This window comes from Salmo salar, chromosome 13, assembly GCF_965601325.2.
Source record: "Salmo salar chromosome 13, fSalSal1, whole genome shotgun sequence".
Classification (NCBI taxonomy): Eukaryota; Metazoa; Chordata; class Actinopteri; order Salmoniformes; family Salmonidae; genus Salmo; species Salmo salar.
Window position 1 is genome coordinate 64,743,507 of NC_138303.1, and position 72,089 is coordinate 64,815,595.

The window sequence follows — 72,089 nt, forward strand, 5'->3', positions numbered from 1 at the left end:
GTAGTCATTGTGTGCTATGAATATGGGACCAAATACTTAACTTTTTACTACTCTGCTGTAATTTCTAAACAGTTCATCCGATATGGATTAAAATACCCTAAAATGAAAGTTGACAGTCTGTACTTCAACCTCAGTCATTGTTTGATTTCAGACTTTTGAAGTATAGAACCAACATAATTAAATGATTCACTGTCCCAATAATTAGGGAGGGCACTGTATATTTTAGGGGGGGGTTGATATTGGTCCACGGGCCTACGGAAGGGAGTTTAGACTGTAATGATGTTTTGTCTGGCTGGAATGACTGTGCAAAAAAGGATGTTGGGCTCTATTTGCTAAGAAATGGTCTAGTAAATGTAATCAGCCAGCGCAACTATGTACTGTAGAGGTTCATGACCTCAAGAGCCAAACGTGTAGTTTTCGCCTGTAACGCAAAGCAATCGTTAGCCTTGCTGTACTATGGATTACAAGCTTCCTTTCCACCAACGGCAGACAGTTGGTTACCTTCAGAAAAGCTATTATGCACTTCTTACATGCCGTCACCCACTAAGATCCCTATTGCACATTTTTTGGAAACTCCCTGTTTTTGTAACCATGTTAGGTTACATTTTTCTATGGACCTACTTGTCTTCAGTCGGTTAGTTGTCCGCCCTATTTGGTATTAATTGCCCTTGCGAAATTGTTTTAAGGAGCAGGACAGCATATGTTTCCATTTACAGCTCCAAGTCATCATAATACAGTAAAGGAGGTAGAGTACAAGTTCTGTCCAGAGGTCTGTTTTCAGCACAACATCTCTAATGAGGCCTTCAGTGAATGACAAGGTCTGTCAGTAACAGTCGCAGCCAGTGATTGGAGAGTCCCATTTCCTTTCCTTTCCTGTCTCTGACTCACACACCACATAACTAAGTCAGTTTGACATGCAGTGCGCGACATGCGGCCAATGCAGAGTGCAATGCCTCTGACCACTTTTGACGCATCCACATTTCAAGAACAAGGGAAAAATTTACTGAATGAGTAAGTTCAAGGATCCGCCCAAGACCTGGTGGAAAAGTTAATGGGTTTCTGTAGTGGGAGATGATGGTTGCGTCTCCAATGGCGCCCTATTCCCTATACAGATGTAGGTTCTTAATTTGATCACTCTTTTGTTGCTGAGAATTTTCCTGCACAGCAGGAAATGCAAACTTGTAGTGTATTCAAGGTTTAAAAAGGCATCTAAAGTTTGTAATTTCAGACTTGATTTGCCCTAGTGAAAAATGTATCAACCCCTACAAAAAATGTCCATTAATTATAATCTCCATAATAATTTACATTTCTTGTTGCTGTAGGATTATTTACCTGCTGTAGCAAACTGGCTCAAATTAAGATCCTACGTCTATATTGTGCAATTTCGAGAGGTAGTGTGCATATTAGTGTACTTACAAGTGCGTGACCGGGAGAAGGTTCTGAGTCCGTGACTGATGATGACTCGGTCCACTGCCCATCTGTTTCACGTCAGGAAAGTGTGTGTGCTTGTGCGTGTGTGCATAGCCTTGGCTGTGCCTGGCTCCTTGCTCTCCGGGCCCCCTGGCTCTGACTCCCTCCCTCATAAGGTTGGCAGACTGAGAGGAGACATATACACATTCATATTATTCACGCAGAGCAAACCTTGCGCTCTTTTACTCATGGCATTATATCATAGAGCTCCCATACTCATCCCTTATCTCACCACTTCTCACCCCATCCCTTCTTTATCTCCAAGGAGCATGGGAGAGATCAAGGGTGACCTCATGTATGATGTAACCCCTATCCCCACTCACTGAAACACGCTTTTACAATGAAGTGTTTCATTCTAAACTTCATCTGAAAATGTTTTACCCCAGTATCTTTAAGACTCCAGTTACTAGCAGACAGCTGTTGTGTGTCTCAGGTCCATATTCAAACATCGGGATGGGAGGGTGGAACACAAATAAGAAGACTCAGGATAATGGAATCAAACCATATGCCACTTAGCTTTCCTTGATGAATCAGTTGTTTGCATGAAAAACAAAAAAACACCATTCCGAACATTTGGTTTGTTCTCTTTGAGGTGTGTCCAAGAACATGCGCTTTATGAAAACCAGGTTGGATCTGTCTGTTTATTGTTTTGCATGGCATTTTATGGTCATTTACCAGAGTTTAGAAAGTAATGCCTGCTAAAGAATCTAAATATCCTGCCAAATCACATGTGCTAGGATTTAATTTAATAGTCACTATTTGGAAAAAATGTGACTAATCAACAATGGCCATAATCCACCAGTCTTTCTTAAAACCTGTTGGGGATAGGGGGCAGTATTTGCACGGCCAGATAAAAAACGTACCCGATTTAATATTTCATCTGGTTACTACTCCTGCCCAGTAACTAGAATATGCATATAATTAGTAGATTTGGATAGAAAACACTCTAAAGTTTCTAAAACTGTTTGAATGGTGTCTGTGAGTATAACAGAACTCATATGGCAGTCAAAACCCTGAGACAAATCCTAACAGGAAATGGAAATCTGATGTGTGGAATCACTTCAAACCTTTGCCATTGAAACACACAGGGACTTATTAATCATTTAGCACTTCCTAAGGCTTCCACTAGATGTCAACAGTCTTTACAAAGTGGTTTGAGTCTTCTATGGTAGAAACTGACCCAAAGAGAGGCTTGGGAAGTTGGTCACAGGGGGAGGACTATTACTACTATGACGCGGGCGCCCATGGGAAACCTTTTGTTCCGAAACGTTTAGTAAGACAATGCAATCGTCTGCCTTGAATATTATTGAAGCTCTGGTTGAAAAAGGCCCTAAAGATTTATGTTATACAACGTTTGACATGTTTGAACAAACGTAAATATATTTTTTTTGCACATTCGTGACGACAAGTCCCGCGTGCTTCAGTACATTATGAGTAGCCTTCGGAACGCGCTAACAAGAAGGAACTATTGGGACATAAATTATTAACTTTTTCGAACAAAACTACATTTGTTGTAGACCTGGGATTCCTAGAAGTGCCTTCTGATGAAGATAATCAAAGGTAAGGGAATATTTACAATAGTATTTTTGATTTTAAATGGTTCCAAGATGGCGCTAACATGTATCGCCTAGCCTATTTTTCTGAGCATACCACGTCGTTTATTGCAAAGTGTGATTTCCCAGTAAATGTATTTTTAAATCTGGCAATGCGGTTGCATTCACGAGATGTTAATCTATAATTCTTTGAATGACAATATTACATTTTAACAATGTTTTCGAATAGTAATTTTGTAAATTGTAGCGCTGATCCACCAGAAGCATTTGAAGGGAAAATATTTTCTGAACGTCACGCGCCGATGTAAAATGCTGTTTTTATATATAAATATGAACTTTATCGAACAAAAAATGCATGTATTGTGTAACATGATGTCCTAGGAGTGTCATCTGATGAAGATTGTCAAAGGTTAGTGCTGCATTTAGCTGTGTTTTGGGTATTTGTGATGCATGCTAGTTGCTTTGAAAATGGCAGTGTGATTATTTCTGGCTGGGTACTCTCCTAACATAATCTAATGTTTTGCTTTTGCTGTAAAGCCTTTTTGAAATCGGACAACGTGGTTCGATTCAGGAGAGGTGTATCTATAAAACGGTGTAAAATTGTCATATGTTTGAGAAATTGAAGTTATAGCATTTATGAGGTTTTGTATTTCGCGCGACGCGATTCCACTGGCTGTTGACTAGGGTGGGACGCAAACGTCCCACCTTGCCCAGAGAGGTTAAAGAGGCTATACAGTAGCCTCTTTAATACCTCTGTGGGTGGGTGCCACTAAGCCAAAAGGGGTCCCCTAAAATGGAAAGAAATATTGTCTAGAAATTACCTCATTGGACAGAGAGGGGCACAACCTAAAACTAAGGTTTCATTCATTGATTAATGTTATATCATATGTCTATAAGTACCATTAAGGAAAGATTCAAGCCATTTGACGTGAACAATTTGTAACTAAACTTCCCTACAGCCTCATTAAAAATAGATAAATTGGCTTTTTGGGATAATGCACCTCTAAGTCTAAACAGATGCAAAGTTTGATCATAATTACAGTTTTAAACCCAAGCTGACTTCACTAGACAACTTCAGCTTCAGGGGGGAAAGCAGGAAAGGAGTGTCTACCTCTCTATAGCATGGGATTGTTGGATCTTCAAGAGTGAAATAAAACAATTTGGTGGTGTTTTATTCATAACTAAAGTCATTATTTATATATGTGAGTGGTTTGCTATTGTCCGTATGATCTTGGTATTTGTACTTCCCTTTTGTAAATAATAATATCAACTTTGACGTGCTTTTGAAATTTCCTTGTGTCCCACGGAGACCAGGCCCCTTCTGGACAGTTTGTTAATGATGTGTTAACAAACTGTCCAGAGGGAGGTATATGCTTGGAAGCTCACCATTTGAAAGTAAATTGTATCATGAGACAACACTAATAGAGACATGGTATGTTCAGTGGGCTGCTCACCCTTGAGATTGGTATACTGTAGAGGCAGAGATAGACTGGCCATAAGGCAATTCTGGCAAATGGCAGATGGGCTTGTCGATCTTCAGTGCAGTAATATGATTATTTGGATAATAAGGGGCCTCAAAAAAATGTAAATAAAGGGCTGGTGTGTTAGAAATGCCCAGGAAAATGTCTGGTCCCAGTCCATCCCTGAATATAAGGGTGATGCAGTTTGACATGAACAATACTCTCTCCCCTGACTCAGTGGTGACTGATGTTCAGTGACTCAACACTACTTGAGACGAAAGTGACTGAGGTCTGCTTCCAATTAAGAAACTGCAAGCATCTCCTGTACTCCGCTCTTATCTCGGTCCATGTCATAAACAAGTCAAAATACTGCACAGGAGAAGAAAAAAATCAAGACAGGAAATCTGCGTCAAAGGAAATGATGCCTTTAGGGCGGGGTGGCATGGAGTTGCCAAAAACATCTGTCTGGTAAAGGAACAGAAGAAAACAAGGGGCGTGAGGGTTGTGTGCTTGCGTGTGAGAATGCGTGAGTTTCATTTTGGAGCCTTAAAGAGAGTTTTTGGTACTTACTTTTAAAGCTTACTTACTTTTATGTGGATAATTGCGAGACATAGCCCTAGGTTATTTAACTCACTTTAACAAAAATAGATTTCAGTTAAATAGATAATAAGCATAGATGATATACAGTGTTGTGCAGCTTTAGATTTGTATGTTTGTTAAGCACTCGGGGAATTCCGAACCCGAGTTAAGTGCGCTTAAAAGGAGCATAATTCCCTTTTATACATGTATTCTGCCCATGAACTTAAGCCTGATAATAGCATGCTATTCACCCACTACTCATTGGGGGTGGAGATCAAAGAAATTAAGGTGTGGCAGAGGTGTGTTTACAGATAAGCCGTATTCTGACCTTGACTTAATTCCCTCATAATTCCACCACCTCTATGCGCGATGAAACAACGAATAAGATGAAGTATTCTGTCAGGGTTCCAAGTGGAACAACATCTACTTAATTTTTTCCGATAGAAATAACACCATTTGCCATGCACTGTCATTTACAAATTGATATTGACAGTGATGTAGTGGTACAAAAATAGATGGGTAAATGCTTATCGTCGTTCACGGTGAGTAAAGTATATACGGTTAAAGTCGGAAGTTTACATAGACCTTAGCCAAATACATTTAAACTCAGTTTTTCACAATTCCTGACATTTAATCCTAGTAAAAAATCCCTGTTTTAGGTCAGTTAGGATCAGAACTTTATTTGAAGAATGTTAAATGTCAGAATAATAGTAGAGAGAATGATTTATTTCAGCTTTTTTTTCTTTCATCACATTCCCAGTGGGTCAGAAGTTTACATACACACAATTAGTATTTGGTAGCATTGCCTTTAAATTGTTTAACTTGGTTAAAACGTTTCAGGTAGCCTTCCACAAGCTTCCCACAATAGGTTGGGTGAATTTGGGCCCATTCCTCCTGACAGAGCTGGTGTAACTGAGTCAGGTTTGTAGGCCTCCTTGCTCGCACATGCTTTTTCAGTTTTGCCACACATTTTCTATAGGATTGAGGTCAGGGCTTTGTGATGGCCACTCCAATACCTTGACTTTGTTGTCCTTAAGCCATTTTGCCACAACTTTGGAAGTATGCTTGGGGTCATTGTCCATTTGCGACCAAGCTTTAACTTCCTGACTGATGTCTTGAGATGTTGCTTCAATATATCCACATCATTTTCCTGCCTCATGACAACAGCTATTTTGTGAATTGCACCAGTCCCTCCTGCAGCGATGCACCCCCACAACATGGATGCTGCCACCCCCGTGCTTCACATGGTGTTCTTCGGCTTGCTAGCTTCCCCCTTTTTCCTCCAAACATAGCGATGGTCATTGTGGCCAAACAGTTCCATTTTTGTTTCATCAGACCAGAGGACATTTCTCCAAAAAGTGAACCAGACTTGTGGAGGTCTACATTTTTTTTCTGAGGTCTTGGCTGATTTCTTTTGATTTTCCCATGATTTCAAGCAAAGAGGCACTGAGTTTGAAAGTAGGCCTTGAAATACATCCACAGGTACACCTCCAATTGACTCAAATTATGTCAATTAGCCTATCAGAACCTTCTAAAGCCATGACATCATTTTCTGGAATTTTCCAAGCTGTTTAAAGGCACAGTCAATTTAGTTTATGTAAGCTTCTGACCCACTGGAATTGTGATTTAGTGAAATAATCTGTCTGTAAGCAATTGTTGGGAAAATTACTTGTCATGCACAAAGTAGATGTCCTAACCGACTTGCCGAAACTATAGTTTGTGAACAAGAAATTTGTGGAGTGGTTGAAAAACAAGTTTTAATGACTCAAACCTAAGTGTATGTAAACTTCCAACTTCAACTTTATAGTGTACCTAAATGCCTTCTAGATATGCATTTTTATAAGGTACTTTCCAAAGAACCGTTCTATTCGGTTTGAGAATGGCAGCGGTGAGTGTCTGGGAAGTCTGCAAGTGTTTGTGACATCCGCGTTGATTTTAGCCATGAACAGAAGAACAAGATAAAATTCTGGTTTTCGGTCTGGAGTTTTTGCACGGGCTTTAGCACTGGACACCTGTTAAAACAGAGGGTCCTGAGGAATGTGTTAATCTTCCCAGGAGAAAGGGAGGCTAGGAGAAAGGGTCATCTATTGTCTGTCTGGGCTCAGCCCTGGGGATGTCATATCATGGAAGAAAAATAAATCAGGCTGCCTTGGCATGTAGTCTCCAATTGATGCCATTTGTAAACTGGCTAATGCCACTCTGTTGCATGAGGCCTTACTGTAGTGTAGGGGAGATGGGAGCACAGAAGTACTGGTTCATCTTTTCAATTTTTAAAGGACATAGGCAGGAACTATACCAGAGCTTCAGAAAGTGTCCACTGAAATGTTGGTTCAATGGAGTTCCCACTGGGCACAGATGTCAGTTCAACGTGTAGTTTTGGTTTACATCCATTGGATTTAGGTTAAAATTTGGGTGAAAAAAAATAGTAAATTCCTTTGTTGAGGACTTTTTGCAAATCCAATCAGTTTTCCACATTGATTCAATGTCATCACATTGATTTTTTTGGTGGAAATTACGTGGAAACAACATTGATTCAACCAGTTTTTGTCAAGTGGGGCGGCAGGTAGCCTAGTGGTTAGGGCGTTGGGCCAGTAACCGTAAAGGTTGCTAGATCAAATCCCCCAGCTGACAAGGTACAAATCTGTCGTTCTGTCCCTGAACAAGGCAGTTAACCCACTGTTCCTAGGCCATCTTAACTGACTTGCCTAGTTAAATAAGAAAGGGGGTTATTGTCTCTAGCTGAAAACTTGATCAGTGTCATTTTGATGGTTATAGAGGGCTTCATTGCGTGATGACTGACTGTATCTACCAAGTACATTGGAATTGAACTTGCTTAAACACATACAACTGTTAAAAATAGGTGAAGTCCTCTAGGTAGTTTCAGTGCCTATTAACTGATAGAATGAACGCAATGGTTCATTGTGAAGTGATACATTTACAGAATCCACCCCAACTTTCAGTTTGTGACAGTAATTCAAAAATAGACCTCTGTCGTAAAAGCCTATCAAACGTAGCCAATTTTATTTTTGAAGCTGTTACATTATTTAAAGTGGAAATGTTCAAATGTATTTGAAGGGGGCCTCCCAGGTGGCGCAGCGGTCTAAGGCACTGCATTGCTGTGCTTGAGGCGTCACTACAGACCCGGGTTCGATCCGAGGCTGTATCACAACTGGACATGATCGGGAGTCCCATAGGGCGCCACACAATTGGCCCAGCGTCGTTCGGGCTATGGGAGGGTTTGGCCGGGGGGACTTTACTTGGCACACCGTGCTCTAGCGACTCCTTGTGGAGGGCTGGGCGCCTGCAGGCTAACCCTGGTCTTCAGTTGAATGGTGTTTCCTCTGACACATTGGTGCAGCTGGCTTCCGCCTAAAGTGGGCGGGTGTTAAGAAACGTGGTTTGGCGGGTCATGTTTCAGAGGACGCATGACTCAACCTTCGCCTCCTTAGCCTGTTGGGGAGTTGCAGCGATGAGACAAGATTGAAATTGGAGGTAAAATACAAAAAAATATATAGAATTATGTTGAAGGTGAATTTTTAAGCTGTGCTCTGAAAGTTATCGACAACCAAAGCCAATACATCTGATTGTCTGTTTCACAACATGGTCTCAGAGCATTTCCAGTTAGGGGGAGTGATGAGCAGCAGAGTCTCACAACTCAATTGCTGGTTGAAAACTGTTTTCTGCTCCTCCCAAAATATAGAATTTGTAGATAATTGGCCCTCTTTTTGGGACTCACCCACAAGCAGGACCAAGCCTGCCCTGCTGAGGAGTGACGTACACCATCCTAGCTGGAGGGGTGCTCTCATCTTATCTATAAACATAGACAGGGCTCTAACTCCTATAGCTCCACAATGAGATAGGGTGCGCAGCAGGCTGTTAGCCACCCTGCCAGCTTAGTGGAGTCTGCAACTAGCATAGTCAGTGTAGTCAGCTCAGCTATCCCCATTGAGACCGTGTCTGTGCCTCGATCTAGTTTGGGAAAAACTAAACATGGCGGTGTTCGCCTTAGCAATCTCACTGGAATAAAGACCTCCTCCATTCCTGTCATTATTGAAAGAGATTGTGATATCTCACATCTCAAAATAGGGCTACTTAATGTTAGATCCCTCACTTCCAAGGCAGTTATAGTCAATGAACTAATCACTGATCATAATCTTGATGTGATTGGCCCTTCCTGAAACATGGCTTAAGCCTGATGAATTTACTGTGGTAAATGAGGCCTCTCCTCCTGGTTACACTAGTGACCATATCCCCGCGCATCCCGCAAAGGCGGAGGTGTTACTAACATTTACGTTAGCAAATTTCAATTTACAAAAAACTAAATGACTGCGTTTTCATCTTTTGAGCTTCTAGTCATGAAATCTATGCAGCCTACTCAATCCCTTTTTATAGCTACTGTTTACAGGCCTCCTGGGCCGTATACAGCGTTCCTCACTGAGTTCCCTGAATTCCTAATTTTTGGTGACTTTAATATTCACATGGAAAAGTCCACAGACCCACTCCAAAATGCTTTCGGAGCCATCATAAACTCAGTGGGTTTTATCCAACATTTTTCCGGACCTACTCACCGCCACAGTCATACTCTGGATTTAGTTTTGTCCCGTGGAATAAATATGGTGGATCTTAATGTTTTTCCTCGTAATCCTGGACTATCGGACCACCATTTTATTATGTTTGCAATCGCAACAAATGATCTGCTCAGAACCCAACCAAGGATCATCAAAAGCCGTGCTATAAATTCTCGGACAACCCAGGGATTCCTAGATGCCCTTCCAGACTCCATCCACCTACCCAAGGATGTTGGAGTACAACAATTGGTTAACCACCAAACTGAGGATCTAAATGTAACTTTGCGTAATGCCCTAGATGCAGTCGCACCCCTAAAAACAAAAAACATTTGTCATAAGAAACTAGTTCCCTGGTATATAGAAAATACCAGAGCCCTGAAGCAAGCTCCAGAAAAATGGAACGGAAATGACGCTACACCAAACTGGAAGTCTTCCGACTGGCTTGGAAAGACATTACCGAGCAGTATCGAAGAGCCCTCACTGATGCTTGATCATCCTATTTTTCCAACTTAATTGAGGAGAATAAGAACAATACCAAATTAATTTTTGATACTGTCACAAAGCTAACTAAAAAGCAGCATTCCCCAAGAGCGGATGGCTTTCACTTCAGAAATGATAAATTCATGAACTTCTTTGACCAAAAGATCATGATCATTAGAAAGCAAATTATGGACTCCTCTTTAAAGCTCAGTTGTCCTGAGTCTACACAACACTGCCAGGACCTAGGATCAAGGGAGACACTCAAGTTTCTTAATATTATATCTCTTGACACATTGATGAAAATAGTCTTGGCCTCTAAACCTTCAAGCTGCATACTGGACCCTATTCCAACTAAACTACTAAAAGAGCTGCTTCCTGTGCTTGGCCATTCTATGTTGAACATAATAAACGGCTCCCTATTCACTGGATGTGTACCAAACTCACTATAAGTGTCAATAATAAAGCCTCTTTTGAAAAGGCCAAACCTTGCCCCAGAAAATAGTTTTTAATATCGGCCTAAATCGAATCTCCCATTCCTCTCAAAAAAAATTGAAAAAGCTGTTGCACAGCAACTCACTGCCTTCCTGAAGACAAACAATGTATATGAAACGCCTCAGTCTGGTTTTAGACCCCATTATAGCACTGAGACTGCACTTATGAAGGTGGTAAATTACCTTTGTCTCTGTGGATGGTTTGTCCTCTGACAAATCAACTGTAAATTTCGGTGTTCCTCAAGGTTCCGTTTTAGGACCACTATTGTTTTCACTATATATTTTACCTCTTGGTAATGTCATTCGGAAACGTAATGTTAACTTTCACTGCTATGCGGACAATACACAGCTGTACATTTCGATGAAACATGGAGAAGCCCCAAAATTGCCCTCCCTGGAAGCCTGTGTTTCAGACATAAGGAAGTGGATGGCAGTAAATATACTGCTCAAAAAAATAAAGGGAACACTTAAACAACACATCCTAGATCTGAATGAAAGAAATAATCTTATTAAATACTTTTTTCTTTACATAGTTGAATGTGGTGACAACAAAATCACACAAAAATAATGGAAATCCAATTTATCAACCCATGGAGGTCTGGATTTGGAGTCACACTCAAAATTAAAGTGGAAAACCACACTATAGGCTGATCCAACTTTGATGTAATGTCCTTAAAACAAGTCAACAAGTCTCCTGAGGGATCTCCTCCCAGACCTGGACTAAAGCATCCGCCAACTCCTGGACAGTCTGTGGTGCAACGTGGCGTTGGTGGATGGAGCGAGACATGATGTCCCAGATGTGCTCAATTGGATTCAGGTCTGGGGAATGGCAGTCCATAGATGCCAGTCCATAGCATCAATGCCTTCCTCTTGCAGGAACTGCTGACACACTCCAGCCACATGAGGTCTAGCATTGTCTTGCATTAGGAGGAACCCAGGGCCAACCGCACCAGCATATGGTCTCACAAGGGGTCTGAGGATCTCATCTCGGTACCTAATGGCAGTCAGGCTACCTCTGGCGAGCACATGGAGGGCTGTGCGGCCCCCCAAAGAAATGCCACCCCACACCATGACTGCCCCAACACCAAACCGGTCATCCTGGAGGATGTTACAGGCAGCAGAACGTTCTCCACGGCGTCTCCAGACTCTGTCACGTCTGTCACGTGCTCAGTGTGAACCTGCTTTCATCTGTGAAGAGCACAGGGCGCCAGTGGCGAATTTGCCAATCTTGATGTTCTCTGGCAAATGCCAAACGTCCTGCACGGTGTTGGGCTGTAAGCACAACCCCCACCTGTGGACGTCGGGCCCTCATACCACCCTCATGGAGTCTGTTTCTGACCGTTTGAGCAGACACATGCACATTTGTGGCCTGCTGGAGGTCATTTTGCAGGGCTCTGGCAGTGCTTCTCCTGCTCCTCCTTGCACAATGGCAGAGGTAGCGGTCCTGCTGCTGGGTTGTTGCCCTCCTACGGCCTCCTCCACGTCTTCTGATGTACTGGCCTGTCTCCTGGTAGCGCTCCATGCTCTGGACACTACGCTGACAGACACAGCAAACCTTCTTGCCACAGCTCGCATTGATGTGCCATCCTGGATGAGCTGCACTACCTGAGCCACTTGTGTGGGTTGTAGACTCCGTCTCATGCTACCACTAGAGTGAAAGCACCGCCAGCATTCAAAAGTGACCAAAACATCAGCCAGGAAGCATAGGAACTGAGAAGTGGTCTGTGGTCCCCACCTGCAGAACCACTCCTTTATTGGGGGTGTCTTGCTAATTTCCTATAATTTCCACCTGTTGTCTATTCCATTTGCACAACAGCATGTGAAATTTATTGTCAATCAGTGTTGCTTCCTAAGTGGACAGTTTGATTTCACAGAAGTGTGATTGACTTGGAGTTACATTGTGTTGTTTAAGTGTTCCCTTTATTTTTTGAGCAGTGTAGTTCTAGATCCCAAGAAACAAAGCGATATTCTGTTGGATCTGACAATTAATCTTGATGGCTGTACAGTCTTCTGAAATAAAACTGTGAAAGATCTCAACGTGTCTATGGACCCTGATCTCTTTTTTGCTGAACATATCAAGAATATTTCAAGGACAGCTTTTTTCCATCTTCGTAACATTGCAAAAATCTGAAACTTTTTGTCCAATAATGATGCAGAAAAATGTATCCATGCTTTTGTCACTTACAGATTAGACTACTGTAATGCTCTACTTTCCAGCTACTCTGCTAAAGCACTAAATAAACTTCAGTTAGTGCTAAACACTGCTGCTAGAATCTTGACTAGAACCCCAAAATTTGATCATATTACTCCAGTGCTAGCCTCTCTACACTGGCTTCCTGTTAAAGGCTAGGGCTGATATCAAGGTTTTACTGCTAACCTACAAAGCATTACATGGGCTTGCTCCTACCTATCTCTCCAATTTTGGTCCTGCCGTACATACCTACACGTACGGTACAGTCACAAGACGCAGGCCTCCATACTGTCCCTAGAATTTCTAAGCAAACAGCTGGAGGCAGGGCTTTCTCCTACAGAGCTCAATTTTTATGGAATGGTCTGCCTATCCATGTGAGAGATGCAGACTCGGTCTCGACCTTTAGGTTTGTTTTGAAGACTCATCTCTTCAGTAGCTCCTATGATTGAGTGTAGTCTGGCCCAAGGTGTGAAGCTGAACGGAAAGGCACTGGAGCGACAAACCGCCCTTGCTGTCTCTGCCTGGCTGGTTCCCCTCTCTCCACTGGGATTCTCTGCCTCTAACCCTATTACAGGAGTTGAGTCACTGGCTTACTGGTGCTCTTCCATGCCGTCCCGAGGAGGGGTGCGTCACTGGAGTGGGTTGAGTCACCTACGTGATCTTCCTGACCGGGTTCATGCCGTGGGGTAGATTTTTGTGGGCTCTACTCGGCATTGTCTCAGGGTAGTAGGTTGGTGGTTGAAGATATCCCTCTAGTGGTGTGGGGGCTGTGCTTTGGCAAAGTGGGTGGGGTTATATCCTGCCTGTTTGGCCCTGTCTGGGGGTAACATCAGACAGGGCCACAGTGTCTCACGACCCCTCCTGTCTCAGCCTCCAGTATTTATGCTGCAATAGTTTATGTACCGGGGGGCTAGGGTCAGTCTGTTAAATCTGGAGTATTTCTCCTGTCTCATCCGGTGTCCTGTGTGAATTTAAGTATGCTCTCTAATTCTCTCTCTCTTTTTCTCTCTTTTTCTCTCTCTCTTTCTCTTCTCTCTCTCTTTCTCTCTCTCTTCTCTCGGAGGACCTGAGCCCTAGGACCATGCCTCAGGACTACCTGGCCTGATGACTCCTTGCTGTCCCCAGTCCACCTGGTCATGCTGCTGCTCCAGTTTCAACTGTTCTGCATGCGGCTGTGGAACCCTGACCTGTTCACTGGATGTGCTACCTTGTCCCGGACCTGCTGTTTTGAACCCTCTCTCTACCACACCTGCTGTCTCGAACTCTGAATGATCGGCTTTGAAAAGCCAACTGACATTTAATCCTGAGGTGCTGACCTGTTGCACCCTTGACAATCACTGTGATTATTATTATTCGACCCTGCTGGTCATCTTTGAACCTTTGAAAATCTTGGCCATGTTCTGTTATAATCTCCACCCGGCACAGCCAGAAGAGGACTGGCCACCCCTCAGAGCCTGGTTCCTCTCTATAGCTATCTTCCTAAGTATTGGCCTTTCTAGGGAGTTTTTCCTAGCCACCGCGCTTCTACATCTACATTAGTTGCTGTTTGGGGTTTTAGGCTGGGTTTCTGTACAGCACCTTGTGACATCAGCTGATGTAAAAAGGGCTTTATAAATGAATTTGATTGATTATTCTGAATGTAAATCCGAGACACTCAATTTCGTATGATATGTTACGAATTACAATTCGTATGATATGTTACAAACTGTATGATAGCCAGCTGACCAACGTTAGCTAAGCTAGGGGTTAGGGGTTAAGGTAAGGGTTAGGAGTTAGGAGTTAGGTTAAGTAACCTTCTATCTCATGTAACCATACCAAATGTAACATATCATACTAATTTCAGTGTCCTGAATTTACCACTGGGCGAAATTGTCAATATCAGGGTATATCTTTATCTTTTTATTTACGGATATAGAGTAGGAGTAGATATGCTCCAGATACCCATGTCCTTAATTTCATATATGGAGCTAGGATATTCTCAGAAATTGGACAGTTCCTACATGCATCCAATCCGGACCTCAGAAATCTCCCTGCTACCGTATGAGTGTCCAGAGAGATATTTGGGGTGAGATACGTTCAAGATATTCTACACAATATTCTAACTCCGGAAAGGGAGTACATGCTGAAAATGTCAACATGCTGACATACAGTATCTAAGCCTTTATACTTAGGCATGAACGAATCCACATATTTTCAGAAAATGTATCATATCTGTAGTCAATACTTGATCATTTATGTATCTGTATTTTTTTATTCAAAATATGCTTAAACATTTTAAAACATTAGCTGTCACCTTGAGTCTTGATAGGGGGTAAATATGATTTCTCTAAAGGGAAGGCTATTTTGTTATTTGTTAGCAAGCTAGGCTACCAGTTTACCTTTTACCCCCCTATCAAGCCTAGATAGCTAGCTAGTTAGCTAGCCATACTGGCTGATGGCCAAATTATTATTGAACTTTCTTGATTATAGTTTGTAAGATAAATAACACATCTCAAAATTAGCTACTCACTTTCGTGTTAACTTCTTGGAGGACTTTTCTGATCAGTTTCCCACTTTCTCCAGTTGTCAGTTCGACTACACACCATTTACACATTCATTTGTGGCGCGCAAATTAAAAAATGACGGTTGGAACTGTCAATATGGGATTCTTGTCGCTAGGCTACCAGTAACAGTTATTTTAGCTTGAGGTTTACGCATGCCTTTATCCAGAGGGAATACAATAATCGGAAAGAATGATTATTGAGCATGTTCTCAAAACTCAAATAATTATCAGAAATTGTCCTTATTTAGCATATCAAAATGCATATCAAGATCCTGATATGGACCTCAGTCAAGAGCATATGCATTGTATGTGCTGAAAAATATACTATGTAGGCCTACTGTCAGTGTTTGTCATCATATAGAGATAATAAGATGTCCACATAGACCTATTTTAGCATATCTAATGAGTGAATATCCGGCCATATCATGTATGTTATCTGCAGGGAATTCAAAATGTATTTGTGCATGAAAGAAAAATATGGATTTCATATTTGTCAAATTATTGAGAATGTTCTGAAAACTCAGAAATGCATCAGAAATCGTCATTATTTTCAGCTTATCAAAACAATATCAAGATCCAGATATGAACCTCAGCCAAGAGAAGCATATCTGGAATCAATATAGCTTCATATCTTGAATGTGCTGAGAAAACACAGATATGCGATGTATACAGTCAGTATTTGTCAACATGAAGAGAGAAAATAGGATGTCCAGGATATTGAATGAGTCGAGCCATAAGAAATTTCCATGTGTGATATTTGGAGTAATCCCCAGTGCCTTGCAAAAGTATTCATCCCCCTTGGCATTTTTCCTATTTTGCTGCATTACAACCTGTAATTTAAATTGATTTTTATTTGGATTTCATGTAATGGACATACACAAAATAGTCCGAATTGGTGAAGTGAAATGAAAAAAATAACAAAAAAAATGGGATTGTTTTTTAACAGAACAGTGGTGCGTGCATATGTATTCACCCCCTTTGCTATGAAGCCCCTAAATAAGATCTGGTGCAACCAATTACCTTTAGAAGTCACATAATAACTTAAATAAAGTCCACCTGTGTGCAATCTATGTGTCACATGATCTGTCACATGATCTCAGTATATATACACATGTTCTGAAAGGCCCCAGAGTCTGCAACACCACTAAGCAAGGGGCACCACCAAGCAAGTGACACCATGAAGATCAAGTTATGGAGAAGTATAATTCAGGATTGGGTTATAAAAAAATATCTGAACATCCCACGGAGCATATTAAATCCATTATTACAAAATGGAAAGAATATGGCACCACAACAATCCTGCAAAGAGAGGGCCGCCCACCAAAACTCAAGTGCCAGGCAAGGAGGGAATTAATCAGAGAGGCAACAAAGAGACCAAAGATAACCCTGAAGGAGCTACAAAGCTCCACAGCGGAGATTGGAGTATCTGTCCATAGGACCACTTTAAGCCGTACACTCCACAGAGCTGGGCTATATGAAGAGTGGCCAGAAAAAAGCCATTGCTTAAAGAAAAAAATAAGCAAACACGTTTGGTGTTCGCCAAAAGGCATATGGAAGAAGTGGTGAGATGAGACTAAAATTGAGCTTTTTGACCATCATGGAAAACGCTATGTCTGGCGCAAACCCAACATCTCTCATCACCTCGAGAACACCATCCCCACAGTGAAGCATGGTGGTGGCAGCATCATGCTGTGGGGATGTTTTTCATCGGCAGGGACTGGGAAACTGGTCAGAATTGAACCAATGATGGATGGCGTTAAATACAGGGAAATTCTTGAGGGAAACCTGTTTCAGTCTTCAAGAGATTTGAGACTGGGACAGAGGTTCACCTTCCAGCAGGGCAATGACCCTAAGCATACTGCTAAAGCAACACTCGAGTGGTTTAAAAGGAAACATTTAAATGTCTTGGAATGGCCTAGTAAAAGCCCAGACCTCTATCCAATTGAGAATCTGTGGTATGACTTAAAGATTGCTGTACACCAGCGGAACCCATCCAACTTGAAGGAGCTGGAGCAGTTTTGACTTGAAGAATGAGCAAAAATCCCAGTGGCTAGATGTGCCAAGCTTATAGAGACATACCCCAAGAGACTTGCAGCTATAATTGCTGCAAAAGGTGGCTCTACAAAGTATTGACTTTGTATTTGAATAGTTATGCATGCTCAAGTTTTCTGTTTTTTTGTCTTATTTTTTGTTAGTTTCACAATAAAAAATACTTTATCTCCAAAGTGGTAGGCATGTTGTGTAAATCAAATGATACAAACCCACCAAAAATTCCAGGTTGTAAGGCAACAAAATAGGAAAAATGCCAATGGGGGTGAATTCCTTCGCAAACCACTGTATATGTCTAAAAGACTCATCTGGATTCAGAATTTGTCAGGATATTGTGCATATCCACAAAACTCAAAACATGCATTGGAAATGGTCTGTAAGCTCTAGAACAGGGTTTCCCAAACAATATCCTTGGGCCCAAGTGATTTTTTTCTGGAGAGGATTTCAGAATGTGAAATGGGGTCAACTCATCTGGGGCATGAGAAGGGGCTGCTATCTGTGAGATAGGCATTGGAGGTGGAGCTCACACTGCTCCTGAGCCTCTGCCTCACTGTGTATTTGAACTGGCAAACACAGGGAGGGCCAGAGTGGACCCCCTTTAAATCCAGAAAACAAAATGAGAGAAATGTTGAAGTCATGGAATTGCAAAACGTAAGACATTCTCTCTGCTTTATTAAATCTCAACTAATATCAATTTATGAGTTTTGAGTTTACGAATACAATGAGGAGGCTTACACCCTGACCTGCTCGGGACTTTTTATATAACACAAGGCACTTGTGAAATGTCTCTCGCGTTTTGAGTGCTCTACAATACATTTTTATCCTTTCAGGGTTTTGAATATTATTAAAAGATTAAAAAGGCATGAAGTGTGTGGCTCACAGGAGGCTGGTGAGAGGAGGATTGCTCATAATAATGGCTGGAATGGAGTAGATGGAATGGCATCAAACACATGGAAACCATGTATGAAACCACATGGAAACCATGTATTTGATGTGTTTGATACCATTCCATGAATTCTGTTCCAGTCATTACTATGAACCCATCCTCCCCAATAAGGTGTCACCAGCTGCCTGTGGTGTGGCTGATTGACAGCACTTTGTATTGGCGCCAGGAACATGGATAACGTCAGAGGATAGCAATCCAGTGCCACCACCAATTCCAGAGAGCAGTAAAAACTCTAGGACAAACCTCCAATTGCCATCAAGAAAAAACACTTGAGGGGTATATCTCAAAAGTCTGTCCTCGATTCCTGTTCTGGATTCCTTGATTCTTCGACCTCCTCCTCAAAATGCAATGAAGGAGAAGATACGAGGTTATGAGAAGGAGATCACGGAATCATAGATTCAAGGAATTGAGGAAGGACCTTTAAGATTCATAAGGTGAATGCACCAATTTGTAAGTCGCTCTGGATAAGAGCGTCTGCTAAATGCCTTAAATGTAAATGTAAATGTAATTCACCTGAGGTCTTTCTGATGAAGTGTTGTATTTGTATTTATTATGGATCCCCATTAGCTGCTGCCAAAGCAGCAGCTACTCTTCCTGGGGTCCAGCATAATTAAGGCAGTTTATACAATTTTTAAAACATTACAATACATTCACAGATTTTACAACACACTGTGTGCCCTCAGGCCCTTACTCCACCACCACCACATATCTACAGTACTAAATCCATGTTTATGTACAGTGTGTATGTTATTGTGTGTGCGTGTGCGTGCGTGCGTGTGTATGCATGTGTCTGTGCCAATGTTTGCTTTGCTTCACAGTCCCCACTGTTCCATAAGGTGTTTTGAATCTGTTTTTTAAATCTAATTTCACTGCTTGCGTCAGTTACTTGATGTGGAATAGAGTTCCATGTAGTCATGGCTCTGTGTAATACTGTGTGCCTCCCATTGGATTGTGAGATGCACGTACAGAGTGGTGATTGTCGGTTACATAACATGGAGTTAACGCCCCAGCGTGGGACTGTTAGACTGCGGAGGTAATTGTGAATGTTACTTTGGGTGGATGGGAGACACAATTTTCAAACAAATTGAGTCTGGAGCAGTTGTTTGGATCTTCCTGCTAATCAGATTTTGGATTCTGAGGATGAGGATGTAGATTATGTCTGTTAGTTTACGTAAACAGTCTTAGTTTGGGGCTCCTGCGGCACTAAAACCCACCTTTATGTAACCAAATCTCCATGAGTTGAGGTTTCAATGTCATCCCTCACATTGTTTAGGTTAGATGGGGAAAACCACAAAATCCTGGTATTTGCAGGGCGGATAATGACATGACAGTTAATATAGCAGCAAAGACATAACATGTGCTATTGTGTTTGAGAAATTAGTTGTCTGCTTTGCAGAATAACATTATCCACCTACCTCTGTTAAAGAAACAGCACAATACTGTAAGGAAGGCCAAAGAACTGGAACTATTTTGAGACATTACATCTGACTTATGAGTAACATCTGAATCAAGGTGCTATTTATCTGTTATATACACACTCACCATTACTTATACATTTGGGGTCACTTGGCAGAAAGTGAAAGCTTTACTCTGGCTTAAATATTTTGATGACACGCCCTTACTAATATGTGAATCGTTTTGCTCATCAACTGTGGGGTCCCTCCTATCGCCATTCATGACACAGATGCACAGGCATTTTCCACCCAACATCAAATACTGCTCCCTCTGATAGGTTCATGGTACATGTACCCAATACCTGCTCAGACAGTAAATTACCTAACTGCCTGTCCTGCTTATGGGGGACCTTTGAGTCACAGGTCCCAGGTGCCGAGGGAAGGAAGCACTCAGTCTGTGATGGTGAGCCTCCCCAGGCCTCACACACATTCCAACACAAACAAACATGCTCGCACACACTAACAGGTTTGCACACATGAACATACGAACACAAACACACACGTTTCTATGTCACTAGTCTATAAAGGTGGCCCTTACTGCGCAATCAATAGGGGCCCTTTGGATTGGGGCCAGCGTGAATAATGACATAGAACACTCACCCTACTTACTACTCAAGTAGTAATGGTCGCTCCGTGAACTTATTTTGGTACTCCGGGACTTCCACAGTTTGTGATCACCTAAACACACTACTTAGCCCCAACCAGACATAGAGCTGTCAAGCCCTTGTGCTCATGTTGAAAGAAAGGTCTAGTTTATTAAAGAAATCGTCAAACGGTTATCGGCGAGGTAATAGTACAGTACATGTAACCAAATAAATAAGAACCAAGTTTGGTTCTTTGTAACTTTCGCTGCCCCTCAGTTTGGAATTTACCTCAGCAATCTAAGACAGGAGTTGGTTGAATTTATTTGAATTAAAAAGTGTAGGGCCTAAAGTGCAACATTCAACTCAGGCTTTGAGAGAATGCACAAAATAAGTTGGTGCTCCTTTAGGGTATCAGGACGAAATAGTATAATCTTACTAAGATGATCCCTGTGGGTGTCACATCCAAGAACACAGGCCTTATTTCACAAATACCTCAGAAACAATGGTGTATTTTAACACACACAGACCCCTGATTTTTGTGGGTAAGCATGGACGCTTTTGATCATGACAGGATCCAAACACACTATTAGAAATGGAATCTTGCAGCACACCTTTTCACTAGGCGGCGTTAACCACAGTGAGAGGTTAATAAGAACACAACAAAAGAAGGAAGCAACCCAAAACAATACAACAAACCTATAGGGGTTGGTCCATTTGGAAATGAATCAGCAAATAAGACGTCAGCTTATATTTATGTGTCCTGAGGTCTTTCCCATGAGCCTGCATCCTGTTTTGAGGGGTCAGAGGGGACTTGTGCTGCTGTATGGCTGCCAGATCAGCAGATCTCAGCCCCTTAGGTTATAAAAATAGAGATGATAGGCCAGTGTTCTCAGTGCAATCTGTGCCCAGAGAGACAAATCAGAGAAACTTTTACTGGCAACGGTGTCAGTTCTATTATTAAGTGTCTTCCCATAACCATGACAGGGTTGCATTAGAAGCCCCTGTTTCATCTGCTCAAGAAAATGAATTACCTGGTTCATGTTCATTAGGGCATTCTATGGAAAATGTTTTACAACATTAAATAGAAAATACAAATGAGTGTTTCTTATTGGACAAAATCCAGGTAGTCCCACTCTTTTTTTCGTTGTTTTGTGCCCAATGAACATGATTCTGGTTAGTTGCATAGCTCTTAAAGCTCATATAAAAAACTAAGACAATATATTCTGTTACATAGATCATTTACTTAAGAAAATACAAACAATATAAATATATATTTTTACAGTAGTTCATAATAGATTCATTGTAATATCCTTCATATGCTGTACATGTAAAACACAGTGAACAGATAAACACAGAAGCAAGGGTGCAACTTCAATTTAACATTGCATAAAACTGTACGTAACACTGTCATGAAATTGACATAACATCAAAACCATTCTCCATTTATACTAATATTCTTTCTTTATTAGCTGTAACATGCACAGCCGTAGCTTTGACTTGCCTGCATGGCATCCAAACAGCCAACCAACATTTTGATAAATGTGTGACTTATGATATTTTATTATCATTGTATTGTCAATTTATGTAAAATGTTGGTCATTGACTGTAGTCAATGGTGGATGTCACTTCAAGCAGCAGGTGACTTATCTTGTCATCTCTATACATTAGTTTGACCTTTGACGGTTTCACTTGAAGTTCAGTCATGTGAGCGGGAAAAAGCAGAACAAGAGGGTTACCCCAAATGCAGTGACTGTGACTCAGCATGTCACAGTGAGAAACAGGATGGAACTGCTCTTCTTCTAGTGTTATCTCTGAAATAAATATCTATTAATATGGTTTAGGACATACTTTCCTCACCAGGGATTTCCCGTGGCTTGTTTTTCTTGTTTAAAATAGTCCCTAACATTACAAAATAAAGTAAGGAATCATATCTTCTATGACATTCAACTTAAAAATGCACTGTAATACAGACTTAATAGGAATGACAACTGTGTGAATTCAGTATGTATGTAACAATGTCCTATATAAAAGGCAGAAAGCTAAAACAAATGTAATTCAATGAACTCTCTACAGGTTGGTCAGTCCTTGTTGTCACTTTGTAACTGTATTGTTCTTTTCACAAGCTTTCCTCCTCATCATTCTCACTGACCTGCTGGGGCAAGTGTTGAGTAAGGACAATCCATGACTGGAGAATTTATAGTGTTCATGATTGGTCTTGTGGGCTAGGCCTATGCAGGGCTAGGCCTTTAAGGGCAAGATCTCTTTACGAGAACAAATGCAACATGGATAGCTTCCACATGAATAACAAAGCAATCTATCTTCAAAACAACATTGATTGTCTCAAATCCTTGCAATTACATGATTTTGATTGATATGAAGTTGATCATGGAGATGGTGGTGGAAAAAGATGAATGCTACCCAATTAAGGATTTCAGTCTGGCAGGGGTTCACTACAGCATTGATTAAGCGTTTGCCAAATTCTCTGTGAAGAAAGTGTTGGGCTAATGTTTGCTTCTGTCACTCCGCTCTGTCATTCAACTGACATACTGTAGGGAGAAAACCTAAAGAGCTAAGGGCCAGATTAGAATGCATTAAAAAAGGCTTTTGTTTCAGTGAAACAAAACAGATCCTTGTTTCTGTTAAAGCCTCACTGATCCACTGTATCACTTAACTTATCAAACCGGTCATTTGCCTATCCATGTATGGTAGCAACCGGAGAGGATTTCAGGGGGAAAATACATTTTATATCAAGGGCAAAACCACATTGCTGGAACCCAGCGTTGTGAAATTGCACATACTTATTTAGTACAGGCTTTTTCGAGAGTGAGATCATCAAAAACAGGAAAGGTATCGGCAGTGCCCTACAAGCTGTTAAAACAAGCTACATTTTTTTACTGCAGGTGTTCCGACAGTACTGCTTCCTCTGGAGTTATTGCTTCAATCCTGTTTTTGGTCTCCACATACCACCCCATACCTACTGTACATCTACCAGTGAAAAATACAAAAATACTGTTATAAAAATAATATTCACTGTAACTATCCTATAGGAGGTGAAACAATTCACTTCTATACAGTACTTCCTATTTATGTCCCAAAAATAGGAACTGTAAATTCTATAAAACACTAAGTGTATACTATTGTAGTGTCACAGTCATATAAAGAACTGCAGCCATAACCTTTAAACCCTGTGGTTTCATAATGATGTGTTGATGTTGAAATTAGGTGGAGAAGGCTCTCCACTCTGCCATTACATGGCATTGGTGGGCATGTTTGCATTATGTGCTCACTACTTAGTGTAATTTAGTCTATGTAACAAAAAAAACGCACATTCAAAAGCAGGTTAATAATGAACAAAAATACAAATACAATCAAATTAAAGTGCAAACTACAGCATTGATAAAGAGAGAGGCCTTGGTGTTTGGCCATAAATCTGGATCAGCAAATCTAATGCATATCAGCTGACCCTGTGAAGTCATAAAATATTTTGCCCAAGTGGAAATGGCTAAATGTCTATAAACTGTATGTGCACATGATGATGCTAATTATATAAAAAAGTGACCACATTCATACTCTTGTGTTTTCACATAACTGTCTGCTATTCCCTAGAAAAAGAGAACAACACCTTCAATTTATGAAACTTCAATAAACCAAAACATGTCTCAAATCTGACCCAAAATGAGTCACAGTACTTCCTGGATGATAAAATGTAATAAAGTCATATTGTTGTGGTCATGGTTTTTGTGTATTTTTTTTTCTTTTAACTTGAAGACTTGGCTGCCATGTTCCAGAGTTAAAATTAGGAAATAGTGCTCACTTCACATTGAAAATTCTCTGCTTAGTAGTCCCTCTGAGGAGACACATTTCCAGCATCTCTTTCTCCCCAATCACAGGACACATTCTTCAGGCCCTGAAGCTACTGTTGAGCTTACGCCTCCTGAGGTGGCACACCTTGGAGAGCACCACCAGCACCACGATCAGCACCAAAGCCATCACCACAATGACGATGATGCTAGCGCTCTTACTGTCCAGCTTCTGACACTGTTCCTGCGTCACGCTCCTAATGTTCAACTCCACTAGCTCTGAGTTCTCCATGTACTGGCAGGTTACTGTGGCGATGTCCGGGACGACCACATTGGAGCGTTGGAGCATGTTGAGGAAGCGGGGGTTGCTACAGCAACTGAGAGGGTTCGAGCCCATGTAAAGGGTTTTGAGCGTCCGCTCCAGGACCATGACTGTGTCGTACTCCAGGGTGACTAGGTTGTTGTTCTGCAGGTTCAGGGACTCTATGGAGGGCTCCTTGTTCCACAGGTGGAGAACGCTCAGCTTGTTGGTGGACAGGTCCACGAATTTGAGACTGCTTAGCAGGGAAAGGTCTGTGTTCAGTTCTGTGATATGGTTGTCTCTCAATGATAGGTGAGTTAGGGAGTTCTCCAGACCAGAGAAAGAATTCTGGTGAATATCCAAGCCTGGGTTTAGGGACAGGTCCAGCAACCTGAGCATGGTGCCATTGAAGGCATACGGTGGCAGAACTTCAAGACTGTTTCCAGAGAGGTTCAAGAAGTGCAAGCTTGGTATGGACGCAAAGGAGACACAGCCTGATGGATCCTGGGAGTTGTGGTCTGTCAGTGGTGGTTTTCGCTGTGAGGGGCAGACTTTCAGGTAGTTCTGCTGGAGGTGAAGGCCTCTGATGCTGGGCAGTCTTTGAAACAGTCCAAAGTCCATGTTTCTGAGAACATTCCCTTGTAAGAAGAGTTCCTGCAGTGACCTTAGGGTGTTCTCCCCAAACGAGAGTTTCTGTAGGGCATTGTAACTCAGGTCCAGGGTCTTCAGAGAGTTCAGAGGGCTCTCCTGATCTACAGAAAAGGCCCTGATACAATTATTACTGATGTTGAGGTGCTCAAGGGACACCATGCTGCAGAAGAAAGACTGCGGTATGCTATTGATCTGGTTGTAGCTCATGTTGAGGTACATAAGCTTTGAGAGGTCCTGGTGTCGGCTGGTTCCACCTGACTGCGTGTGAGGTACGAACGTGTCTCTGAAGTGCTCCATCTCATCCGCTGTCCCTGTGGTGTTGATGCTCATCAGGCGGTTCCTGGACAAATCCAGGTACATGAGCTTGTTTTTTCTTGGGAGAACAGGGAAGTAGTGGATCTTGTTTTCCCTCAGGTCGAGGTAGAGGAGCTCGTACTCTAGGTCTGAGTCTGTGGTTTGGAAGCACTCCATGCTGTTCCTACTGAGGTTCAGCACCTTCAGTTGGGAAAGGTTAAAGTCAGTGATACAAGTGATGGAGTTAATGGACAAATCAAGCTCAGACAGATGGATCAGCGAGTCAAATGCTCCATCATCAATCTCTAAGATGACATTGTTGTGTAGGTCAATGTTTCTCAAGGCCAAAGATCCGCAAAAGGTCTCCTTTCCCACTTTGGTGATACTATTGCCATTCAGAGAAAGGTTAATGAGTTCTGGGGCTTCACTGAGAAAGAAGTCGGTCATCCCTGTGTACAGGCCATTGCCTGAGAGGTCAAGCTTCTTCACGGCCGCAAGAGGCCCAATGCTGGTTTTCAAAACAGCAAAAACATCCAAGTAATTACTGGAGAGGTCCAGCACTTGCAGATTGGTCATGTCTTTGAACAGACCCGGCTGGATGAACTGGATCTTGTTGGAGTGGAGGTTCAGATGATGAACGGTGGTGTAGATTGATAGAACCTCTTGGGTAAGGTTTTGTAGAAGGTTCCGAGATAGGTCCAGCTTTTGGATGCCATGAGGAAGCTTGGCCGGAACGGTCCTCAGGTTCAGATCGTTGCAGTACACATCATTCTGTACCTGTGGACAAAACAAGGAGAGATAACTACATGAGCTTTGAACTTCATGGCACCACTGCACACTTCCAAATGACCACAAGTCACCTTGACACTTTTCACTCTAACAAAGTAAATGGTTTGTGCACATGTAGAGAGTTGTTTTATGGGCCATTGTATCTGTGTTTTTTGGCATTCAAGGGAGACTGTTAGGCTTGTTGTGGGGTTTTCACCTCATAAAACAAGCTCTTGTTACACCCCCTCTTCCACCCAGGGATTTTCAGAACGCCTGGTGGACAAAGAGTCTCTTTCCATTATTATTTCAAACATTCAACTATTAACTTATCAGCGTGGCTGGTAATTTAAACCATATGGCATAAGCCCACTCTCTAAATACAGCCTATAAAACAAACACACGTGCACATTCACCTGCACACACACACACACACACACACACACACACACACACACACACACACACACACACACACACACACACACACACACACACACACACACACACACACACACACACACACACACACCTCACATAAAACAAAGTGGATTTAGGTTCATGGCATACATTTGAAGTCAGTAGCAAGCCTTCCTTTGTTTTTTTTGCTAAATGTCAAGCTTTTTGAATGCTTTCTTCTGGCTTTTATGAACAAATGTTACCTTATACATTTCTGATTAATAACTTAACTCATATGCAATTGAAATAGCTTGCAAATCATAACAAGTCACAAACAATAAACCTATCATGGGTCATATATCACTATAACTATCTAAAGATGTTATAACAAAAAGAGATAGAAAGTGAGGTACAGCACATCTGTAAAACCCCAATTTATGTTTCCATCTACTTATTATTCTATTTTAATCTCTTTGGTGCAATATTCACAAGTATGTGGTACATTTTCAAAACTCTTAGTACAAAACTCCAAACAGATAATCAAAAATACAGTTGTTTCAAAACTCAATTGACTAAGTATAACACACAAAATCATACAGTCACTTATTCACCAAACTTAATCAGTGTTTCATCTAGAAATACTGTACATGTTTCACATTGCAATACATGGTCATATACAGTTGAAGTAGGAAGTTTACATACACTTAGGTTGGAGTCATTAAAACTTGTTTTTCAACCACTCCACAAATTTCTTGTTAACAAACTACAGTTTTGGCAAGTCGGTTAGGACATCTACTTTGTGCATGACACAAGTCATTTTTCCAACAATTGTTTACAGACAGATAATTTCAATTATCATTTACTGTATCACAATTCCAGTGGGTCATATGTTTACATACACTAAGTTGACTGCGTCTTTAAACAGCTTGGAAAATTCCAGAAATTATGTCATGGTTTTAGAAGCTTCTGATAGGCTAATTGACATCATTTGAGTCAATTGGAGGTGTACCTGTGGATGTATTCCAATGCCTACCTTCAAACTCAGTGCATAATTGCTTGACATCATGGGAAAATCAAAAGAAATCAGCCACCTCAGAAAATAAATTGTAGACCTCCACAAGTCTGGTTCATCAATGGGAGCAATTTCCAAACACCTGAAAGTACCACGTTCATCTGTACAAACAATAGTACGCAAATATAAACACCATGGGACCACGCAGCCGTCATACTGCTGAGAAAGGAGACACGTTCTGTCTCCGAGAAATGAACATATTTTGGTGCGAAAAGTGCAAATCAATCCCAGAACAACAGCAAAGGACCTTGTGAAGATGCTGGAGGAAACGGGTACAAAAGTGTCTATATCCACAGTAAAACGAGTCCTATATCGACATAACCTGAAAGGACGCTCAGCAAGGAAGAAGCCACTGCTCCAAAACCGCCATAAAAAAGCCAGACTACGGTTTGCAACTGCACATGGGGACAAAGATCGTACTTTTTGGATAAATGTCCTCTGGTCTGATGAAACAAAAATAGAACTGTTTGGCAATAATGACCATCGTTATGTTTGGAGGAAAAAGGGGGAGGCTTGCAAGCAGACGAGCAGCATCCCAACTGTGAAACACAGGGGAGGGAGGATCATGTTGTGGGGGTGGTTTGCTGCAGGAGGGACTGGTGCACTTCACAAAATAGATGGCATCATGAAAATTATGTGGATATATTGAAGCAACATCTCAAGACATCAGTCAGGAAGTTAAAGCTTGGTAACAAAAGGGTCTTCCAAACGGACAATGACCCAAAGCATACTTCCAAAGTTGTGTCAAAATGGCTTAAGGACAACAAAGTCAAGGTATTGGAGTGGCCATCACAAAGCCCTGACCTCAAAACTATAGAAAATGTGTGGCAAAACTGAAAGAACGTGTGCGAGCAAGGAGGCCTACAAACCTGACTCAGTTACACTAGCTCTGTCAGGAGGAATGGGCCCAAATTCACCCAACCTATTGTGGGAAGCTTGTGGAAGGCTACCCAAAACGTTTGACCCCAGTTAATGAATTTAAAGGAAATGCTACCAAATACTAATTGAGTGTATGTAAACTTCTGACCCACTTGGAATGTGATGAAAGAAATAAAAGCTGAAATAAATAATTCTCTCCACTATTATTCTGACATTTCACATTCTTAAAATAAAGTGGTGATCCTAACTGACTTAAGACAGGGAATTTTTACTAGGATTAAAGGTCAGGATTTGTGAAAAACTGAGTTTAAATGTATTTGGCTAAAGTGTATGTAGTGGGGAATCGTGAGTCAATCTCCGGTCTGCTAGGCCCGTTATGCTGGAGCAGGCCATAAGTATTGCTTCTGAGATGGAAGTCATCAGGAGTTTGGTACATAGTCATATAACCCCGATGCCAGGGTTCGGGGCGTCGGATCTCAAGTCAACTAATGATGCTCAAATGGAGGTTTTGCTTGGTGTAGTGGAAAGGCTTTGACAAGAGGTAAAAATCTATGCTCGACGAGGTAAAAAAGGGCCAAGCCCCCCACCCAAACAGACCATCTGAACCGGTTCACGCGACTAGCGCCCCTGCCGCTCGGGGACAAAGCCAGTTTGCTTATGACCAAGGGAACAGAGGCCGGGGAGAAATCTGCTGGCAATGTAACCGTCATACACTGCGAAATACCGCTACCTGCTGGGAAACTGTCCCTATCTGCACGCCCCCTTTCCTCCTTCTGCCAGACTGGCATCTCCATATGACAAGAACACTTCTGGGGTGTACCTCCATGCTAAACCAGGTGGGTGGGACACTCGTCTACTAGTTGATACCGGTGCTCAAGTTTCCATTGTCTCCAAGCATATATGGCTAAAAATAACTAATGGAGACACTGAGTTGATGGGTTACCAGGTCAAAGTTCCTGTAGCTAATTGGGGGGGGGGGGGGGGGGGATGGAGATCCTGGCCCATCTGCAGACCGTTTGTCAATTTGTGTCCTTAGCTGTAACTGCTGAAATCTTAGTGGTGGATATCCTGCCCCAAGACCTTTTGCTTGGCACTGACTTTCTAGCTAAATTTGGTGCTGTGATTGATCTGGGGGAAAGATTCTGCCGACTAATGGAAAAGAAGCTGACCTCTCTTATTGCTGTATGATGCTAACCAACCCAAACTTGTTACTGTTCATTCTGATACAGTTGTCACACCCAGAGCAGCGAAGTAATTATCCAAACTCACCTTACAATGCATCCGATACCGGTAACACAAAACAAATTAAAATGGCCCCATGCAGGATCCCCCTCCAACTGCAACAGGACGCTGTATACCACATTGAGCATAGATCATGGCATCATCCGCCCCTCATGTAGCCCCTGGGCAGACCCTGTCATTCTGTTTTTTTTTATATGGAACTTTAAGCTTCTGTCCTGATTATCAGAGACTCAATGTCACTGAGAAAGACACTTACCTGCTCCCAAGAATTGACAATGCTCTTAATAGTTTGAACAAGGTTTGTTGGTTCTCAACCGTCAACCTAGCCAGTGGCTACTGACAGGTCAAGGTGGACCCCAAAGATAGACCAAAAACAGTGTTTTCTACAAGACAGAGCTTGTTTGAATTCAACGTTTTGGGTGTTGGTTTATGCAACGTACCAAGTACCTTCCAGAGGTTGATGGACATAGTCCAAACAGATTCACAGTGGACCACCTGTTTAGTTTATTTGGATTACATTGTTTTCGGGCTAACCTTTCAAGAACATTTCCTCTATTTGGATGAAGTTCTTTCCAAGCTGCGCCAGGCCAATCTTAAGGTCAAGCTCTGCAACTGCAATCTCTTTGCCTCTCAAGTACAGTATCTGGGCCACATCATCTCAGATGAAAGACTGATGGCAGATCCTGCCAAGGTAGAAGCTGTGAGGGGGTGGCCTGTTTCTAAGAACCAGACTGAAGTAAGGAGTTTTGTGGGGCTGGCGTCTCATTATAGGCGGTTTGTGAAAGAGTTCACTGAAATAGCCCACCCTCTGCATCAGTTTACTGAGAAAAGAAGACTGTTTCAATAGGGGACAACTGCCAGCAGGCGTTCACGCAGTTCAAAGTTAACCTCACTACAGCACCATTTTTTTCTACCCAGACCACAAGGTGTTTATCCTAGATACTGATGCTAGCAATGATGGAATAGTATCTATACTACCCCAAGAAGAGGGGGGATTGGAGCGTGTGGTAGTGTATGCTAGTAGAGCTCTGACAAAAAAAGAACTCAACTATGCAACAACCAAAAATAAGTAGTTGGGCATGGTTACTTACACAAAATACTTCAAACATCACCTCTTAGGCAAAGAGTTCATTTTGCTTACCAACCACAACTCCCTACGATGCTTGCACAACTTTCAAGGTTTAGAAGGGCTGCTAGCTCGGTGGGTGGAACAGTTGGCCATTTGTCAGTATAAGATTGTGTACCGCCCCGGAAAGCAGCATGCAAATGCTGCTTTCTCAGCCCTGTCGAGGCTACCCACATTCTCTGCCGTGCCCTGTGTGACGTCAAGCCCCCCTTCTGATCATTGCCCTGTGATTTGTGCATTGAGGCATGTCAACCATCTGGCAGGGCTAGAACAGAAAGCAGGAGTGGGGGATGATTTGGCACAAGCCCAACAAGAAGATGCAGATTATTTTAAATGGACAAATGCATTTTCTCTTCCCATCCAAGAAGCCTACTCCATCGCCGCAGTATTCTATCTTTTCAAAGAAGTTTGCAGGCTGTTGAACATACACAAATCTCAAACTTCTGCATATCATCCCCAGTCAGATGGGTGGGTTGAGTGCTTTAATTGCACCCTTTTGTCTTTGCTGTCCGTTTTTGTTGATGAGAATCAGTTGAACTGGGACGTTCTACGACTGTATGTCATGATGGCCTATCGCAGTAGAGTTTACCTCATACAGGCTGGCTGACACTTTGTCTATAGTAGTGGGGGCAGTGAAAAGACACCAAGCTAGAGCCTCTGGTCGGCAGAAAGCTAACTTCGATTTTCTGGCCAATTTTCAATATTATTCTGTGGGTGAATTGGTTTGGGGTTTGAAATTAGGCTAGGAATCGGGGGGGGGGGGGGTTGTGCTAAGTTACAGAAGCGCTACAAGGGTCCTTTCAAAGTGCTAGAGCAGGTTTTTTAACCCAGGATGCAGTCGGGGGTATCCCTGTCCGGGATCCAATCTACTGTGGCTTCTCCTGGGAGAGGGGCTGTGTCGGACCACTTCACTTGTGTCTAGGACCACTTCAAGAGATCCGCATCTAGGGCTGGTGTTTCCCACTGCATCTAGCCCATGAGATGGGTCATCTGACCTCCAGCATCCATGAGAGGGGTCTTCTAGCCTCATTTAGCAGCGGGAGGTGCCAGCAATGTCTCCTTCAGTGGGAGGAAGCCCAATGGGAGCCCAACCTTCTCGGGGGGCACGACCAGTGAGAGAGAGAGAGAGAGAGAGAGAGAGAGAGAGAGAGAGAGAGAGAGAGAGAGAGAGAGAGAGAGACAGAGAAAGAGAAAAAAAAACTTGGGGGAAAAGTCCACCCCCTCCCACAGAAGGGATGTGCATAACGGGTATCCTTAGGCAAACACATTTTGAAGAGAAATAAGAGGACACATTTTTTTTGTTATTCAATAAAAACAAAAATGCCCCCTGAAGATTAGTGTGTTAATCCATTTATATGTTTTATTTAGTAATTTTTTGTAATTGACTCTTAAAAGCTAAAGTTTTGCTGTTCTCCAATTGTATGAGCTTCAACTTTTAAAAATAATTCTGGACCTTACCAAAACTCAAACTCTGGTTACACCCCTGCGTACCACCCTCCTTCAGGGCATGGATGAGGCACGCAATAATTTCAATCCAGACCTATGTCAGACTTGGATTTGCAATGCCAAAAGTTTTTTCCACAGCTGCATTAACAATGAGGTTATTCACTGTAATTTCGATACGAACCTATGGCCAAATGCTCAAGACAGGCTTGATGCAAATTAGTGCCTGCTAAACATTGTTTTACATCTTTCATTTGATTACATTGTGAAAGATGTCTTCAATGATCATACCTTTGATCACACATGGGACCAAAATTATGGACATTAATATTCAGTCAATTTTAATGGGCAGTGCCGAATGTGAAAACAGTGTTATGTACTGTAATTTACAGTACTGTACAATAGCATACTACATTGAACAAAAATATAAATACAACATGTAAAGTGTTGGTTCCATGTTTCATGAGCTGAAATAAAAGACCCCAGAAATGTTCCATATGCACAAAAAGCTTATTTCGCAAAAATATTGTCCACAAATTAGTTTACATCACTGTTAGTGAGCATCCACCAGACAGGTGTGGCATATCAATAAGCTGATTAAACAGCATGATCATTACACAATATCTGCATAAACTGTCAGAAACCATCTCAGGGAAGCTCATCTGCGGGCTCGTCGTCCTCACCAGGGTCTTGACCTTACAGCAGTTCAGCAAATGCTCACCTTCGATACCCACGCTGGAGAAGTGTGCTCTTCACAGATGAATCCCAGTTTCAACGGTGGGTTTATGGTATGGGCATGCATAAGCCCATCACCTCATGTTTCAGCATAATAATGCATGGCCCCATGTTGCAAGGATCTGTACACAATTTCCAAGAGGGTGAAAATGTCCCAGTTCTTCCATGGCCTGCAAACTCACCAGACATGTCACCCATTGAGCAAGTTTGGGATGCTCTGCACGGCAGCGTGTTCCAGTTCCTGCCAATATCCAGAAACTTCACACAGCCATTGAAGAGGAGTGGGACAACATTCCATGAACTGTAACTCAGGCAAATCTTGTAAATTGTTGCATGTTGCATTTATATTTTTGTACAGTGTACATTCAAAGGGCAATTTTGAAATACAGTGAATATTTTTTATTATTTTGGCTCTATACTCCAAACGTTTGGTATTTGAAATCACGTATAGGGAGTGAAAATTCGGCTGTTGTTTTTGTAATGTATGCTGGCACTTTGGATTTGAAATGATACAATAACTATGAAGTTAAAGTGCAGACGGCCAGCTTTAATGTGAGTGCATTTTAATCCATATTGGGTGAACCGATTAGAAATTACAACACTTTGTTTACATAGTCCCCCCATTTTAGGGGAGCAAATGTATTGCAACAAATTCACTTATACAGTTCAAGTCGGAAGTTTACATACACCTTAGCCAAATATATTTAAACTCAGTTTTTCACAATTCTTGACAATTAATCCGAGTAAAAATTCCCTGTTTAAGGTGAATTTGTATCACCACTTTATTTGAAGAATGTGAAATGTCAGAATGATAGTAGAGAGAATGATTTATTTCAGCTTTTATTTCTTTCATTGCATTCCAAGTGGGTCAGAAGTTTACATACACTCAATTAGTATTTGGTAGCATTGCCTTTAAATTGTTTAACTTGGGTCAAATGTTCCGGGTAGCCTTCCACAAGCTTCCCACAATAAGTTGGGTGAATTTTGGCCCATTCCTCCTGACAGAGCTGATGTAACTGAGTCAGGTTTGTAGGCCTCCAATACCTTGACTTTGTTGTCCTTAAGCCATTTTGCCACAACTTTGGAAGTATGCTTGGGGTCATTGTCCATTTGCGACCAAGCTTTAACTTCCTGACTGATGTCTTGAGATGTTGCTTCAATATATCCACATAATTTTCCTGCCTCATGATGCCATCTATTTTGTGAAATGCACTAGTCCCTCCTGCAAACCACCCCCACAACATGATGCTGCCACCCCCGTGCTTCACGGTTGGGATGCTGTTCTTTGGCTTGCAAGCATTTTCCTCCAAACATAACGATGGTCATTATGGTCAACCAGTTCTATTTTTGTTTCATCAGACCAGAGGACATTTATCCAAAAGGTACGATCTTTGTCCCCATGTGCAGTTGCAAACCGCAGTCTGGCTTTTTTATGGCGGTTTTGGAGCAGTGGCTTCTTTCTTGCTGAGCGACCTTTCAGGTTATGTCTATATAGGACTCGTTTTACTATGGATATAGATACTTTTGTACCTGTCTCCTCCAGCATCTCCACAAGGTCCTTTGCTGTTGTTCTGGGATTGATTTGCACTTTTCGCATCAAAGTACATTCATCTCTAGGAGACAGAACACGTCTCCTTCCTGAGTGGTATGACGGCTGTGTGGTCCCATGGTGTTTATACTTGCGTTCTATTGTTTGTACAGATGAACGTGGTACCTTCAGGCGTTTGGAAATTGCTCCCAAGGATGAACCAGACTTGTGGAGGTCTGCAATTGTTTTTCTGAGGTCTTGGCTGATTTCTTTTGATTTTCCCATGATGTCAAGCAAAGTGGCACTGAGTTTGAAGCTAGGCATTGAAATACATCCAATTGACTCAAATAATGTCAATTAGCCTATCAGAAGCTTCTAAAGCCATGACATCATTTTCTGGAATTTTTCAAACTGTTTAAAGGCACAGTCAACTTAGTGTATGTAAACTTCTGACCCACTGGAATTGTGATACAGTGAATTATAAGTGAAATAATCTGTCTGTAAACAATTGTTGGAAAAATGACTTGTGTCATGCACAAAGTAGATGTCCTAACCGACTTGCCAAAACTATAGTTTGTTAACATGAAATTTGTGGAGTGGCTGATAAACAAGTTTTAATGACGCCAACCTAAGTGTATGTAAACTTCCGACTTCAACTGTATGTGTGTTAAAGTAGTCAAAAGTTAAGTATTTGTTCCCATATTCATAGCACGCAATGACTACATCAAGCTTGTGACTCTACACATTTGTCGGACGCATTTCCTCTTTGATTTGGTTGCAGTTCAGATTATTTTGTACCCAATATAAATGTATGGTAAATAATGACCTGTCATTTTGGAGTCACTTTTATTGAAAATAAGAATAGAATATGTTTCTAAACACTTCTACATGAAAGTGGATGCTACCATGATTATGGACAATCCTGAGTGAATTGTGAATGATGAGTGAGAAAGTTACAGACTCACAAATATCATACCCCCAAGACATGCTAACCTCTCACCATGACAATAACAGCATTTTTTAAACATTCTTTGGGGGAAGGGGGGTATTCACGATTCAATCAGGATTATCCGTAATCATGGTAGCATCCACATTCATAGAAACATATTGATTCTTATATCTATATCTATTCTTATTCTATTCTTAAAAGTGACTGCAAGGTGACTTCACCCGACACGGATGAAAATACCCTCAAATTAATGCCAACATTCTGCACTTTAATCTCATAGTCATTGTTTGATTTCAAATCCAAACTTTTTAAGTATATAGCCAAAAGAAGAAAAAATGCTTATCTGTCCCAATAATTATGAAGGGCACTATATGTATCTTACATGTTTTGCTATTGAATTAACTGTTTTTTAAAATAACAAAATTGAGAAGATATCATTAAGATGTGCTTGGTGATTAAACTAATGTACTCATTATATTCACAGTAAAAATTGGTTGTATGGTGAAAGATGTCTACAAACCAAATGTATGCACAATGAAAGCTTTTGTGTTAAAAGTGTCACCACTTTGTAGTTTTGTACTAAGAGTTTAGAAAATTCATCACATACTTGTGAAAATAGTACCAAAGCTATGAAATAAAACTAAGAGAATGCATAAACAATGAACACTGCCTCTAAAAACATCTCCTTCTAGTCTGTTCCATTCAAACTGGCACGCTATGATATCAGTTCTTGCAGTCTAAAGAGCCAATTTCCTGCCCAGCTCCAATTCATCCTGCCTGTTTATACAGTTTAGTCGTTAGTAGTCAGGAATGCAATACATTCCCAGAACTACAGCAATATGAACTTCGTATCAGATATTGTTTTCTTGTGTCTTCGCAGAGGGTGGAAAAATGAGAGAAGGAAAACACCAAAGGACTTTAATGTTCTATGGACTCAGGGCAGAAAGCTACTGTATGCCAGAGCCTCCTTTAGTTAAAGACTAACAAAGAAAATTGTGTAACATCAGGTCCAGATTCATAGTACCTGAGAGAGGGAAAATTCCCTTATCGAAAGCAGCCCTGGGGCTTTCAGCTCCTTAATATGGTCCGTTTGGCTGTGGACATAGAGCCGCTTCATCCAAATACGGAGCTAGACCGAGATTACACATTTGTCACGACAACCATTTAGACAGAGGAAGTTAGTCAGTCAGTCTACCCAAGGAAGATGCCAAGAAGAGTCAGACTTTATGTCCAGCTATGTCTAAAAACTTACATTAATGTAGGTGCTCGGAGGATGAGAGTTGAATACACTGTCTGAAAGTGATTTGAGACATCACAAGCACAGTGCAGAGCCGTGAGGTAGTGGAACATGTGCCTCCTCTATGGCTATAGTTTACTTTTATCTTGCCTGGGCACATTTACTTATTCTTCTCCATCTCAAAATGAAACAGTGTAGGTGTGACTACATATGGGTTATGTGGTCAAACGGTATGTGCTGTTATCTGCTGTTCAGAGCATGAGGAAACAGCATGGCTAGAATAACAACAAGGATCGGTTTCATATCACAAGACTTCAATAGAAACGTTCTCTGCCACCGGAGAATTCGAATGTAACCAATATATTTTGGATATACAGTATATAAGAGATTTGTGATAAAACTGCCAAAACTCTCAGATAATAACATTGAGGTACACACAGGCAGTATTGTAGTACTCAGATTTATCAATAAAACATAGGATACTCTATCAAAACCGATAAGAGAAACATCAGTTATCCGCAACTATCAACACTATTCCTCCCCTCTATGTAACTATAATCAGGGGTCCCACATTAAAATAAGTACCCCAATACCTACTTATTGTATTGCACACACTAACACTTTGCGAAAAAGTGCATTACAAATTAAATGTATTCATATTTTACATGGCAGTTAAATAGTTTACACATTATGCAGTTTCAGCTGACATACTTATATGTGGTTGACAGCTATGAAAACATTCAAAAAGTCTGCTACTGCGGCAACTCAGTTCAGGGTCACTTACCACTTGGCAGGGGGAGAGCTGGTGTGAGGGATGTAACAAGGATTCTGCCACATCACTGACAATGGCCAGGACCAGCCAGAGGTAGGCTGCCATGGTGCTGTGACACACAGAGAGAGGGGAGGTGAGAAGAGACAGAGCAGACATGAGTGCAGGAAACACAATGATGGGGTTATGACATGAACTGAGACCATCCACAGGAGGAATTCCTAACAGGGAAGTTGTTTATCTGGACACGGTTGGCTTTGTTTGACTTGTCATTGTTCATTTATTCTACTTGTGACGTCAAATCGCGGGTACTAAAAATGCATGACTGATCTTAACTGAGAATGTCTTAGTTCGTTTTGGGAAGCCCACACATGCAAGGCTTTGCTTTGAATACTTTGCAGGAATATTAAATCCTGTGAGAGTTAAATTGTGATTATTTCTTAAATCATGAAAATGATTACGCTTGTTACCTCAATGTCTCTGGTGTCTGCTGACCACCAATTACATTTGCAAACTTTTTTGTATTTTTTTGTATTTATTAAGGATCCCCATTAGCTGCTGCCAAGGCAGCTACTCTTCCTGGGGTCCTGGGGTCCACCAACATTAAAGCAGTTAAACCTAATCAATCACAATATGACCCTACATGAAAATATGGAATACTTTACAATATTTCAAGGAATGAGAGTAAGAGAGAGATTGGTTTGCTAAATAAGAGTGAGTGCAGTGGATACGTAAACATTTTAGCATGCCACTATATTTAGTTATTGTTCCTCTCAGGCTTGTTTTTAGTCTTAAGTGACGCAAAAGGAATCTCCCACTGATCACTCAAGCCGAGATCTAAAAGGTTATCAGTTATTATTGGAACAAAGGTAGTCTTTAACCAACAACAATGACTTGTTTTGGTTCTTACAGCTGAAGTGCTGACCTTTTTAATATTGTAGATATTTACTGTCTCACCAGAAATAGTATAATTTGACAGCTAAAACTAATTCCAGAGATGAAAGTGTGATTCTCCCTCCGCGCCCTATGTGTCTTTTGTACAAAGCCTCAAAGATCTCAGACTGTTTTTAGGTAGAATGAAAAAGTTGCAGAAATTAATAGAATTGTCGGGGTCATACATCTACCGCAAAAATCAAGACTGTCATTGCATGACTTTTCTTTGACATGAGCACAATGCTATCCACATCACTCAGGTAACAGGAAAATACCCTTTGAATCCTCATTGAATGACGCTTGCCTCAGAGACTTCACAATAGACCATTAGAACATACCTCACACATTATCTCTCATATGTTCATCTGTACACCCATCCACACATTTTCTAATTCTCTTCCTTACTCTTTTACATAGGACATTTCTTTCCCTACTCCACAAGCTCCACTGCTAAGTATCTCATACTCCTCTCCTCTGCCCTCTGTTGCACAGCTGAGGACACTTCTATCCTTCTCCAAGGCATTCCTACCATTCACCCTAACCAGCAAATAATAGAAACCACACACGTCAGAATATTATCCAATATCATTGTCCATAGGTGTTTACCTCTCTTCGAAATGGTTACTTTCCCCTGCAGTCTTCTTCTCATGCTGCTGCTCCTGTTGTACTCTTACATCCTCACTGACACACACTCCCACACAAACTCAGCCGGCTCTACCCTGCACCTTTCAGTGCTGGTCCAGTGCTAACACATCCTGTGAAAATATCCGGCATCATTGTTGCTTTCCCCCTTCCCTTTTTTAGGGAAATACTTTAAATGGGATTGGGAAGTCCATTCTCTCCGTAATTCCTCCAATATCATACTAATTTCTCTCTATCTCTTCCTTTCTCTCTCTTTCTCTCTCACTCACCCTCTCGCTATCTCCATTTATTCACTTCTCTCTTCCTTTCTCTCTCATGCTATCTTTCTCTTCTCTCTTTCTTCTCCTCCCTCTCTTCATCTATTGCTAATCAATCAGAACAACTGGGTCCTACTTCTTTGTGGCTTGTCATTCCCACATGTTGGCAGTTGCTCATTTTGGAACAGCTGCATACATAGTGAGGTTATAAATTCCTTGTATCTTTCTGTAAACATCTAGGCATGCAAACACATAAACTTCTGAAAGCGCTCGGTTGAGAGGCTATTTATTATGTGGTCTCTGTGGCCAGCCAAGTTATCATACGCTAACCAGATTGTTATTCTATTCTTCGGAGAAAGACAAACATACATATTTACAAGACGTACAATTAGGTTACATGTCATGGACATATGGCTAACTTTCAAATACTGTTTAAGCCTCAACTGAAGATGTAAAAGACAGACATACACAAACGCATGCGTGCGCGAGTGCACACACACACACATACACACACACATACACTGTCTCACCATTTCCATCCAAGGAGACAATGTCTTCTGAGATGTTGTACCATTCCAGAATTGAATGGCAGAAATATGTTCCTCTCTCCCCTAGGTCATCCGGAGGTATACATGAGGCATTGAAGTGAGTGTCTGTCAGTGGCAGTGCGTTTGGCAGCATCCTCAGTCCAGTTATATTGAGCCCAATGGGGAATCCCATGACATGGTGTGCCTCCCCTAAGGGATAAAACTAGATTATCAAGCTTACACTCTTAGAGGGTTCCAAAAGGGTTCTTCGGCTGTCCCCATAGGAGATCCCTTTTTGGTTCCAGGTAAAATCATTTTTGGTTCCAGGTAAAATCATTTTTGATTCCAGGTAGAACCCTTTTGGGTTCCATGTAGAACCCTCTGTTGAAATATTTGTACATGGAACCCAAAATGGTTCTACTTGGAACTAAAATGATTTTACCTGGAATCAAAAAGGGTTCTTCAAATGGTTCTCCTTTGGGGACAGCCGAAGAACCCTTTTAGGTTCTATATAGCACCTTTTTTCTAAGTGTAGGATTAACACACTTTCGGTTTTAGTTTCATTTATTCAACCCAGTAAGCAAAATGACGTATTTTAGACATCCATGGGACAGTACTCACCCAGTGAGCAAAATTATGTCTTTTAGATGTCTATGGACATCGACGTTGGACGGTGCTCACTGGGAAATGTCTTCAGTGCATTCTCAATAATAATGGTCTATCCATTTTTACCCAGTGTTGACAGGTTATGAAGTTTCGTCACTATCTGTCATTTACTTAACTCCGGCTCTGAATTAACTCCACTAAAAGTTGAAAGGGTGAACATCTCTAGACACACCTGTTTGAGTGGAAAACAGAACTTTTCAGCTTTATGTTTTGTATTTATCAAGGTATATGTGTCCCCCTAGTGCCAAAGAAAATGTATTGCACATGAGTGACCTCCGCTCCACATAAATACTAGAGAATGTTGAAAACCATTCTTCACTTTGAAAATTACTCCTGTGCAATCTGAAAAGGTTAAGGCTTCTTAGTGGTCATTTAAATTTGATTTGTGACGTTTTTAACTTATAAATCCCTCATGAATTTACTAAAACTCTGACCCTATCATATGAGGTTGGTTATATCATCATGGTTATTGTACAATAATGTGCTTTTAGTTTAAAATAACACTTAACTATGTTTTAAAACTATTTTAAAACTCTTTCCAACCTAAACTGCCTCATCTGCCTTTCCATCATCTGAAGCTGACTAGAGACATTCAATATCCATCAAATCAATTAGTATTTTTTTTTATAGCTTTCCATGCGCTTGAGATCATTTTTGTAATGTGAAGTGCTCTACAAGTTAAATGAATAATAATGAATCTTATTTTGTACAGGGGCACAGGATCAGAGAAGAGGCACACACACAAAAAAACACCTCCGCAGAGCCTTACTAAGTTCTTAGAAGAATAGAATATAATAGAATAGAATACTTTATTATACCTCAGGAAAATTAGCCTTGCAACAAAAAACAGGCATACCTCTGATGGTCCCTTTAAGACAAATCTGAAATCTTCTGCTTTGTGTATGAAATTCACTGGGTCTGGGTGATATGGGAAAGGGAGATACCCTAGTCAGTTGTACAACTGAATGCATTCAACTGATATGTGTCTTCCTCATTTAACCCAACCCCTCTGAATCAGAGGCGTCCAGGGAGAAGTTGTTGTTGGGGGTTAACTGCCTTGCTCACGGGCAGAACAACAGATTTTTGTCGGCTTGGGGATTCGAATCTGTAACCTTTCAGTTACTGGCTCAACACTCCTACCTGCCAGGATATGAGGGTGGGGGAAAGGAAATCTAATTCTATGGTACTGGCAAAGCAACTAAATTATCCTCTTTGCGTTTGGGGGGGACTAAGCTAACATACCATGGATCATTTAGCTATTTGATTTTGAATTTTAGATCCCTTTAGGTATAAATACAATTATATTTTACAAATATTTGCTAAAATATTTAATTTGGCCTTTACTATTGAATAACACATTCATAAATGGCAAAAAAAAGACAGTACTATGTCAAGGAGATATGAGATAAGATATGAGATAAGAAAGCTCAAGAAATATATATACAGTACCAGTCAAAAGTTTGGACACATCTACTCATTCAAGGGTTGTTCTTTATTTTTTTTCTACATTGTAGAGTAATAGTGAAGACATCAAAACTATTAAATAACACATATGGAATCATGTAGTAACCAAAAAAGTGTTAAACAAATCAAAATATATTTTATATTTGAGATTATTCAAAGTAGCCAACCGTTGACTGGATGACAGCTTTGCACACTCTTAGCATTCTTTTAACCAGCTTCATGAGGTACTCACCTGGAATGCATGTCAATTAACAGGTGTGCCTTGTTAAAAGTTCATTTGTGGAATATCTTTCCTTCTTAATGCGTTTGAGCCAATCAGTTGTGTTGTGACAAGGTAGGGGTGGTATACAGAAGATAGCCCTATTTGATAAAAGACCAAGTCCATATTATGTCAAGGCACGCTCGAATAAGCAAAGAGAAATGACAGTCCACCATTACTTTAAGACATGAAGGTCAGTCAATCCGAAAAACTTCAATAACTTTGAAAGTTTCTTCAAGTGCAGTCGTAAAAACCATCAAGCGCTATGATGAAACTGGCTCTCATGAGGACCGCTACAGGAAAGGAAGACCCAGAGTTGGTAAATCAGCATTGCCGACTTCACATGAGTCCCGTGGGGCTTTTGGGGGTCATAGACCAAAACGGAGAACAGCATCATGTTCGTGAGAGTCTCATCTTTCCATGAGTGGTCATATTAGTTTGTAGGCCATTCAGATCGTTCGGATGCTGCAGACGTTTTCGTGAATAGACTGATTTTTGGGATGTCTCATGGTCTGACAAACACCGCTGTAGCTCAGTCACCTCCACCGCAGATGTGTAAAGCTGACATACTGTACAGTAGGTGGATGCGGCAGATTGAGACGCAGCACATGCAAAAAAACATATATCTAGCTTAAACTGACAAATTTTGATAGGGATTTTTGTATTATGTTACTTAGATTGATGCACAGGTCAATTGCATTTTCTTCCTCAATGTATACTGCTCAAAAAAATAAAGGGAACACTTAAACAACACATCCTAGATCTGAATGAAAGAAATAATCTTATTAAATACTTTTTTCTTTACATAGTTGAATGTGCTGACAACAAAAATCACGCAAAAAGAATCAATGGAAATCCAATTTATCAACCCATGGAGGTCTGGATTTGGAGTCACACTCAAAATTAAAGTGGAAAACCACACTATAGGCTGATCCAACTTTGATGTAATGTCCTTAAAACAAGTCAAAATGAGGCTCAGTAGTGTGTGTGGCCTCCATGTGCCTGTATGACCTCCCTACAATGCCTGGGCATGCTCCTGATGAGGTGGCGGATGGTCTCCTGAGGGATCTCCTCCCAGACCTGGACTAAAGCATCCGCCAACTCCTGGACAGTCTGTGGTGCAACGTGGCGTTGGTGGATGGAGTGAGACATGATGTCCCAGATGTGCTCAATTGGATTCAGGTCTGGGGAACGGGCGGGCCAGTCCATAGCATCAATGCCTTCCTCTTGCAGGAACTGCTGACACACTCCAGCCACATGAGGTCTAGCATTGTCTTGCATTAGGAGGAACCCAGGGCCAACCGCACCAGCATATGGTCTCACAAGGGGTCTGAGGATCTCATCTCGGTACCTAATGGCAGTCAGGCTACCTCTGGCGAGCACATGGAGGGCTGTGCGGCCCCCCAAAGAAATTCCACCCCACACCATGACTGACCCACCGCCAAACCGGTCATGCTGGAGGATGTTGCAGGCAGCAGAACGTTCTCCACGGCGTCTCCAGACTCTGTCACGTGCTCAGTGTAAACCTGCTTTCATCTGTGAAGGGAACAGGGCGCCAGTGGTGAATTTGCCAATCTTGGTGTTCTCTGGCAAATGCCAAACGTCCTGCACGGTGTTGGGCTGTAAGCACAACCCCCACCTGTGGATGTCGGGCCCTCATACCACCCTCATGGAGTCTGGTTCTGACCGTTTGAGCAGACATATGCACATTTGTGGCCTGCTGGAGGTCATTTTGCAGGGCTCTGGCAGTGCTTCTCCTGCTCCTCCTTGCACAAAGGCGGAGGTAGCGGTCCTGCTGCTGGGTTGTTGCCCTCCTACGGCCTCCTCCACGTCTCCTGATGTACTGGCCTGTCTCCTGGTAGCGCCTCCATGCTCTGGACACTACGCTGACAGACACAGCAAACCTTCTTGCCACAGCTCGCATTGATGTGCCATCCTGGATGAGCTGCACTACCTGAGCCACTTGTGTGGGTTGTAGACTCCGTCTCATGCTACCACTAGAGTGAAAGCACCGCCAGCATTCAAAAATGACCAAAACATCAGCCAGGAAGCATAGGAACTGAGAACTGGTCTGTGGTCCCCACCTGCAGAACCACTCCTTTATTGGAGGTGTCTTGCTAATTGCCTATAATTTCCACCTGTTGTCTATTCCATTTGCACAACAGCATGTGACATTTATTGTCAATCAGTGTTGCTTCCTAAGTGGACAGTTTGACTTGGAGTGACATTGTGTTGTTTAAGTGTTCCCTTTATTTTTTTGAGCAGTGTAGTTCAATGCAGTTTGTTTTTAATTGCTTTTCACTGTATCTCTGCCCTAGATTTATTTACCCAGACAGACATTTCCAAAGCCTATAAGAAAGCCCAAGGCGATATAGTGGCAAGGAAAATCTCCCCTCAGGAATGCAGTGGCATTTTTCAAAGCTATTGAACATGTCCATTGCCTCAGTTCCTGAAATCTGGGGTGGTATGAATCAAGAGTCTCAGAGTAGGAGTGCTGATCTAGCATCAGCTGTCCATGCAATCTTATTCCTTGTGATCTAAATGGCAAAACTGATGTTAGATTAGCACGCCTACTCTGAAACGCTTGATAGCCTACATGTTGACCCTGACCTGATTGTATCGTCTTGCAGGAGGTCAGTTGAACCGCTCGGTTGAACCGTTCCCCCAAAACATAGTTCAAAGGCAAGGGGTTAGAAGTACAGTAGGTTAGACGACCCTTTTCAGCATTGAGTTGAGTAACCCACGCTGGCCAGGTTACGCATCCACCATAGTTGCTGGAACCGTGTGAAAAAATCTGCGCCAGCACAGTACGGTTTTGGTGGTATGGTAATGTGAAAAGGATATTAGAGTCGGGTAAACTATTACATTAAAACTATTTGATTTCCTTCACACATATCATGAAACCCCAGTTCAAGCTTAAGAACTTGTGAATATAGACAAGCATTCCCCAACTCTAAATACGGATACAAAAACTGAAGTTTTCAATGCAACAGAATTGCAAGATAGTTGACATAACATAATCTACCAGCACGTGTTGTTATTCTACTCTTCACCACACTGAGACAAAGGCTTGTAAACTCAAACAATAGCTGGATTATGGAATAACAAGTACTCCCTGTGTCGATATATCAAATGTCAACCGAGGTTCTTCAATTGTGACATAGAAGAGACAGAGAGCCTTGTCTTGCTTTTGTGGAATTTTTGGGAATGTTTTGTGGAATTTCATGCAATGTTACCTTTTACAAAGAACGCCTTCAGAATCATGTTACCTACTCTCGTGTTACATGTTGTCAACTTACACATTATCCATTTGAAGAAGTTCTCCAAACTGTAATCCTCCTTGGATTGTACAGGCTATAACCAAGAATATGCTATTCTTTTGTGCCTTAGAGCTTGTCTTAACATGATTCTTATAATGGATTCTGGAAACAAGGAGCATTCCAAACTGTAAACACTGTCATACTCTCTCATTAAGAACCCCATCATTCAGTATTTGCCTACAAAACTGACACACTGTTTGTGTCAAGTGGATCAGCTGTTGTTCTGCTGGTGTGTAAACCCCTCCTCTCACAATACTGTAGTATTAGTCAAATGTAGAGTTTATCTTTTTCTTACAAATGATTGTATTGTCCATAGAGTTGCAGTGCTTTTGGGCTGATTTCCCAGACACAGAATAGTCCTAGACCAAAAAGCACCTTCAATGGAAATTCTTCATTGACATTAATTTTAGTCCTAGACTAGGCTTAATCAGTGACCAGGAAACCACCCCCAAAAGTAATGTATTATAAGAAAACCCTATAGGCTTACTAAACATCCTAATAATACAAAATAAAGGGGAATTTATCTATTTATATACACATGTAAAATTTCTGCCAAATATGTGAAATCTCTCTCTATACACAAAGGGGAATTTCACAGCTGCTCTATTTCACTATACATTCACCAGACAGTTTATTAGCTACACCATCTGTCCACAAAAAATGGATCACTCCTACAGACAGTGAGTCACGTGGCCATGGCTTGCTATATAAAGCAGGCAGACAGGCATCAAGGAATTCAGTTACTGTTTTGTTGAACATTAGAATGGGCAAAACATGTGACCTGAGCAACTTTAAGCATAGTATGATCGTCAACTCCCGGAGCTCCAGGTCCAGTATCTATCCAGTAACGGCCACCTTCCTAGGCTTTTCAGGCATGACAGTGTCTAGGGTTTACAGAGAATGGTGCGACAAACAACAAGCATCCAGTCAGTCAGCGGCAGTCCTGTGGGCGAAAGCAACTTGTTAATGATAGAGGTTGAAAAGAATGGCAAGAATCGTGCAAGCTAACAGGCCGGCCACAATCAGACAAATAATGGCGCAGTGGTGTGCAGAATAGCATCTCGGAACGCACAACTCGTCGATCCTTGTCACGGATGGGCTATTGCAGCAGACAACCACACCAGGTTACACTCCTATCAGTACGCGATCACCAACACTGGACAATTGAGGAGTGGAAAAACATTGCCTGGTCCGACGAATCCCAGTTTCTGTTGCGTCATGCTGATGGCAGAGTCAGGATTTGGCGTAAGTAGCATGAGTCCATGGACCAATCCTGCCTGGTACAGGCGTGGGGAATGGTGTGGGGAATGTTTTCCTGGCACACGTTAGGTCCATTGATACCAAATGAGAAACACTTGTTTCCAACACCTTGTAGAATCCATGCCCTGAAGAATTCAGTCTGTTCTGGAGGCAAAGGGGGGCACCAGACAGTAGTAGATGTGTTTACCTTATAAACTGGCCCGTGAGTGTATATGTCCATTAATGTGTTATTAACATATCATATGTGTCATAAAAATGTAGAATTTCCTCATTAAATGCAAATATGAGCGTTTATGCATCTTACCTGCTACATGGCCTGGTTGTAAGCACACCACAATATCCAGAATTCATAACAATTTTAGGATGTGGAGGACCGCGTCGTGGAGGTGTGAGAAATATAAAAATGTCTGTCTTTGTAGCCAGCACTTTCAGCGAGAGGATTTCGAAATGGAACTGAAGTCTCAAATGGGGTTGCCATGTAGTCGAATGTTGAAAAGTGATGCTATTCTATCGATTTTCCCCTTCACTTCAAAGAGGGAGCTATCTGATCAGCCAACATCCGCGCAGCAGAAAATAAGTCAACCTGAAATAATGTAGCTACCTAGATTGCTAGCTAGCGAACTACATTTGTTCATCTAAACCAAAATCTAGCTAACTGGCTTTCATAATATGCTGGCTATACATTCCAAAGCATATCAATATAATTTGGCAGCTGATATCTGCCGATGTAATTTGTAACTTTGCATGCTAACGTTAGCTTCGTCAGGCTACGTTAGCTAACAGTTAGCTAGCTAGCTAACTAACTACCACAGAGGCTAACGTGACTATATTCTATTTAGAGTCCGATCCCATCAACATCTGCAGAGGCATCAACATTAAGCTCAGCACCAGGAACTAGTGTAAGTCAACTTCTAAAATCTACTCAATCTTTCCATGACTCCATGATGAGCAAATAAATATACTGGAGCTAGGAATAAGCATTGTCCATGTCTTGTTGCTATAGTTGGTGTTTACAACTAGGCTACAACTTCTACTGTAGTTTTCTCTGTATTATGGAGGCTTAGTTGATTGTTCATGCAAGGCTTGGAGAAAATTGGAGAAATGGAGGTATTAGTAAGGAGGGGATGGTCTGGGTGACTCACCGGGGTCTGTTGGGGGTGGGTTTTGTATGTGAAGGTTAGTATGAATGATTTATTGAGATGAGGGAGGTGGGTGGATATAGTACATTGTTTGAGTGTATATTGGTGGGGGCAAAGTAGTAAAATGTTGGTTAAGACTAATCCTGCTGCTGATGATGATGACTTTGACAACAGCTTTATTAGTACATAGTCTGTGACCCATTCCATGAAAGCTTTCAGCCTGGAATAAACTCAACCTCAACATCATCTGACTTTGAAACAAGCCAGTACAGCCAAAGGTACATTATTTATAAAAGCACAATACCCTCTTGTGACTAAACTGTCTACAACTGCCTCAAACTTTTCACACACTTGCAGTCAGTTCTTTGACATGGGGGAGAGGGGCTGTTAATATACTCTTCTAGCCTATTCACTCTATTGTTGGCATTGCTTGTCTACTCAACAGCACAACTGTAGGTGCTCATACACAATACATGACGAGACTGTCTACAAGTCAAGCCCCCCGTTTCACGTCTTTGCTAACAGCCTGTCTCAATGCCATTATTGACTCAAAAGTGTATCAAAACACATACCAGTCTACTGTATCCTTTTTTGTTACAGATAGATGAACATGGGTTTATTGGATGGTTACACATCCTCATGATCAGCCTGCATGTCTTTCCAGGAGATAAATCTTCTGCAAGAGGTCGAAGCAGTGGGTGGTGAAGAAAGTGTGCGAAAGGCTTGTCTACCTGGCTGTGGAGTGCAGAAAGGACAAGACGATTGTCTACAAGGAGCCAGAGTCACAGCCCCCAAACCCAACACAAGCTGCCATTAACCTAAACCAGCTGCTATTACAAGAAGAGGTTCACCAGCTGAAGAACATTTTGGAACATTCAACCAACACAACATCCATATTCAGTTAGACTGATGTTGTAGTATGATATAGAATACCTAGCATGCTTACAACTGCATTGTGGTATAGATATTGTTAGCTGTTGTATACAATGGTGTTTTATATAATATTTTGTGTACTGATAAGTGGCACAATTATTCCGTCTGCATCAGAAACAAACAAAGTGTTGACAATTTATTATGATTGATGAATTGATAGAACTGATAAAGGGGGCAGGAGTTGCAATCTACTGTAGAGATAGCCTGAAGAGTCATTTAGCAGACACTCTTATCCAGAGCGACTTACAAATCGGTGCATTCACCTTATGATATCCAGTGGAACAACCACTTTACAATAATACATCTATATATTTTTTTTGGGGGGGGGGGGGGTGGTTCGAAGGATTACTTAATCCTATCCCAGGTATTCCTTAAAGAGGTGGGGTTTCAGGTGTCTTGTTGTGAGGGAGCTTGTTCCACCATTGGGGTGCCAGAGCAGCGAACAGTTTTGACTGGGCTGAGCGGGAACTGTGCTTCCGCAGAGGTAGGGAGGCGAGCAGGCCAGAGGTGGATGAACGCAGTGCCCTTCTTTGGGTGTAGGGACTGATCAGAGCCTGAAGGTACGGAGGTGCCGTTCCCCTCACAGCTCCGTAGGCAAGCACCATGGTCTTGTAGCAGATGCGAGCTTCAACTGGAAGCCAGTGGAGTGTGCGGAGGAGCGGGGTGACGTGAGAGAACTTGGGAAGGTTGAACACCAGACGGGCTGCGGCGTTCTGGATGAGTTGTAGGGGTTTGATGGCACAGGCAGGGAGCCCCGCCAACAGCGAGTTGCAGTAATCCAGACGGGAGATGACAAGTGCCTGGATTAGGACCTGCGCCGCTTCCTGTGTGAGGCAGGGTCGTACTCTGTGAATGTTGTAGAGCGTGAACCTACAGGATCGGGTCACTGCCTTGATGTTAGTAGAGAACGACAGGGTGTTGTCCAGGGTCACGCCAAGGCTCTTAGCACTCTGGGAGGAGGACACAATGGAGTTGTCAACCATGATGGCGAGATCATGGAACAGGCAGTCCTTCCCCGGGAGGAAGAGCAGCTCCGTCTTGCCGAGGTTCAGCTTGAGGTGGTGATCCGTCATCCACACTGATATGTCTGCCAGACATGCAGAGATGCGATTCGCCACCTGGTTATCAGAAAGGGGAAAGGAGAAGATTAATTGTGTGTCGTCTGCGTAGCAATGATAGGAGAGACCATGTGAGGATATGACAAAGCCAAGTGACTTGGAGATGCCCTACTCGGAGAGGGTGGAGAGGAGGATCTGATGGTTCACAGTATCAAAGGCAGCAGATAGGTCTAGAAGGATGAGAGCAGAGGAGAGAGAGTTAGCTTTAGCAGTGCCGAGAGCCTCTGTGACACAGAGAAGAGCAGTCTCAGTTGAATGAGACTCCAGACTTGACTGCCCTTAACCAGCACAAAAACATCCTGTGGCGTACTGCACTAGCATCAAATAGTCCCCGCGATATACAACTTTTCAGGGAAGTCAGGAACCAATATACACAGTCAGTTAGGAAAGCAAAGGCTAGCTTTTTCAAACAGAAATTTGCATCCTGCAGTACTAATTCCAAAAAGTTCTGGGACACTGTAAAGTCCATGGAGAATAAGAGCACCTCCTCCCAGCTGCCCATTGCACTGAGGCTAGGAAACACTGTCACCACTGATAAATCCACGATAATCAAGAATTTCAATAAGCATTTCTCTACGGCTGGCCATGCTTCTCCTTCACCCAAATCCAGACAGCTGACGTTCTAATAGAGCTGTAAAATCTGGATCCCTACAAATCAGCGGTCATCCCCCTCTTCAAAGGGGGAGACACTCTAGACCCAAACTGTTACAGACCTATATCCATCCTGCCCTGCCTTTCTAAAGTCTTCGAAAGCCAAGTGAACAAACAGACCACCGACCATTTCAAATCCCACCATACCTTCTCCACTACATAATCCGGTTTCCGAGCTGGTCACGGGTGCACCTCAACCACACTCATGGTCCTAAACGATACCATCACCGCCATCGAGAAAAGACAGTACTGTGCAGCCGTCTTCATCGACTTGGCCAAGGCCTTCGACTCTGTCAATCATTGTATTCTTATTGGCAGACTCAACAGCCTTGGTTTCTCAAATGACTGCCTCGCCTGGTTCACTAACTACTTCTCAGATAGAGTTCAGTGTGTCAAATCGGAGGGCCTGTTGTCCGGACCTCTGGCAGTCTCTATGGGGGTGTGCCACAGGGTTCAATTCTTGGGCCGACTCTTTTCTCTGTATATATCAATGATGTCGCTCTTGCTGCGGGTGATTCTTTGATCCACCTCTATGCAGACGTCACCATTCTCTATACATCTGGCCCTTCTTTGGACACTGTGTTAACAAACCTCCAAACGAGACTCAACGCCATACAACACTCCTTCCGTGGCCTCCAACTGCTCTTAAATACCAGTAAAATGAAATGCATGCTCTTCAACCGATCGCTGCCCGCACCCGCCCGCCCCACTAGCATCACTACTCTGGACGGTTCTGACTTAGAAAATGTGGACAACTATAAATACATAGGTGTCTGGTTGGACTGTAAACTCTACTTCCAGACTCAATTAAGCATCTCCAATCCAAAATAAAATCTAGAATCGGCTTCCTCTTTCGCAACAAAGCCTCCTTCACTTTTGCTGCCAAACATACCCTCGTAAAACTGACTATCCTACCGATCCTTGACTTCGACGATGTCATTTACAAAATAGCCTCCAACACTCTACTCAGAAACTTGGATGCAGTCTATCACAGTGCCAACCGTTTTGTCACCAAAGCCCCATATACTACCCACCACTGCGACCTGTATGCTCTCGTTGGCTGGTCCTCGCTACATATTTGTCGCCATACCCACTGGCTCCAGGTCATCTATAAGTCCTTGCTAAAATTAAAAATTAAAAAATGATATTCATGAAATGTACACTGAACAAAAATAAACGCAACAAGCAACAAATGTAAAGATTTTACTGAGTTACAGTTCATATAAGGAAATCAGTCGATTGAAATACATTCATTAGGCCCTAATCTATGGATTTCACATGACTGGGAATACAGATATGCATCTGTTGGTCACAGATACCTTAAAAAAAAAGATATGGGCGTGGATCAGAAAACCAGTCAGTATCTGGTGTGACCACCATGCAGCTCGACACTTCTTCTTCCCATAGAGTTGATCAGGCTGTTGATTGTGGCCTGTGGAATGTTGTCCCACTCCTCTTCAATGGCTTTGCGAAGTTTCTGGATATTGGCAGAAACTGGAACATGCTGTTGTACACGTCGATTCAGAGGGCATCCCAAACATGCTCAATGGGTCACGTCTGGTGAGTATGCAGGCCATGGAAGAACTTGCAATATGTGGCCGTGAATTATCATGCTGAAACATGATATAATGGCTGCGGATGAATGGCACGACAATTGACCTCAGGATCTCGTCACGGTATCTCTGTGCATTCAGTTTGCCATCGATGAAATGCAATTGTGTTCATTGTTCATAGTTTATGCCTGCCTATATATACACCATAACCCCACCACCAACATGGGGCACTCAGCAAACCGCTCGCCCACATGATGACATAAACACTGTCTGCCATCTGCCCTGTACAGTTGAAACCGGATTTCATCCATGAAGAGCACACTTCTCCAGCATGCCAGTGGCCATCGAAGGTGAGCATAAACCCACTGAAGTCGGTTACAACGCAGAACTGCTGTCAGGGCAAGACCCTGATGAGCACGCAGATGAGTTTTCTCAGAGACGGTTTCTGACAGTTTGTGCAAAAAGTATTCGGTTGTGCAAACCCACAGTTTCATCAAATGTCCTGGGGGCTGGTCTCAGATGATCCCGCAGGTGAAGAAACTGGATATGGAGGTCCTGGGCTGGTGTGGTTACACGTGGTCTGCGGTTGTGAGGCCAGTTTGACCTACTGCCAAAATCTCTAAAACGACGTATGGTAGAGAAATTAACATTAAACATGCCAATTGCACGCTCCCTCAAAACTTGAGACATTTGTAGCATTGTGTTACGTGACAACACTGCACATTTTAGAGTGGCTTTTTATTGTACCCAGCACAAGGTGCACCTGTTTAATGATCATGCTGTTTAATCAGCTTCTTGATATGCCACACCCGTCAGGTGGATGGATTATCTTGGCAAATGAGAAATGCTCACTAACAAGGATGTAAACTAATTTGTGCACCATATTTGAGAGAAATAAGCTTCGTATATGTCACGTCCTGACCAGTGAGAAGGGTCATTTTGCCATCGTAGAATGGTCAGGGCGTGGCAGGGGGGTTGTTTTGTGTGTTTTGGGGTTGGTTTGTTTCTAGGGGAATTTGTTCTAGTTTTCTGTTTCTATGTTTCATTTTCCTTGTGTGGCCGAGTATGGTTTCCAATCTGAGGCAGGTGTCTTTCGTTGTCTCTGATTGGAAGCCATACTTAGGCAGCCTGTTTTTCTTTGGGTTTTGTGGGTATTTATTTTCCGTTTAGTGATTGTACCTGACGGAACTGTTGAGCGTTTATTATTTTGTTGTTGAAGTGCATTCATTAAAATCCAAAGATGAGCACTATACACGCTGCGCCTTGGTCTAATCCTTTTGACGCTTGTGACAGAAACATCCACCATAAGAAGACCAAGCAGCGTGGGAGGAGGTACGTCGAGTCGTGGACCTGGGCGGAAATCCTGGATGGGGCAGGACCGTGGACAAGGCCGGGAGAGTATCGCCGCCCGCCGGAGGAGATAGAGGCAGCGAAGGCGGAACGGCGTTACTGGGAGGAACGGCAAGAGGAGGCTGAGAGGCAGCCCCCCCAAAAAATTTGGGGGGGCATACGGGTAGTTTGGCTAGGTCAGGGGAGCCCTGACCTAACTTCCCGGGCGTACAGGAGAGAGCTGTGGAGCAAACCGCCAATAAAGGAGTCAATTGCTGAGTTCGACGCGAGATTCCGGGAAATGGTGCCGGCGGAGAGGGCACTGCGGAGCGGGCATGCAGAGGGGTGAGAAATGCATTATGGGGTAATGCGCACTCTCGCCCATCCGCATGCACAGTCCGGTGCGGTCGGTACGGGCTCTGCAGCGTTGCCAGGCGAGAGTTGGCCGGCAGCCAGGAAGAAGTGCGCTGGCTCAACGCATCTGGCCGCCAGTGCGTCTCCTCGGCCCAGTTTATCCTGCGCCTGCTCTACGCACGGCAGCCCTCATTCCCCAGCACAGCCCAGTTCGCCCTGTGCCAGCGCTCCGCCCGTGTCGGGCTACAGTGACCATCCAGCCAGGACGGGGTGTGCCAGCCCTGAGCTCCAGACTTCCGGTGCACCTCCACGGCCCAGTGTGCCTTGTGCCTGCTCTGCGCACCTAGTGTCCTGTGCGTCTCCCCAGTCTGGTGAGACTGGTTCCAGCTCCCCGTAGGAAGCCTCCAGTAATGATCAACGGTCCGAAGCCTCCAGCGATAATCCATGGCATGAAGCCTCCAGTGATGATCCATGGCCCGGAGCCTGTAGGGTTAATCCATGACACGAAGCCTCCAGTCATGATCCATGGCCCAGAGCCTGTAGGGATGATCCATGGCACGAAGCCTCCAGTGATGATCCATGGCCTGGAGCCTGTAGGGATGATCCATGGCACGGAGCCTGTAGGGATGATCCATGGCACGAAGCCTCCAGTGATAACCCATGGCCCGGAGGCTCCAGTGATGATCCATGGCGCGGAACCAGTAGTGATGATCCATGGCGCGGAACCAGTAGTGATGATCCATGGCGCGGAACCAGTAGTGATGATCCATGGCGCGGAGCCTGCAGCGAAGGTCCCCAGTCCGGAACCTACAGAGACGCTCTCCAGCCCGGGGCCTCCGGCGACGCCCCTCAGCCCGGGGCCTCCGGCGACGCCCCTCAGCCCGGGGCCTCCGGCGACGCCTTGCAGCCCGGAGTCTCCGGCGACGGTCGGCAGCCCAGAGCCTTCGGTAACGGTCTGCAGCGCAGAACGGGGGCTACGCCCAGAGCCAGAAACACCTCTGTAGCTGGAGGATTGGCGGAAGGGTTGGGTGTAGCACAGGGACCGTCGTAGACGGTGGCCACCCTCCCTTCCCTCCCTTTATGTTTGGGTTGTTTTTGTGGGTTTTTTGTTTGGGGTGGGGTCTGCACCTTCGGGGGGGGGGGATTATTTTGTGTGTTTTGGGGTTGGTTTGTTTCTATGAGAATTTGTTCTAGTTTTCTGTTTCTATGTTTCATTTTCCTTGTGTGGCCAAGTATGGTTTCCAATCTGAGGCAGGTGTCTTTCGTTGTCTCTGATTGGAAGCCATACTTAGGCAGCCTGTTTTTCTTTGGGTTTTGTGGGTATTTATTTACAGTTTAGTGATTGTACCTGACGGAACTGTTGAGCGTTTATTATTTTGTTGTTGAAGTGCATTCATTAAAATCCAAAGATGAGCACTATACACGCTGCGCCTTGGTCTAATCCTTTTGACGCTTGTGACAGTATGGACATTTTCTGTGACCTTTTATTTCAGCTCATGAAACATGGGACCAACACTTTACTTGTTGTGTTTATATTTTTGTATTTGTATAAACTAGCTTCAGTCTTACTGCTAAAAAAATTATGCAGGGAGTTGGTGTATAATTTAAACCCCAAGAGGTGCATTTAGTTTTTTGCTCTAATACTACACTGCTGTTTCAAATGATCAAAGCTTGATGATTAGTTGATCATTTGAATCAGCAGTGTAATGCTAGGGCAAAAACCAAAACGTGCACCCCTTGGGGTCCCGAGGACCAAGTTTGAGAGACCGTGAGTTAGGAACAAAATAAAAAATATATGTTTCAATATGAATCTTCAACATCTCCTATCTTCCCTATAGGCCTACATTAAAATGCAGACAATACAGTTCAAAAAATGTCATACAGTTTTGTTTATATTGGTGGTTGTTCATTTTATCTTGATCGCACACTGGAGTTTATAGTTTACCCATTTCCCACCTTTTATTTACCACTACATCATTGATATTAATATGGACTCGTAAGAAATATTCTAATAATTAATGTGAATCTGATAGTACGAACATCTTTGTGCTTCATTGATGTCTGTTTGATTAGTAATGCTTAGGAATACAAGTGTGAACACTATATCCACCTGGCCGTGCTGCTGCTCCAGTTTCAACTGTTCTGCCTGCGGCTATGGAACCCTGACCTGTTCACCGGACGTGCTTGTTGCACCCTCGACAACTGCTATGATTATTATTATTTGACCATGCTGGTCATTTATGAACATTTTAACATTTTAACATTTTGACCATGTTCTGTTATAATATCCACCCTGCACAGCCAGAAGAGGACTGGCCACCCCTCATAGCCTGGTTCCTCTCTAGGTTTCTTCCTAGGTTTTTGGCCTTTCTAGGGAGTTTTTCCTGGGGAGTTTTTCCTAGCCACCGTGCTTCTTTCACATGCTTTGCTTGCTGTTTGGGGTTTTAGGCTGGGTTTCTGTACAGCACTTTGAGAATATCAGCTGATGTACGAAGGGCTATATAAAAATACATTTGATTTGATGTCATTTGAGAAAAAGAGATATCTATGTAGAGTTAATGATTTTGTGAAATTCAACATTACAACTGACTTAACAGTCACTGATGCTACGTGTCAGTGGGAATAACTTCTCATATTTCCCCCCCTTTAAAAGGTATAACATTACAATTGTATAGCTAAGGCTGTGTTTTTAGATCAACTGTGGTGAATGAACCTACAGCAGTCAAGGTGATAATGGCTGGGGTCATTTTTGCTAGTTTTTTCCTGTTCTACAAATAGCATTTTTACGTTTTTAATTGTTCAGCAATGCAGTAAATGAGCTTCAACTTTCAACCCCCCCCCCAAAAAAATTGTTGGTTAAGAGTAAAAAACTTAACGGTTAAGTTTAGGCATTAATTCGGACTGGTAAGGATTATGGTTTGAAGGCATCTCCCGACGTGCTGGGGACCTGGACAAATGTTGAATACTGAAGTCTATCTGGTGTGATCTTGCTGCAACTACGGTGCAACAAGGTGCAAGGAGTGAGAGAATGGTGCTGAAAAACATAATAGGCAGCCTAGTCTTTGTAAGTCTGATCTGCAATCGATTTGTTATTATAATTGTTATAATGGTCATACTGATCACAATTAACTCTGTGGTAGTCTTCTCAACATTCTATTGAGAAAAAGCTGTGTGCATTAAGGAAATAGATGCCTGGCTTAAATAGAAGCCTGTCTCTAATAAAATAAAATAAAAGTTTATTTGTCGCGTGCGCCGAATACAACAGGTGTAGACCTTACAGCGAAATGCTTACTTACAGGCTCTAACCAATAGTGCAAAAAATGTGTTAGGTGAACAATAGGTAAGTAAAGAAATAAAACAACAGTAAAAAGACAGGCTATATACAGTAGTGAGGCTATAAAAGTAGCGAGGCTACATACAGACACCGGTTAGTCAGGCTGATCAGCGTGGCAAATGTGTTGCTACCTACCCTCACCACCTGGGGGCGGCCCGTCAGGAAGTCCAGGATCCAGTTGCAGAGGGAGGTGTTTAGTCCCAGAATCCTTAGCTTAGTGATGAGCTTTGAGGGTACTATGGTGTTGAACGCTGAGCTGTAGTCAATGAATAGCATTCTCACATAAATGTTCCTTTTGTCCAGGTGGGAAAGGTGGAGTGCAATAAAGATTGCATCATCTGTGGGTCTGTTTGGGCGGTATGCAAATTGGAGTGGGTCTAGGGTTTCTGGGATAATGGTGTTGATGTGAGCCATTACCAGCCTTTCAAAGTACTTCATGGCTACGGACGTGAGTGCTATGGGTCTGTAGTCATTTAGGCAGGTTGCCTTTGTGTTCTTGGGCACAGGGACTATGGTGGTCTGCTTGAAAGATGTTGGTATTACAGACTCAATCAGGGACATGTTGAAAATATCAGTGAAGACACCTGCCAGTTGGTCAGCACATGCCCGGAGCACACATCCTGGTAATCTGTCTGGCTCCGCAGCCTTGTGAATGTTGACCTGTTTAAAGGTCTTACTCACGTCTGTTACGGAGAGCGTGATCACACAGTCGTCCGGAACAGCTGATGCTCTCATGCATGCCTCAGTGTTGCTTGCCTCGAAGTGAGCATAGAAGTGATTTAGCTCGTCTGGTAGGCTCGTGTCACTGGGCAGCTCGCAGCTGTGCTTCCCTTTATAGTCTGTAATAACTACAGTTGTGTTCAGTGATTGAAGCAAATACACACCCAAGCTATTAACCTGTCTGGGCTAGGGGGCAGTATTTTCACGGTTGGATGAAAAACGTATCCAATTTAAACAGGTTACTACTCTGGCCCAGAAACTAGAATATGCATATTATTAGTGGATTTGGATAGAAAACACTCTGAAGTTTCTAAAACTGTTTGAATGGTGTCTGTGAATATAACAGAAATCAAATTGTAAATTGTCATATGGCAGGTAAAAACCTGAGAAAAAGTCAACCAGGAAGTGGAGGATCTGAGAATTGTAGTTCTTCTTTCTAGTCCCTTTTGAAACTACAGTATCTGTGTGGTTACGTTGCACTTCCTAAGGCTTCCATTGGCTGTCAAAAGCCTTCAGAAAGTTGTTTCAGCCTTCTCCTGTTACTGGGCAGATAATAGGAGCTTAGTTACTGAGTGGACTGCCTGCGGACAAAGGGATTGGATATGCGCGGTCACGCAAGCGCGCGGTTCATTCTTTTTCTCCTTGAATGAATACGCTATTGTCTGGTTCGAATATTATCGCAATTTTACGTTAAAAATACCATAAAGATTGATTTTAAACAGCGTTTGACATGCTTCGAAATATGGTAATTGAACATTTTGACTTTTCGTCTCTGGTACCGCCCTCGCGCGTTATGCTTTTGGATAGTGCTCTGAGCGCACAAACAAAATGGAGGTATTTGGACATAAATATGTATTATTTCGAACAAAAACAACATTTCTTGTGGAAGTAGCAGTCCTGGGAGTGCATTCTGACGAAGATCAGCAAAGGTAAGAGAATATTTCTAATACTAATTCTGAGTTTAGGTTGCCCGAACTTGGCGGGTGTCTGTATAGCTCGCTGTGATGGCTGAGCTATGTACTCAGAATATTGAAAAATGTGCTTTCTCCGTAAAGCTATTTTAAAATCTGACAAAGCGGTTGCATCCAGGGGTAGTCTATCTATAATTCCTTAAATAATTGTTATATATTTTGTCAACGTTTATGATGAGTATTTTTGTAAATTGATGTGCACATTCATCGGAAGTTTTGGTGGGAATACATTTTCTGAACATCACACACCAATGTAAAATGCTGTTTTTGGATATAAATATGAACTTTATCGAACAAAACATACATGTATTGTCTAACATAATGTCCTAGGAGTGTCATCTGATGAAGATCGTCAAAGGTTAGTGCTTCATTTAGCTGTGTTTTGGGTTTTATTGACATATGTCCTTGCTTGGAAAATGGCTGTGTGATTATTTTTGTCTATGTACTCTCCTAACATAATCTAATGTTTTGCTTTCGCTGTAAAGCCTTTTTGAAATCGGACAATGTTGTTACATCAAGGAGAAGTGTATCTTTAAAATGGTGTAAAATAGTTGTATGTTTGAGAAAGTTGAATTATGACATTTTGTTGTTTTTGAATTTGCCGCCCTGATATTTCACTGGCTGTGTCCCGCGTAGCCCATAGAAGTTAATTGATGTTTTATGGGTAGGCTTAGGGTTTCAAGCTTTGGTTGATTTCAAATTTAGTCTTCAAGTTAATAATTCATATATTGTATCCCTTGTCTATCTCAACCAAAATTCTAAGTAAAAAAATAGGACTAAATAAAAACAAATGCGATTTAAAGTGCATTTAAACTTTGATTAGATGTAGTCCTATTTTTAACTTACATTTTTGGTTGAGAAGTGAATCCAACAAATCAATTATTAATTTGTAGACAAACTGGATATTGAATTGTGTTTGGTTGTCTTCACAACCAAATATCAACATTTGAAGGAGATGTAACTTCTGCTTGGATAGTTCCAACTGTGCCACCATTTATCTTTTGTGCCACTGACTTAGTCTGGCTTTAATTCCAGTTCATCTACAAATGAATAATTGATACGCTGCATTCACTTCTCAACCAAAAATGTAAGTTAAAAAATAGAACTAAACCAAATCAAACTTACGATGTTTAATTGAGATGGAGACGTGAATCCAACATATCAATTGTTCATTTGTATACAAACTGGATTTAACGCCAGACTCAGTCACTGACACAAAATATACATCTCCTTTCGCAATACAGTAAATAGCTTATTAACTTGTCGACAAGTTAACAAATTATATGTTGGGATTCACGTCTCCAACCAAAGCAAAAATAAAACTTAAAGAATAGGATTAAGCCAGTGGCTCAGCTGGCCTCTGGAGGTAGCCAGGCACACATTGTTTCTGGATATCAATCAAGTGTAAACAGATCTAGATGGTCAAACCATTTTAAACATTATTATACCGGCCTCTAAAATCATTGACAGATAGCACCAGTGACATATGGCATCAGTAACTGTCTTACAATAAATAAATAAATATTATTTTAAAAGAACATATGTCAAATAATTTGCATACTGTGAGGCACCAGAAAATCTTGTCAAAATGCATACACAGTGGACAGATGAGAGACATTTTAATACAATGTGTAGATGCGACAAACCTTGATCAGATGGTGACTGGATAGATAGATCGTAGATCAGATCACGCAACTCACATGAAGGTATAAATGAGGCTATGGTGTATGAGATGGATGAAACCACACATGATGACAAGCGCATAAAGCAGGTAAGTGTTCACTACAATAAGGTGTTCACTACAACACAACCTGACACTCATTGACAAGAAATGCCATCAAGTTAGTGGGCCTTCACATGTCATAGGAATTGCACCTCTCCAATATTAATGCCATCCTAAATCTCCCAGTCTGCCCTGGAGTTGCCGTACATGTTGACTTGGTGACATTATGGTGTCTAGGGAGGATGCAATCACACATAATGACAAGCTCATAAGGCAGGAGTTCACCACATTGAACCAACATACCTCCAATGTCAATGCCATCCTGAATCTCCCAGAACTGTCCTCAATAGGCCCACTCCACCATCAGTCCACCCTCTGACAGTTAATGAAGACAGAGACACCATGGAATTGAACTGCCACATGTCAGGAGGCCATTCAACAGCCAAAATGCCTTCTGGAAAGTGCTGGTGTGCATTGTCCTCATATTTACCTATTTTGATACCACCTATGTCTGGCCAGCCTATGTGACACATGAACTGGACTCGCATGCGAAGAATGAGCTCTCATGCTGTGGTGACTCTGAAATTGGTCTGGAAAACTGTTCAGTAATGCTAACATCCCAATAAGGACATAATGCCATCTATGGCAAACAAGAGAACCATTAGGATTGCCAAACGTAAAAAACAATATGCTGTATGTGATCGCTTGGCTGGCGATTGACTTTGAGATAGTGGTCTTTGTGCACCATGTTTGATCAGTTCCACCACCTCTGCAACCCCTTTACTTTCCATCAAAGCCCAGGGATCATCATCAAATGTATATGTGTGTGGAGCTGTCCCTCATAAGCAACACTTCATAGCCGTAGTCTATGACCTACACTCAAAGTAAGCTCTAGGTAACCTGAGGTCACCCTCACAGGTTCTGTCATGCTCCTCAACCATAGCTCAGTTGGTAGAGCACGGCACTTGAAACTCCAGGCTAGAGGGTTTGATTCCTGGGACCACCCATACGAAAATGTATGCACGCATGACTACAAGTCGCTTTGGATAAAAGCGTCTGCTAAATGGCATATATTATTTATCTCCTGCTGGGCCTGCCCCAGACCGTAATCACAGCCAACTACCCACAGTAAATATCGGCCAAATAATCATCCTACCCGACTTCCAAAGGAATATAAAGGAATATGTAGGATGTGACATGCAGGACTTTTTGCCAAATTCAACATAAAAAACTCCAACCACTGTCATGGTTCCTCCTGGCACCAGATTGCCTACATCATCCCTCTACTCTCGGGCAAGGCCCTGGCGTGGGCAACGGTGGTGTGGGAACAGCAGCCGCCATCTTGCAGATCTATAGTAGCCTTCACTGTCGAGCTGTGACGAGTCTTCAACCATCCAGTCGGTAGATGAGAAGTGGCCAGCCGACTGTTCTACCTCCGCCGAGGGGCCAGACCAGTGGCTGACTTCGCCATTGAGTTCCACACCCTCGTCGCAGAGAGTGGGTGGAATACGGAGGCACTAATTACCGCTTTCCACCAAGGTCTGTCTAACTCCATCAAAGATGAACTGGCCACTCGGGAACTGGGAGAGGACCACGAGTCCTTGATAATGCTGGCAATCAGGATTGACAACCGCATCCGGGAACAGGTGAGACAACGCCCTTTTGACACCACTCCAGCATTTTCTGCTCCCAAGAACCCCCTTATCCTAGTGTACCCCTGCCTAGCGCTACATAACCCACTAGTTTTCTGGTCCACGGGACACCTACTACACTGGGGTAAGGACTGCCAGACTAAATGTCTAAGACCCCCACCAAGAGCCTTGCCATGTCTTCCTGCATCCCTTGAAGACCAAGACTTTTCCGCTCTCTCTCCCGAATACTTCGACCTCCGGGAAAGCTTTAGTAAGAGACAGGCCGCTACCCTTCCCCATCATCGTCCTTACGACTGTGCCATTGAACTCCTATCTGGCGCCACACCTCTCCGGTGTTGTCTGTACTCCCTCTCGACCCCTGAAGCAGCAGTCATGGACAATTACATCCGGAAGTCGCTGCAGGCAGGTTTCATTCGCCCCTCTACATCCCCTGCTGGTGCAGGCTTCTTCTTCATAGGTAAGAAGGGTGGAGGTCTGTGTCCCTGCATCGATTACAGAGGGCTGAACTAGATTACAATCAATAATTGTTACCCTCTACCCCTGATGTAGACAAGGGCACTCCGTTCATCCACCTCTGGCCTGCTCGCCTCCCTACCTCTGAGGAAGCACAGTTCCCGCTCAGCCCAGTCAAAACTGTTCGCTGCTCTGGCACCCCAATGGTGGAACAAGCTCCCTCACGACGCCAGGACAGCGGAGTCAATCACCACCTTCCGGAGACACCTGAAACCCCACCTCTTCAAGGAATACCTGGGATAGGATAAAGTAATCCTTCTAACCCCCCCCTTAAAAGATTTAGATGCACTATTGTAAAGTGGTTGTTCCACTGGATATTATAGGTGAATGCACCAATTTGTAAGTCGCTCTGGATAAGAGCGTCTGCTAAATGACTAAAATGTAAAATGTAAAAAAATGATGTCCTCCACATTGTAGTTGGTCCAAGGGGCCCAATTCTTCACCAAACTGGACCTCTGCAACGATTACAATCTGGTTAGAATCAGGGAGGGAGATGAGATGGAAGACTCTTTAACACTCCTAGTGGCCATTATGAGTATTTAGTCATGACCTTCGGATTATCGACCTCATCGGCATTCTTTCAAGCATTGGTCAATGACACCCTGAGGGATATGTTGAATCGGTTCATCTTTGTTTACCTCGACGACATCTTGATCTTCTCCAAGATCCTTCCGGAACACATACTGCATTTCCGCCAAGTCCTGAGGCGCCTCCTGCAGAGTCAACTTTATGTCAAGATAGAGAAGTGTGAGTTCCACATATCCCAGGTTTACCGCAGGCATCCAAGTGGACCCCGTAAAGATTGAGGCGGTCGCTGACTGACCCCATCCCACCAACTCAAGCAGGTCCAGTGGTTCCTCGGGTTTGGCAATTTTTACAGGTGTTTTATACACAACTTTGGTGCGGTGGCAGCGCCTCTCACAGTCCTAACCCGCAAGTCCCAGACCCATTTTTGCTGGACCCCCGAGCCTGAAAGGGCATTCATGGAGCTCAAGGGACGTTTCACGTTTCATCATTTACATAATTATTCAGATTCTTTGCTATAAGACTCGAAATTGAGCTCAGGTGCATCCTGTTTTCATTGATTATCCTTCAGATGTTTCTACAACTTGATTGGAGTCTACCTGTGGTAAATTCAATTGGACATGATTTGGAAAGGCACACACACACCTGTCTATATATGGTCCCACAGTTGACAGTTTGGAACCACCAAGACTCTTCCTAGAGCTGGCCTCCAAACTGAGCAATCGGGGGAGAAGGGCCTTGGACAGGGAGGTGACCAAGAACCCGATGGTCACTCTGACAGAGCTCTAGAATTCATCTGTGGAGATGGGAGAAACTTTGAGGGACAACCTTCTCTGCAGCACTCCACCAATCAGGCATTTAAGGTAGAGTGACCAAACAGAAGCCACTCATCAATAAAAGGCACGTGACAGCCGCTTGGAGTTTGCCAAAAGTCACCTAAAGACTCGCAGACCATGAGAAACAAGAATATCTGGTCTGATAAAACCAAGATTGAACTCTTTGGCCTGAATGCCAAGTGTCACGTCTGGAGGAAACCTGGCACCATCCCTACGGTAAAGCATGGTGGTGGCAGCATTATGCTGTGGGGGTGTTTTTCAGCGGCAGGGACTGGAAGACTAGTCAGGATCGAGGCAAAGATGAACGGAGCAAAGTACAGAAAGTTCCTTGATGAAAACCTGCTCCGTAGCGCTCAGGACCTCAGACTGGGGCGAAGGTTCACCTTCCAAAAGGACAATGACCCTAAGCACACAGCCAAGACAACGCAGGAGTGGCTTTGGGACAAGTCTCTGAATGAGGCAGCTTGTAAAGTGTGCATTATCAGGGTTACCACAGTTCTGTGGGTTTGAGCCTTGGGCTGCCGTGGAAGCACGCAATTACACAGTGCCCAGGTTACTGCAGGTTTTTTGTGGGTTTGACTCTGGTCGACTCTATGCAGCGCACGTGTGCGCTTTACCAAGTTACAGCAGGTGTTCTTTTGTTTTTGACTTGCGGTTCCTTGTATGAGTTCTGACATTTTAGGCTTGCAAGGTAAGTATTGTTCTTGGAACCGTGGGGTCTATGGACTTGGGCTGCAGTGTTAGCCTGTCAATGCACATAGCCAAGATTCAGCAGGTTCTGGTACCCTATATGGGGCTCTGACAGTTCAGACTTCTTGGTTGGTGGTTTCAGAAGTCGAGGGTGTGGCAGACGAATTGTATAGGTGGGAGAGAGCATCAGGCTTCACATTTTTAGACCCAGGACGGTAGGAAATGGTAAAGTTGAATCTGGTTAACAGGAGGGCCCACCGGGCCTGCCTTGAGTTGAAGTGCTTGGATGAACAGAGATATTCCAAGTTTTATGTTCAGTCCAGACCAGGAATGGCTGTTCTGCTCCTTGCAAACAGTGCCTCCATTCCTCCAACGCCATCTTCACCGCCAGGAGTTCTCGGGTTGCCAACATCGTAGTTCCTCTCAGCAGGATTGAGACGATGGGACAGGAAGGCACAGGGATGAAGCTTCTGGTCCTGGGCAGATCGCTGGGACAGGATGGCCCCCACTCCAACATCTGAAGCATCCACTTCTGCCACAAATTGATGCAAGGGGTCGGGATGGATGAGGATGGGTGCTGTTGTGAACCGATGCTTCTGGTCCACAAAGGCTTTGTCGACAGCTGGAGACCATTTGAACGAGGGAGGTGAGTGCCGAGAGGGGGGCCGCCAGGGTGCTGTAATCCCTAATGAAACGGCGGTAGAAGTTTGCAAACCCATGAAACCGTTGCAACTGCACCCTGGACATTGGTTGAGGCCAATCCACCATTGCTTTCACCTTTCCAGGATCATAATGCATAATTGAGAAGAGACCCCTGGTGGCATATCGTGTTGGTTATGTAGTGGTGTCTGAACTGTGTGTTGGCTGTTTGAACAAACATTTTGGTGCTATCAACACATCAATACCTCTCACAATGACAAGTAGTGATGCAGTCACTCTCTCCTCTAATTTGAGTCAGGAGAGATTGACATGTACAGTGCATATGGAAAGTATTCAGACTCCTTGACTTTTTCCACATTTTGTTACATTACAGCCTTATTCTAAAATTGATAAAATAGTTTTTTCCCCTCATCAATCTACACACAATACCCCATAATGACAAAGCAAATATATATATATATATTTATTTTTTTGCAAAAGTATTCAGACCTTTTACTCTGTACTTTGTTGAAGCACCTTTGGTAGTGATTACAGCCTCAAGTCTTTGATATGACACTACAAGCTTGGCACACCTGTATTTGGGGAGTTTCTCCCATTCTTCTCTGCAGATCCTATCAAGCTCTATAAGGTTGGATGGGGAGCGTCACTGCACAGCTATTTTCAGGTCTCTCTAGGCAAATTATTTCAGTCCGATTGGACTTATCTTACGAAGTCAGCATGGCTTAACATAGTTTCTTTCGTTTTTGACCTCAACATTGTTGCTGGATACTTTGATAGCTAACATGCTGGCGATGCTAGCTAGCTAATGCTAACAGCGCTAGCTAACTTCTTATCTGGATGCCTTACTCTAGTTCCCGAGAGCAGAAAACTGGTAAGTCAATTTTGCTTTCAAACTTTGCAATCATCTGTAAAGTTGTTTTACATACTAAAGTTATCTTCAGAAGCGAACAGCGGCTGTCGTGGCTTTTGAGAGTCATGTCGGCTTGCAGTGATGCGATGCATTATGCGTGCTGTACGTTACATCGTTAACGTACAGCGTCAGAGGGGTCTGTTTTTTAAACTTTTCTCCAGTACCATCAGGCTATTACCATGTCAATCAAATCTTGATTAGAAATGTAGTTCATACCCCAGATTTTGATGCCAATACAGTCACAACAGTCCCATTCGTTTTCATTGCAGCCTTGTTTGAATGCTGCGGTTGCGCATATTTGTACGGAATAGGGTTAGTCAGCAGTAGCTTGCTAGATCGATATTTTGTTAAAAAGCCTGTTGTCATTGGTTGATTCTTTGGGGCTAGCTAGCTAGGTGGATAATAGTGTGATGTACAGTAGGCTACAATACCGTTACAGTATTACTGAATGACAACAATATAGCCTTGTCACTACTAGTTGGCAAGTTGGTTGATTTGCGGTGCAGTAGGCTACAAAACAACATCACTAAATGATAACAACGTAGCCTTGTGACTAGCTAGTAGTTGGTTGATGGGGTGGGGTACAGGAGGCTGCAATACAGCAACAATAGCCTTCCTACTGTTTTGTTATTCGTTGGGTCTGGAAATGGTTAAATTAGCTAATATAGAAAGATCACACATTCATTCAGCTGTAGTGGTGTCACATTGTCTATCCATACCATAGCTGTTGCTATGGATATGCCTTTTACTTGAGAGCTCTGTCCTCTTTTCCAGGTCTCCCTTGACAAAATGATGTTATTTTTGAATTGGTAAAATAAGCTAATGCACTCTCACTAAATAGAATTGTGTGGTTTGGTGTCAGATTTTCGAAAGGAAATAGACATACAGTATATCAACAGCAATTCTCAATTAGATGAGATACACAGCTAACCCAAATTTCATCCATTCATAAATGTGGACACTAATTATTGTTAATATTCCAATTCTCTTGGCCCTCCATTCCCAAACCTGAAGCCCACTGTCCCCAGCAGGAAAGATCAGGAAAAAGTGTTGGCTTAAGGTACAACTTCCTATTGAGGAAATGTAAGACAACTCAATGTCATATTTAGAGTTACTGACATGAATAGAAGCATATACAAGTAATCTATCAAATGTATTTTCTAAAGCCCCTTTTACATCAGCAATTGTCACAAAGTGATTATACAGATACACAGCCTAAACCCCCAAAGAGCAAGCAATGCAGACGTAGAAGCACAGTGGCTAGGAAAAATTCCCTAAAAAGGCAAGAACCTAGGAAGAAACCTAGAGAGGAACCAGCCTCTGAGGGGTGGCCAGTCCTCTTCTGGCTGTGCTGGTGGAAATTATAAAAGCGTACAGCCATTTAAGCCAGATTGTTCTTCAAGACGTTTAAACGTCTTGAAGAACAGCAGTGTCAAATAATAATCACAGTGGTTATAGAGGGTGCAATAGTTCAGCACCTCAGGAGTAAATGCCAGTTGGCTCTTCATAGTTGAGCATTTAGAGGACAGTAGATCCGGTAGAGAGAGACAGGATCAAACAGCAGGTCTGGGACAAGGTAGTACCTCCGGTGAGCCTTGAGCAGGTCAAGGTTCCATAGCTGCAGACAGAAACAGCAGAGACTGGATCAGCAGCACGACCAGGTGGATTGGAGACAGGGAAAGCCAGGAGTCGTCAGGCCAGGTAGTCCTGAGGCATAGTCCTAGAGCTCACGTCCTGCATCCTTTATTTAACTTGAGTGTAGACTAAGCCCGAGAGGTTTGCAACTTCACATGATTTAGCCAACGTGTCAATCCAGATCTTAATATTTGATATATTTTTTACTGTACACTGTTGATAGTAATGTTTTCCAAAGCTAATCACTGAATGTCCTACAACAAGGATGTGGTCAGGTTGACACTTCTAAGTCATAATAACACAGAACACACACACACATATCAATTGCAAGGGCAAGTACAATGAGCAGTTGGGAAAATAAAGTCTGCTGTGTGGGTTCCCAGATACACACACAAACGTAATTCATTTGTTGTATTGTATTTATTATAGATCCCCATTAGATGCTTCCAAGGCATCAACTACTCTTCCTTGGGTCCAGTAAAATTAAGGCAGTAATACAATTTTAAAAACATTACAATACATTCACAACACATTAAGTGTGTGCCCTCAGACCACTACTCTACTACCACACATCTACAACACAAAATCCATGTATACGTGTGTGTACAGTGTGTATGTTATCATGTGTATGCATGTGTCTCTTCACAGTCCCACTGTTCCGTAAGGTATATTTTTAACTGTTTTTAAATCTAATTTTACTGCTTGCATAAGTTACTTGATGTGGACAAAGAGTTCCAAGTAGTCATGGCTCTATGTACTACTGGGCGCCTCCCATAGTCTGTTCTGTTTAGGTTAGTGTGTAGTCAAGGCTTTGTCATAAAAATTATATTGTGCCTATTTTTCAGATCTGCCAACCTGCTTGGTGGGTGACAGGTAAACATCTTTCCACCAAGCTGTTCCAGGCCTGGAGTGGCACGCTGGAACTTTCAGGGGCTTGTAGACCTGAAGCAGTGTGATGTGGTCCAGGTAATTATCACACACACACACGTATACACACTCAATCTGTTTTGTTGTATAATGGTTTTAACTTAAGAAAATTGTTCCTCTCTCTTTTAGATCTGACACCCCTATTAGCTCAACCTCTGCCCCTGCATCTCCTACACCGGCCACGGCAGGTGATACAGGTAATTATCACATGCATGTATACACACATGCACACTCTCCCTCACTTGGGGCTCTATTCAATCACATCCGCTTTAGTGACTATTTCTGGTGGACAATTTAATGCTTTCGAATAAATGTTTCACATGTTTGAATCATGTTATTGATGACAGCTTTGCAAACTCTTGGCATTCTCTCAACCAGCTTCACCTGGAATGCTTTTCCAACAGTCTTGAAGGATTTCCCACATATGCTGAGCACTTGTTGGTTGCTTTTCCTTCACTCTGCGGCCCAACTCATCTCAAACCATTTCAATTGGGTTGAGGTCGGGTGATTGTAGAGGCCAGGTCATCTGATGCAGCACTCAATCACTCTCCTTCTTGGTAAAATAGCCCTTACACAGCCTGGAGGTGTGTTTGGGTCATTGTCCTGTTGAAAAACAAATGATAGTCCCACTAAGCCAAAACCAGATGGGATGGCGTAACGCTGCAGAATGCTGTGGTAGCCATGCTGATTAAGTGTGCCTTGAAATATAAATAATTTACAGACAGTGTCAACAGCAAAGCACCCCCACACCATAACAGCTCCTCCTCCATGCTTTACGGTGGGAAATACACAGGCGGATATCATTTGTTCAGCCACACCGCGTCTCACAAAGACCCGGCTGTTGGAAACAAAAATCTCAAATTTGGACTCCAGACCAAAGGACATATTCCACCGGTCTAATGTCCATTGCTCGAGTTTCTTGGCCCAAGCAAGTGTCTTCTTCTTATTGGTGTCCTTGAGTAGTGGTTTCTTTGCAGCAATTCGACCATGAAGACCTGATTCACACCGTCTCCTCTGAAAAGTTGATGTTGAGATGTGTCTGTTACTTGAACTCTGTGAAGCGTTTATTTGGGCTGCAATTTCTGAGGCTGGAAACTCTAATGAACTTCTGCAGCAGAGGTAACTCCGGGTCTTCCATTCCTGTGATGGTCCTCATGAGAGCCAGTTTCATCATAGCACTTGATGGTTTTTGCGACTGCACTTGAAGAAACCTTCAAAGTTCTTGAAATGTTCCATATTGACTGACCTTCATGTCTTAAAGTAATGATGGACTGTTGGTTCTCTTTGATTATTTGAGCTTTTCTTGCCATAATAGGAACTTGGTCTTTTACCAAATAGGGCTATCTTCTGTATACCCCCACTACCTTGTCACAACACAACTGATTAGCTCAAACGCATTAAGAAGGAAAGAAATTCCACAAAAGAACTTTTAAGAAGGCACACCTGTTAATTGAAATGCATTCCAGGTGACTACCTCATGAAGCTGGTTGAGAGAATGCCAATAGTGTGCAAAGCTGTCATCCAGGCAAATGGTGGCTATTTGAAGAATCTCAAATATAAAATATACACTACTGTTCAAAAGTTTGGGGTCACTTAGAAAATCACATTTTTTGTCCATTGGAATTACATCAAATTGAACAGAAATACAGTGTAGACATTGTTAATGTTGTAAATGACTATTGTAGCTGGAAATGGCTGATTTTTAATGGAATATCTACATAGGCGTACAGAGGCCCATTATCAGCAACCATCACTCCTGTGTTCCAATTGCACGTGGTGTTAGCTAATCCAAGTTTATCATTTTAAAAGGCTAACTGATCATTAGAAAACACTTTTGAAATTATGTTAGCACAGCTGAAAATTGTTGTTCTGATTAAAGAAGCAATAAAACTGGCCTTCTTTAGACTAGTTGAGTTTCTGGAGCATCAGCATTTGTGGGTTTGATTACAGGCTCATTTTGTTTCTGGCCATTTTGAGCCTGTAATTGAACCCACTAATGCTGAAAAATTATCAATGTAAGACCCAAGTGCAGACTGTGTGAAGTAACAATGTTTAATGTAACGACAGGTCAAGGCAGGCAGGGGTCGATAATCCAGAGTAGGAGCAAAGGTACAGGACGGCAGGCAGGCTCAGGGTCAGGTAGAGTTCAGTAATCCAGAAGTGGAGCAAAGGTACAGGATAGGAGGCAGGCTCAGGGACGGGCAGAGTGGTTGGGCGGGTACAGGGTCAGAGGCAAAAACCAGGAGGACAATAAAGAAAGAGTCTGGGAAAAGGCAGGGGCTGAAAGGACAAACGCTGGTAAACTTGACAAACAATACAAACTGGCAACAGACAGACAGAAAATACAGGTAGAAATACACAGGGGAGAATGGAGAAGATGGGTGACACCTGGAGGGGGGTGGAGACAATACCAAGGACAAGTGAAACAGATCAGGGCGTGACAGATGGATGCTTCTTCCTCTCTGTCACGGATGCCATGGTTGCCCTTAATTTGAAGATGTAATCCAGAGACAGGTGTATTATACAACAGCCTTCTTCTCTTTTCAACTCCCTCTGCATATTTCCAATCAAATGGCAGAATTTTCTCCAGCTCCTTAGCTATCGTACTCTAATTCCACTGGGCATTCCACTGATTTCAAAACTCAGTCCTCTAGAAAATGGAGAGCATCACTTTTGCAGTTCTACTACGTGATATCTTTCAAAAAAGCTGCATTAGAAATAATTACCTACACATACTGACCCAGTTTATGTTATAGACAGAAGCGTGGTACATGGCAGACCAAACTCATGTCCAGCCCATCCATTATCTCAGCCAATCATAGCAAGCGGGAAGATTCCTGAATTTTTCTGTGGCTAAACCAACTAGGCTTGTAAGTGAACATATTTACTCAAGTTTACAGATGGCATACAAGTTTGTGATTAAGGCACATGAATGTTCACATGTTCCAAAAGTCATTTCTGCCCCCAAAAATAATTTAGATTTTTTTTTAAAGTTCACGTTCAAATGCCTTTCCTGTGAAGTAGTGACGCA

At 42.6% G+C, this 72,089-nt stretch overlaps 1 protein-coding gene across 2 annotated transcripts; it reads right to left on the reverse strand.

Moving 5' to 3' along the window:
• Nucleotides 1–21,588: 21,588 nt before the first annotated feature.
• Nucleotides 21,589–40,091, reverse strand: LOC106567550 (transforming growth factor beta activator LRRC32). 2 transcript variants are annotated; one of them, XM_014136998.3, is made up of 3 exons: nucleotides 39,920–40,091; nucleotides 37,573–37,669; nucleotides 21,589–26,190 (listed from the first exon to the last, which is right to left on the reverse strand). In XM_014136998.3, the coding sequence occupies exons 1-3, from the start codon at nucleotides 39,961–39,963 to the stop codon at nucleotides 24,268–24,270; spliced, it is 2,064 nt and encodes a 687-aa protein (XP_013992473.2). In that variant the 5' UTR covers nucleotides 39,964–40,091; the 3' UTR covers nucleotides 21,589–24,267. The 2 variants fall into 2 exon arrangements, with proteins under 2 accessions (XP_013992473.2, XP_013992474.2); XM_014136999.3 differs by lacking the exon at nucleotides 39,920–40,091 and adding an exon at nucleotides 39,097–39,760.
• Nucleotides 40,092–72,089: the final 31,998 nt, after the last annotated feature.

What these genes read in the sequence shown, in the direction of transcription:
- LOC106567550 (XM_014136998.3), bottom strand. Translation starts at nt 39,963, where the DNA reads ATGGTACAACATCTCAGAAGACATTGTCTCCTTGGATGGAAATG. An exon ending in TGTCTCCTTGGATGGAAATG is followed by an intron (nt 37,670 to 39,919) that starts GTGAGACAGTGT and finishes TGTGTGTCACAG; the next exon opens with CACCATGGCAGCCTACCTCT. An exon ending in AGCTCTCCCCCTGCCAAGTG is followed by an intron (nt 26,191 to 37,572) that starts GTAAGTGACCCT and finishes TTTTGTCCACAG; the next exon opens with GTACAGAATGATGTGTACTG.